The sequence below is a fragment of the Hibiscus syriacus genome, unplaced genomic scaffold (genome assembly GCF_006381635.1).
Source record: "Hibiscus syriacus cultivar Baekdansim isolate YM2019G1 unplaced genomic scaffold, ASM638163v2 tig00110126_pilon, whole genome shotgun sequence".
NCBI lineage: Eukaryota > Viridiplantae > Streptophyta > Magnoliopsida > Malvales > Malvaceae > Hibiscus > Hibiscus syriacus.
The window spans coordinates 660,244-732,332 of record NW_024062601.1 but is presented as its reverse complement, the minus strand read 5'-3'; the positions used below and the strand labels follow the sequence as shown (position 1 = coordinate 732,332).

Here is a 72,089-nt window from a genome sequence, read left to right as displayed (position 1 = left end):
TCACTCATACGTTATATTATTTTCTTGTTTTATTAATTATAGTTTTTAGTTTGACAAGATAATAGGAATTAGCTTGTGCAACTAGTTCTAGTTATGGAGCTTAAAAACTTTCAACCAATCCCTGAGGAGATGATACTCACTTACCCTATATTACTTGATTTGATTGTGTATACTTGCATAGAATTGCTTTCCTTAGCATATACATTTACAAGCAATTAGTATCGGAGTAGGAAACTCTTGCATAAATCTGAAATCTGCCCACGATTCCATTGAGCCTGAAGGAACTCCACTGAGCCAAGCTCTTGTCTATCGCGTAGAGAATAAGAGAAAAGTTTTAGTTTAAGCACATCTTCATGCACTCCTTGTTGTCAGAATGAATCGTAAACTTCAAGGAAGGCACTAATATGTTGTCTAGCATCCTCATTAGGTGAACCACCAAATTGACCGATATAATTTAACATATTAAACATCAGCAGTTTAAGCTCAAAATGGGTTGCTTATATTTCAGGTGCAACGATGCCTGGATTGAGATCATCAAGAATAGGATTCAAATGATCTCGTATTGCTCTTGGTCTTGAAACTTGAAGATTAATTACTACATCGGGATCTTCTTGATCACCCATTTTCTTGCCTTGTAGTTGTAGTTAGGTTATATATTCTCTGGTTCATTGGTTACGTCTCATCTGTCTGAATAATTGTTCAATTTTAGGGTCGAATGTTTCCAATGGTTTACCAGCAGATCTCAGGGTCATGCAATAATAAAAACCTGCAAAAGAAAATAATAAAATACATTATACTAAGTAAATATAAGGTGACAAGAAAAACTTGTTATGGCGAAAAGCAAAATTTCATCAGTTTCCAATCCCCGGCAACGACGCCAAAACCTTGATTGCTTGTAAATGTATATGCTAAGGTAAGCAATTATGTGCATGTACACACAGTCGAATCAAGTAATACAGGGTAAGTGAGTTATCGTCTCCTCAGGGATTGGTCGAATATTTCTAAGCTTCACCACAACCAGAACTAGCGGTCACAAGCTAATTCCTATTACCTTGTCAAACTAAAAAATACTATTAATAAAACAAGAAAATACTATAAAGTATGATTGCAGAAAAGTTTGGTCGAGACAAAATAAATATGTAGACTATCGAAATAAAACAAAGACAAACGTGGATTCAAATATAATTCAAACAACCTCGCATATTCAGACTTTTCACATAGCACTTCTGCTAATCTTTTGCATTGTCAAACATTTATTCTAAGTCCATAATGAATTGTTATGACACACTTAAGCTGCCCGACAGGATTACTAAGTATTCTTAGACGGTTTCTATGGCAATGCTTCTCATCGTTAACTACTACCCTTGGCTTGTCAGACTGTTGTTGTAGCAATACCTCTCAGTGTAAACTATAGTCGTTGTCTATCCTACTCTAGCATCTATCCCTTTTAGTCGATTGAAACCTGGTCCTTATCTCTAAGGTAGACAAGTAAGGACATGACCATCCCGGATCCATTTCATTGTTCACGTATATTTATCTTAATTCTCTCAAATCTAAGAATCAATGTCTAGATAAACGGCAATCTCTCAACGCTCTTACATTATCGAGACATGTTTCACCAAGACCCCAAGTAATCTCTCGAAGCTCTTACAGTTTCAAGGTAAAATATTCGAACAATGAACAAAACAATCATGAGCAGAATCATAATTTATCATTCATAAAGCAGAAAATAATTGTTTAGGAAAAACAAAGATGAACACCAAGTAAGACAGCCGTGGTGCTATCAAAAAGTCATCCAAGTATCATCATTTTAATACAACCCAAAATACGTAAAGAGATTAAGAACAAAGGAAGAACGACTCCCAAAACGGGGGCTCTGTCGTGATAATTCTGATCAACACCATGCCTACCTTGGCGATCAACCTCTCTCGATACTTGACCACCGCTCTGCTATAGTCTGGCTATGGAGGACACCAAGGAAGGTTGGTTGGTAAACAGTGGGGAAGTATTGCAGTTGCTTGCTCACACTTCCAGTAAAGCTCTTCTAACTTTCTTGCCCCTTCTTTGGCTGCTATGGCTGGGTATTTATAGAAGGGAATCTCCTAGGGTTTCGCATAAGTGGAGATTCCTTAAATGCCCATTATTTTCTTATCCAAACTAAAAAGGAAAGGTGGCTGGCAATTGTCAGAGTTTTGAGGGCTTGCTTGCATGTGAAGGAAGTCGTACAGCTGGCTTGTGACAGGCGATCTCGCCATATTCGCTTAAGACTTTCCAGATAAACCTTGCCTTGATGAGATAAATCTGCTCCTCACGTTCTTTAACTTCTCTATTCCATTGGCCCTTACAAATTACGTTGTCGCGACTGAAATGTTCTTCCTCAATAAATTTCCTGAACATACACAATCCACACAAACCCTTTCTCCTCAGCAGCATCATTCAAACCAAATAAATCTTACCGAAACAAAACTTATCCACCACAAGCATATATAACCTAAATGCAACTAAAATATTATGCATACTTTGTTTAGATGAGCAATAACTTAAGTGAAAAGACTAGAAATTGAGTCTTTTAATGGAGTTATCAGGTTTAATAGAGCTATCGAGAGAGCTCAAGTGAAGTCATTAACAGTAGAACAGAGTTTGCAGATGGGTAAAAAGGTTGGAACGCCTTTAACTCCCCATTATGTTAAGAGAGGTAACGACTTAAGTTCTAGATATACGGACAGAGAGGGTTATGGTGTAGCTTCACAGAAAATAAAATAGTCCCAGTCGATTGCTGCTAGCTCGGGTAAATTAGTGGGAGAAAGAAATGTATGTCAAACATGTGGTAGAGTGCACCGGGGAGTATGCAAACTTATCAGTGGAGCTTGCTTCCAATGTGGCGAGATTGATCACTTTGCCTGAAACTATCCAAATAAATCTAGGGATCATTCGGTTCAAACTGACAGATCTGAGGCAACCTCTACTAGAAGTAGAGGAAGGGAAGATCAAGGGGACAAGCTGAATCCATGCAGCTACAAGAGACTCAGGGAGTCGCCAGAATATATAACATTAAGACCAATGAGGATCGGGAAGAACCGGAGATCATAACAAGTACTTTTCATTTTTTTTATGAGCCTGTAATTGTATTAGTTGACCCTGGTTTCACAAAGTTGGTTAGAGCTAGAGAAATCCCTTTAGAACCTATCTTTAGTGAAATGATAACGGTAAACCCTAGTGGGTCATGGTACAAGTGTGAGTAGACAAGCAATAAGTATTTAATAAAGCTTTCAGGGGCTATGTTTGTGATGAATCTGATGGAATTACCAATTGATGAGTTAAGATCATATTGGGGATATGTTGTTTGTCAACAGAGACGATTAGTTGAAAAGATACAAAGGGTATGGAAATTATAGTTTTTGGAGAGAAAGAAAAATCATTTTTCAAGGTAACATCGAAAATGATTGTGAAAAAATGATGTCATAAATATATATATATAGCTTTATAGCTAATGTGATAGATACTCAAATAATTAAAGTACAATTGTTTGATAATTTAACAAAATTGGGAATTTATAGATGTATTTTCAGGTAAATTTATTGAGTATCTCCAAATCGAGAGGTTGAATTCAAGGTTAATGGTTATTAAGGTATTGAACATATTTCTATGATTCAGTATCAAATGATTTAAGTGAGTCAAGATAATTATGGGCTCAATTATAAGAGTTAATTGATCAAAGTTTTATCAGCCAAAGTATTTCATCATGGGAAGTATTTGTGTGATTAGTGAAAGGAAAGAAAAACCTATGTTGTTATGCATAGATTTTGGCAGTTAAATAAGACTCTTTAAGAGAAGAACTTGTATGTCAAACTATACCAATGTGAAATTCTAGTTAGCAGAGATGGTTTTCTTTGGCCAGGTTGTTTAGCATACGGTATAAGAATAGATCCTAAGGAAAACTCATGTTGTAGTAATTGGAAACTCCCAAAGAATGATCTTGAAGTTCAGATTTCTTTGAGGACTTACTGGTTACTATCGAAGGTTAGTGAAAAACTTTTCGATGTTAGCTTTGCTTCTAACCAAGTTGTTAAAGAAAGATATGTCTTTTTTAGAATGGAAAAAAGGTCAAGAGAGTTTTGAAATGCTAAAGAGGATTTTAATAGAGACACCGATGTTTATACAGCTTGAGTAGGGTAAAGGATTATGATGTGATCATTGATTATCTTCCAGGAAAGGCCAAGGTTGTTGCATAGGTACTTGGCCAGAAACCTTTGGTAATTTTACGAGCAATGGATGTGCGATTAGTATTGAATGAAAAGGGCATTGTAAGCTGAATTAAAGATGAAGCCAATGTTTTTATTAGATCGAAATCTAGTTGGCCCTAAGTTAATGAAAGAAATTGATTATAAAATGAAAGTTACACAAGATAATTTGTTAAGATCGCTTCCGATTGACAAAAGTCTTATGCAGATCTGGACTCGAGAAATCCAGAAACCCCGTAACCAAACAATTCCTCTAGTTAAATTGTGGTGGTAAAAGCATAAAGTCTTTAAATTCGAGGATGAATTTTTCTTAAGGGGAGAATTGTAATACCCTAATTATCAGGTCAGAGACTTTATTGAAAAGATTTAAAATTTAAGATTTATTAGAATAAGTGGTAAAAGATGAGGAAATGATTTGGATTAGTGTTTAGATAAATTTTTAACAATATATAATTTAAGAGCGCACTTTGGTCTTTTAAGAGGGAAAATGAATTTTTAATATATTCCCTATTCAAGATTTTGAAAGGGGGAAAAAGAGGAAAGTAAGCCATTTTCTACTTTTCTTCTTCTTCTTCATGTGGGTAGTGCTCTCCTCCATAGCATAAGGTAAACTTCAATTAGTTAGTTCTTCCTTTAAATTTTGGGTTGCTCTTATAACATTAAGTGATATGTAAGCATAAGAAAGGATTAAAGAAGATTAAAACTAAGTGGGGCAGGTTTTATATGAGATTTAAGGAAATGGATTTTTGAATGATATGTTGATATAAGAGTTTTTATTGAGGTTTATTAGTAGAATTGACTTGTCAGAGGATTGAATAAGAGATTAGAAGCATGAGATATGATTAAAAACATGTTTAGAAAAATGATATGATTTTTGAGTTGAAGTGTTCTATGAAGAGTCTAAATGTTATAAGAGGTTAAATTAGTGGGGTTAAGTAAAGAAAAATTTAATAGTATTGTTGGAGGTAAAAGTAAGAAATTATAGGGGAAAATTTAGTAAAAATCGGGCTGAAAAATGGTAAATCTGGGTAAGGGTATCGGTACTGATAGAACATTACCGATACAATAGGTGTAAATAAGTAAAAATGTGACGAACAATATCGGTACCGATGCAAGTGGTATCGATACTGATGGGGTATCGATACCATTAATCCATAATGTCAAAATTGTATCGATACTGAAAGGGAGTATCGGTACCATAGTATGGTAATATCGATACTGAAAGAAAGGTATTGATAACATGCAACACATAATATAGAAATGGTATCGATACTGAAAGGGGGTATCGGTACCTTAGTATAGAAGTATCGATACCAGGGTAGTAGTACCGATACTATTGAGCTAGGAACTACAAGATAGGTTGAAACTGTTATAAAAATTGAAATAATTGTACTTTTGAACATTATTAAAGTATAATGTTAAGGAGTATACTAACATTGGTATGTTATGTGTACTTAATGGATGCTTGTGTAGATCATAACCAAGCTCTCGAATCTTGCAAGAAAAAAGGGAAGAATAAAGTTGCTGATTAACCAGACATCTCTACATCTTATTAATTGGGATTACCAGGTGAGTGCATTCATTATGTACTTATGTGTTATGATGGTTATAAATGTATGTTGATTACTATATGTACGGTGATTACCAAGTGGCACTATATGTGCATAAATAATAAATTCATAATAAGTTTATGAATTTTTGTATTGGTAGTGTGTGTGCAACCCAAGTAAATTATATTAAGAATGTGAATTATTGTATTGGTACTACGTGTACAAATTATAGAATTTATAATGAATTGAAAGAGTTAAGTGACATTATGAATAATTATTATAGTAAAAACAGTTCTAAAATAAAAGATTAATGGCCTAGTTGTGCATTTGGCAGAAAGGTGTCAATTATGCCAGTTAGATGGAAGGTTAAATACCTTTGAGTAAAAGATTAATGGCCTAGCTGTGCATTTGGAAGAAATGTGTCAATTATGCCAGTTAGATGAAAGGTTAAATACCTTTGAGTAAAAGATTAATGGTCTAGCTTGTGCATTTGGCAGAAAGGTGTCAATTATGCTAGTTAGATGAAAGGTTAAATACCTTTGAGTAAAATATTAATGGCCTAGCTGTGCATTTGGCAGAAAGGTGTCATTATGTCAGTTAGATGAAAGGTTAAATATATTTTGAGTAAAAGATTAATGGTCTAGTTGTGCATTTGGCAGAAAGGTGTCAATTATGCCAGTTAGATGAAAGGTTAAATACCTTTGAGTAAATGATTAATGGCCTAGCTGTGCATTTGGCAAAAAGGTGTCAGTTATGCCAGTTAAATGAAAGGTTAAATACCTTTGAGTAAATGATTAATGGCCTAACTGTGCATTTGGCAGAAAGGTGTCAATTATGCCAGTTAGATGAAAGGTTAAATAGCTTTGAGTAAAAGATTAATAGCCTAGTTGTACATTTGGCACAAAAGTGTCAATCATGCAAGTTAGACGAAATGCTAAATGTCTTTGGGTAAAAGGCTAAATGCCTTTGGGTAAAAGGCTAAATTTATAATGCATTTTGATATAAATGGTGCATAAGTGGTATGAAAGGATGCCATATATATAAAATGTACAACAATGCATAATTGGTATGAATGAATGTCATAAAGGAAAACGTAAACAATACATAATGGTCTTGAAAGGATGCCCCAAATGAAAATACAAAATGGTGTATTAACAGTGTTTAAGGTGCCACCCATGATGATTATAAAAGATACATGATCAATTGGCACTTTGGTGCAATACATGTATAGTATTTTCTCATTTAATGTACACAGGGAAATAAATAATAATGGGGAAAATATACAGAAGGATAGGTATGTTGGGCCTACTAAGAATAATTTCGATAATTATATGAAAGAATTATGGTTTAACTGAGAATGGCTTCTCTGGTCCTTATGGATTATAAAATTTAATTCGTCATTCAATAGTCATAAAATATTTATGTATAAATTGTGATATCTTTACAGTATTATGTCTCACTAAGTAAATACTTAATGTGTGTTGAATTCACGCGTAGGGAACAATCAAGGTTTTGCCGAGTAAGGAGTGCACCAGTAACAACTTTCATCAATTAAAGGTTGACTCGTTAGTAATATCGGGACATCTTATTATTTTTGAAAACTTAGTTGGCATGTAATGGAACAAAAGTAAATATTTTTGGAATGTATTTAAAGTGATTGTTTTAGTATTTTGCTTTTATGAATATCATACTTTGTGGTTGTTAAAAATTGAAACAAAATTGTACGTGTTTTCAAATGACAATATATTTTAAAAAGTGATGTGACATTCGTATCTTATGTACAGAAAGGAATACGAGAGATGGGTGTTACAAAAATTCATATAGTAACATGTTTTGTTACTATAAGATATAATTATTGTTACAAAAAAAAAGTTGCCACAAAAAATAACAAAATTCAAGTTTTTAGTGAAAAATAATTTTTTTAGTAATATATTTTCATTATAGCAACTAAATATATTGTCATAAACTTTTCCATCTATATTTTTAGTGTCAAAAAAGTCATATAGTGATAAGTTTTGTAACTATAAGCTTTAATAATTTTTACAAAATACATTGTCACAACAAATGATGATATTCAAGTTTTTGTGACAAATTATATTTGTAGTTATAATTATTAATTATGGTAATAAAATATATTGCCATAACTATTTCCTCCATTTTTTGTCTCAAAAAATTATATAATGACAAATTATATAACTAAAAGTTTTATTTTAGCCTTAGAGGACCATTCAAACCACAACATCCATAGAAGTTGAATTCAATTATAGAGAGTTTTAGTATTGCTACGTCCATTTTTATTTGTAAATGCTATTTAAAACTGATTATGCGTGAATCTATTTTCAATTAATTCAAACTCAATAACTATATACTTATCTCACAAATTCGTTAGAGAATTGAACACTGAACAAAACTAGTTTTGATAAAAGAAAAGAAGAAAAATAGTTGAGGAAAGGAAAGTACATGTGTTGTGGGATCTAGGTTGTGGATGTGTGTCGGTGAGAGTGTGTCTGCTTGCACCTAGGATCGTGGGAGAAGTGATGACAGCAAATGAGAACACAAATAGAATTAGGATTTCAATATTTAGGGGAAAACTGAAAGTCAAACAGATTATAACAAAAAAGAAAATAAAGAACTAAATATATACCAACTTTTTAGCGAAAGATTATTTAATGATTTTTTCTTTGTAGAAAATAAGTTTTTTTATAATTTATTTTTAAATTTTCATCTTTAGATAATATTATCAACTTCAGTAGATTTATTTTTTTGATTTATATATTTTATAAATTATATCTTTTATTTAAAATTAGGTCTGCATATAGTTAAATTTATTTTTTTTAAAAACTTTAAATAGTTTACAATGTCTTTTGTTAATAACTTTAGTTTAATAAAATATTATTAAAAACTGAAAATATTAAATCAATTATAAAAAAAAACCTTATTTTTACACAAAGAAAAAGATTAAATGGAAATTCCATTCACTAAAACACTCGTATATGTATTATATATAAATTTTTCTATTTTTCTATTTTATTTTTAATTTTTATCATTTATTTTAATAAAAATATCTTTAGTTATAACTTTGAGACATTATGAGATAAATTTTCAACATTTAAAAATAATAATTAATAACTGATATATCATTTATTTAAATTATTTTATTTAAAAATAATAAATACTTTTTTGATGATTTACAGTTCGTATGTAAAAAAATATTTTATTTTAAATAAAAATAATAATTTATGTACTTAAATAAAAATTAATATATTTTTGTAATATAAAAAAATAAACTAAAACTATTTTTGTTAAAATTAAAATAAAATTAATACAAATAAAGTATAATCAAGTATTCAAAATTCAATTATAGATAAAAATATATTTTAGAGAAAAATAGATAAATTAAATCAAATTAATTTTCTAAAATTGATAAATATTATTAAAAATTAAGTTTTTTAAAAAAAGTTACGAAACAATGTATTTTACATGACTGTCGACACCGTTTTTCGCCTGGGCGGGGAAAGACCGATACCGACTCGGGGGTTCTCTTTGAAAATCGTTTCGAAATGTGAGGAGTCGCCACCAATCATTTAAGGTGAGATTGGAACACCGTAAAAACCAAGTGATTTTAATAAAATATTTTATTTTAATAAAATACAAAGTTTTAGGGTCTGCGAAAATCCAGAAATCAGGTTCGGGAGTCAGTTACGCGTGGGGAAGGATTAGCACCCCTACAAGCGCCCAAAAATTGGTACCTAGTTGATTACCCTATATTTAAAATTTGAAATTTTGAGTTCAATCTTTATTTAATTTAAAAATCATTAAGGATGCAGAGTTTGAAGAGGGTATTCGTTTATTGAGACCGATAGCATTCGCTCCCGAGCGTAAATGCGAGAGATCAACTATTGTGCCTAATAACCGAATCGTTTTTAGAAAATATGATTTGGCTTTGAAAAGGATGTCGACCTATTTAGGGAATTATCAGTAGTCACCCCGGAGCACGATCGCGGGAGATATACTATTAATTCCTTAATAAGTGAACAGTGCCTTAGATTTATAAAAACAATGCGATCAAGAAAATTTTTATTTATCCTAATTATGCTAAAAATAAATTAAGGCTCTTTTCTAACCTACGGTGTCAAATTATGAAAATTAAAGAATCTAAGGGCTTAAATCTAAAATGTAGGCTCTAATATTAATCCTATTTAATTTTAATTAATTATTGAATCGAATAACTGAGATGGTCCCTCGAGCGTTTACGCGACTCAAATTATCCCCTAAATTAAAAGACTAGTTTAAAATCTAAGATAAAATGGAGGTTCTATTTAACCTATTTAATTATGTCAATATTTAAAGTCTAATTGAAGTTCGGGAACTAAAAAATCAGATAACTAAAATAACGGGTTCTGAAAGATTTAAAAATCTAAAGACCTAAATAGAATGTTTTTAAAGTAAAGGGACTAACCTACTTATTAAACTAATTTTTTTAGAAAATATTAATCATTAATTAATTTTAATTGAACAATTGATTCAAGTATTCGGGGGTATAATTCGAAAAATCGACTCGAATTGCCCCTAATTAAACTACAGTGTCATCCTAATTTCTAATTTTGATTCGAATATTAATCTTAATTAAAAATAAAATTACAAAATAAATTAAATAAATACTAAAATTAAACAAAATAATAAAAATTACAAATAATAAAGAAAATTAAAATACAAAGATCTAAATATAATAAAATTTAAATATAATGACTAAATTGCGAGAAAATAAAAGAAAGTAACTCAATAAAAAGTAAATAGGGACCAAAATGCAAGAAAATAAAATTTAGTAACTACATTAAGACTAATAAGTACTAAATCGAAATAAAATAAAAATACATGCCAAAATAAAAAATAAATAGAAATAAAAGATGTAGTGACCAAAGTGTAAAAACACGCTAAAATTAAAGGTACCGAAACAGTGAATTTACCAGAAAAATAAAGCATGAATAGAGAAATGGTTAAACATCAATTTCGGTCCTTACAGTGACTAAAATGTAAAAAAACGGGAAAGTTATAGGCATTTAAGATTAATCTAGCCTCTATATACCAACCTTTACTCTTTTTTGTTTCATTTTTACCCAAAACACAAAAAAAAGGAAAGAGCTCTTGAGAGCTCTCTCAACCATTCCACCGCCGGCCAACTTGCTCAACCCCCGACCACCGGCCGACCTCCGTACACGGTGGTCGGAAATTCTAATATTGACTCAAATCGCCCCAAAACAATAGATCTACCCCTTAGACACCCTCATTGGGACTAAAACCACCAAATAAAGCCTTAAAGTACCCGAAAACACCCCGAAATAGCTCAGTTTTCCCGGATTCCGACGACCTCCGACAAGGCCCTCTTTGACTCAAGTAAGCCTCGATTTCTATTTCTTTTATTTTCTTACTATAAAATACACATTATTTATGCTTTTTATTATTCCGAAATTAAACAAAAAAATCAAATATTATTTTTATTTCGAAATAAAATAAAAAAAATTGAACGTTGTTGTTTCGAAATAAAATATAAAAAAACTAAAAAACAACTACCTTGCAAAACTGCTTTGTATTTCTACTTAAAAGAAACCCATCCCTCTCTTCATACATTTTGTTTGGCTTTTATAGCCCAAAGTTTACATAATTTCAACATGAAAAAATTAATCCTGCGCAAATTTCTGCAGGAGACAAGGATGAAGGGAGCAGGTATTATAGGTGAACTGCCTTTGACTTCTGATTTTGAAAATTGGTGATTACAACTGCCCCTCTTTTCTTGTTGCTATGAAACAGGAATAGAGCAAAGATGAAAGCACCAATTTTCATATGTCTGGTCCATCAGTGAAATTTTGAGTTCCAATTTCTTTTGATCGGACGAGTTCTTCTCATTATGAACTCTTCGTTGGAGATGTCAATCCACTTCCTTATGTGATGAATTAAAATGTCGATCCAGCTCCTCATGTGATATATTATGATGTCGATCCACCTCTTTCTGTAATGGATTCGAACGAGATGTCGATGTTGATCTACCTCCTTTTGTGATAGAATCGAACAAAAAGTTGACGCTGATCAAATCCTTCTGCGATGGATTTGAGCGAAAATAAAAATGTCGATCCACCTCCTTCTGTGATGGAATCGAACGAGATGTCGATGCTGATCTACCTCTTTCTATGATAGAATCGAGCAAAAAGTTGACGCTGATCCAACTCCTTTTGCGATGGATTTGAGCGAAAATAAAAATGTCGATCCACCTCCTTCTGTGATGGAATCGAACGAGATTTCGATGCTGATCTACCTTCTTCTTTGATAGAATCGAGCAAAAAGTTGACGCTGATCCAACTCCTTCTGTGATGGATTTGAGCGAAAATAAAAATGTCGATCCACCTCCTTTTGTGATGGAATCGAACGAGATGTCGATGTTGATCTATCTTCTTCTGTGATAGAATCGAGCAAAAAGTTGACGCTGATCTAACTCCTTCTCCTTCTGTGATAGAATTGAGCAAAAAGTTGAACAATATCTTCATTACGAATTCTCTACTGAAAATATTTATCTTCTCTTTAAGGTTTTTGAATTGACTGCAGTCCATGAAAGATATGGGCTGATTCTATGTGGAAGTTGTGAAATGAATCTTTCGTTGATTCTCTGAGTTCCTGTCATGTTTTCAAAACTTTATGTAAATGTATGCATATGCTCCTATTCAATGAATGCATGAGTATACATGATGTGTTCTTTGGGTTTTTAGGGTTTTGTAAGCCTTTGTTTTTCCATTTTTCCCTGTCGAATCCCTGTCTTTGTCGACTCTATGTTTTTCGGGATGCTGTCATTTCTTATTTCGCCCTTTCATCAATCCTTTGCTTTAATTAGTGCAAATATCGACCCAAATAGACGACCTTGGATTCCCATTATTTTACATGTCAATCAAAAGTAATACCGAGAAATTTCTGGAATTTGTATTATGCTAAGTTACTTGTGGCACACATAAAAAATGAGTTGAAGATTGAAATAACACTCATAAAATTTATTGACAAAAGAGAAGTTTTATACAGAGTCATGGAAATCGAAAAAAAAACTCTAGAAACAGATTAGCATATATACTAATGAATTCTAGCACAATTGTTCCTGCACCATTTGATTTGACACCCCGAGGTGGTCCTCTGTGAAGTCCTTCATGAACTACTATTATCTCGAGGGGTTTACTTGTCATATGCCTCCATATCAAAATGTATTTGAGCTGCCCTTTTCGGGTTTTTCGACTCAAATCCTCATTTGGTTTCAAAGTTCCCTTTACGGGTTTTCACCTCGAACCTCTCCTTTTTTCTTTTCTTTTCTTTTTCTTTTTCTGTTCTCTTTTTCTTTTTTCCTTTTTCTTTTTCTTTTCAGGCGTAGTATTTCTTGACAGAGTCTGAATTTATAGGGTTTTTTAGTACCCTTCCATCCATCTCCGCCAAAATTATCGCTCCCCAGAGAAGGCCTTTTTGACAACATAGGTCCCCTCCCAATTAGGCATCCATTTTCCGCGGAAATCCTTCTGGATAGGCAAAATATTTTTCAATACTAGATCTCCCTCTTTGAGCTCTCTTGGGTGTACCTTCTTGTTGTGGGCTCTCATCATCCTCTTTTGATACATTTGTCCATGACATATAGCATTCAACCTTTTCTCTTCAATAAGATTCAGTTGATCAAGGCGAGACTGGATCCATTCTGCTTCATCCAACTCACTTCTTTCAAGACTCGAAGTGGTGGAATTTCAACCTCAATAGGTACGACTGCCTCTGTTCCATATACCAGAGAGAAATACGTTGCCCCTGTCGATGTTCGCACGGTCGTTCTATACCCATAAAGGGCAAAAGGTAATTTCTCGTGCCAATCTCTATAAGTTTCTGTAGTCTTCGTAATGATCCTTTTGATGTTCATGTTTGCTGCCTCTACCGCATCATTCATTTTCGGCCGATAAGTAACAGAGTTGGCATGCTTTATCTTGAACTGCGAACAAAGTTCATCCATCATCTTGTTTTTCAAATTAGTAGCATTGTCTGTGATGATTCTTTCTGTCAATCCATATCGACATATTATTTCCCTCTTTATGAATCTACAAACTGTAGATCTCGTGATACTGGAATAGGAAGTAGCCTCTACCCATTTTGTGAAGTAATCAATTGCTACTAAAATGAACTGATGCCCATTTGAAGCTTTTGGTGTGATTGCCCCCAATGACGTCCATACCCCACATAGAGAACGGCCAGGGTGATCTCATAATGTGCAAAGGTGAAGGTGGTGCTTGGATTTTATCCGCATATATCTGGCATTTATGGCATCTTCTCACGTAATTGACGCAATCCGTATGCATTGTGGCCCAATAGTATTCATATCTCATAATTTTTCTGGCCATGGACAAACCATTCGTATGCGTTCCGCACGTTCCTCCATGTACTTCTTCCATCACATTCTTTGCTTCTTTGTCATTTACACATCTTAGTAAAACTTAGTCACTGCCCCTTCTATACAGAATTTCCCCATCAAGGAAGTACTTGGTTGCCATTCTTCTGATGGTTTTCTTGTCAATTTCATGCACCGAGAGGATAAGTCTGGTATCTCATATATTGTAGGATATCATGGTACCGTGGATGACCATCTATTTCTTCTTCTAGGTGATAGCAGTAGGCTGGGGTCTCGTATACTTGCATTGTTATGCGCATCATGTCTGTTCTTTTATTAGCTTTAAACATTGTTTCTAAGGTAGCTAAAGCATCTGCCATTTGATTGTCCTCTCGGGGAAGATATCTGAACGTGACATCCTCAAATTCTTTTAGTAATTCGAGGATTAAATTTCTGTATTCGACTAGCTTTGAGTCTTTCGTTTCCCATTCTCCCCTTAATTGGTACACCACTAGCGAAGAATCTCCATATACTTTGAGTGTTTTTATCTTTCTTTCAATTGCCACTTTTATCCCCATAATGCAAGCTTCATATTCGGCCATGTTATTGGTGCAAAAGAAATCTAATCTGCTTGTGAAAGTGTAGTAAATCTCCTCTGGGGAAATCAACACTGCCCCAATTCCATTTCCTAAAGCGTTAGAGGCACCATCAAAGTACAAAGTCCAAGATTTGTTACCTTCGGAGCTTTCCTCCTCGGTAGAAATGAACATTAAATCTTCATCTGGGAAATTGAAGTTCAGAGACTCATAATCCTCCGAGGCACGACTTGCAAGAAAGTCGACTATAACGCTCCCTTTTATTTCCTTTTGACTCACATAGACAATATCAAACTCAGATAACAATATCTGCCATCTAGCCAATCTGCCAGTCAAAGCGGGGGACTCCATCAAAAATTTCAGCGGATCTATCTTTGATATTAGCCATGTAGTATAGTATAACATGTACTGTCTGAGTCTTAGAGTAGCACAAACTAAGGCGCCACACAACTTTTGAATTGGTGAGTATCGAGTCTCGTAATCGGTAAACTTCTTACTCAAGTAATAAATGGCTCTTTCTTTTCTTCCTGATTCATCATGCTGCCCTAGTACACAACCCATTGAATTCTCGAAAACTGTTAAGTATAGAATTAATGGTCTGTCAGGTACTGGCAATACCAATATGAGGGCATTGGACATGTACCTTTTGATGAATTCCAAAGCCTCCTGGCATTCTTTATTCCATACCTCAGGATTATTGTTCTTGAGCAATTTAAATATCGGATCACATTTATCAGTAAGCTGAGAAATGAATTGCGATATATAATTTAACCTTCCTAGAAACCCTCGAACTTCTTTCTGTGTGCGTGGTGCATAAAGGTCTTGAATTGCCTTAACCTTATCCGGATCAATCTCGATTCCTTTCTGGCTTACCAAAAAACCCAATAATTTTCCAGATTTTACTCCGAATGTGCATTTTGCTGGATTGAGCTTTAATTGGTACTTCCTTAATCGTTGGAATAACTTTTTCAAATTTTGTACATGCTCTTCTTCATTTCTGGACTTGGCAATCATGTCATCAACGTATACTTCTATCTCTTTATGCATCATGTCGTGGAAGAGAGTCACCATGGTTCTTTGATAGGTTGCCCCAACATTCTTCAACCCGAATGGCATTACTTTATAGCAGAATGTTCCCCACATGGTTATAAACGTTGTTTTCTCTATGTCTTCAGGGTTCATTTTGATCTGATTATACCCTGAAAAGCCATCCATGAAGGAAAACCATGAATGCCTCGCAGTGTTATCCACCAGGGTGTCTATATGAGGTAAGGGAAAATTGTCCTTTGGGCTAGCCTTGTTAAGGTCTCGATAATCTACGCACATGCGGACCTTCCCATCTTTCTTAGGTACCGGTACTATATTGGCTACCCACTTAGGATATTTTGACTCCTGAAGAAAACTTGCATCAATCTGTTTCGATACTTCTTCCTTAATCTTTAATAACATCTCTGGTTTCATCCTTCTGAGCTTTTGTTGGACGGGTTTGCATTCTGGTTTGATGGGCAACGTGTGGACTACTATATCAGTACTTACCCCTGTCATATCTTGATACGACCAAGCAAAGACGTCTTTGAACTCTTGGAGCAAACGTATCAACTCTAAATTTATTTCTGTGGATAGAGTAGTGCCAATCTTTTTCCACCAATCTTAATAGCTCACTAGGGACTTCACAATCTTCTTCATCTTCACATTCATTGACTTCTTCCAAACATGGTGGTCGCTCGAAATTTATCTTGCAACTGGCCTCAGGAACAATTATGCTAGTATTATTGCAATATCTGCATGAAATTTGACTCGGATATATTGGAGAGTAAAGAAATAAAGAATATGATGTAATGAAAAATGAAGAATTTGGAGAATAAATAATATGATATGAAGAACATTATGGAATAATGTGAAGAATGAAAATGATTGTTATTTGAGGAAAATATCTTTTATTGATTGATGGGATAAGCGCGAAGTTTTACAAAAAGTCCAACATATATTTTTTTAGATGCTAATACAAATTATTTCTGGGTATTACTTTGGATTGACCCTAAAAACTTTGGGGAGGTCCTCGGCTGTCCAATTGTCGAGCTTTTCACCAGGTAAGCACGGACGAATTCCAACTAGAAACTTCCCGGGTTGGTTGCCCCCAGAAATCATATTGATTAACAGTCCTTTTAGATCTTCGCATGTCATCTCGGTTTCGATGGCGCTAGTTAGTTGTTGTTCTGCGTTGTACACTCCTCCAAATTTGAAAGAGCTCTTCAGGGGAGGAAATGTCATGTGTTCTTCCGAGACATCCTCTCCTCTCAGTCTGGCCTTTCCCTCCTCATTCTTTTTCTTCATTTCTTGGCTCCATTGTTGGAAGGTGGGCTTAAATCCGAGCCCGAAACGGTCTTTCTTCCACTCAACAATTATGGGTCGTACTTGCCCCTGCAGCTCTTTTCCCAGTCCTTTATCGATCTTTGCTCCTCTTCCTAGGGTTTGTCTCACTGTCATCTTAGTACAATTTGACAGTGTATGTCGTGGAATCTACTACCTTCAGCCACATAAGTTGCATTGATGAATTTCAAAGCCCTGAATGAGCACTCCAAGGCATCCTCATTGATGTCGATATACGAGGTCTCAGACGTTACATAAGCTATGATTTCTTGTTCAACCCCAATACTGACTAATCTTCCATCAATTACAAACTTCAGCTTTTGATACAGGGATGAAGGAACTGCACCTGCCCCATGGATCCAAGGTCTCCCTAACAAACAGTTGTATATCGGGGGGATATCCATTATCACAAAATAAACATTGTAAATAGCAGGCCCGATCATTAAGGGTATTTTCATCTTTCCCATCACGTCCTTCTGGGTTCCGTTGAATGCCCTGACAATGTTATGATACGCTCTCATGTGTAAGATATCAATGGGCATCCTTTGTAGTGTAGCTAAGGGCATTACATTCAGTGCCGACCCATTATCTATAAGAACCCCTGACAGGACATGACTGTGGCAGTACACAGTGATGTTTAAAGCCTTAATGGATCTCATTCCTCCTTCTGGGATCTCATCATCAGTGAAGGTAATATAGTTGTCAGCAGCTATGTGACCCACAATTCGGTCTAATTTATTCGTCGAGATATCCTCAGGAACAAATGTTTGGTTGAGCACTTTTAGCAAGGCATTTCGATATACTTCGGAATTGATTAAAAGATCCAAGATTGAGATTTTTGCCTGCTGTTTGTGAAGATGCTCCACTATATTGTATTCACTGTGCTTAAGAAACCTCAAAAACTCACAACCTTGAGTTTCAATCACAGGCTCGTTAATGATCGGTGGAGGTTCTTCATTGAAAATTTTTGGTATTATGACGGCTTTGGCTTTAGCTTTTCCTTTGTCTACCTCGAGGGACGTTTCTGGTGAGTAGCATCTTCCACTTCGTGTGAAATGTCCCACCTCAGTTACTTCTTCTGAGCTTGATTTATTTTCCTCGTTTCTTCCTTCAGACATCTTGGACCCCTTCGATATTGATACATTGGTTGTATAGGTCCAAGGAACCTGTCGGATATCCTTGAATGGGAAGGGGGACGGAGTTGTAATCACCACCCTTGGAGTTGTTGATGATGATCTCTCTTGTCCCGGATTAATTGTGATGACTATCAGCTTTCTCGTCCCCGTCATTCTGCCCTAGCCATCCATCATACATATGTCTATTTCTCATGGTTTCTCTTCCTTACAGAAAAATTCCACTTCTCCACTATCCATCATTTTTTGAAGCAATTCTCGAAATTCAGCACAATTCTGGATATCATGGTCCTCATTTTGGTGATGTTCACAGTATGTTTCTCATTCCAATGACCTTGGTTCAGGATTGCCCTTAATCATTTCCGATGTACACAGCTGCCTGAACACCCAACAGAGGGGAGATTTAACTTCTGACAACTTTCTCTTGGTCGTCCTGATCTCTTCTTCTTCGACCATGTTAATTCCTTACCCCCCATGATTAGGCATAGGGTGAGTATTTACAGCTGGTGTTTTGAATTCCAAATCTCCAGCGTTGATAAGGTTTTGTACAACCTTCTTAAATTGCGGGCAGTTCTCGATATCATGCCCAGCAATCCCTACGTGGTATTCACAGTGAGCATTAGCATTATACCAGTGAGGGTAAGGTGGTTGCATCGGAGTCAATTTGTAAGGGCGTATTAAATCCACCTTCAAGAGCGAGGCGTAGATTTCTGAATATGGTACTGGCACTGGTGAGAAAGTCGGTCTTGTATTCTCCCTTATCTACCCTCTATTTTCATGGGTGTCGGTCTTCTCTGTCTTAGGCTACGAAATCGTGACGCTGGCTGCGTAGTTCTTGCTATAAGTACTCGTCTGGTTCACTTCATTGTTTTTTTCTTGAAATAGGGCTTCTTCGACCCATCACCTCCTTCAATCTTACCACTTTTAATGGTATTTTCAATTAATTCTCCAGAAAGAACCAAGTCAGCAAAATTATTGGTGGCATTTCCCAACATATGCCCCAAATATGGAGCCTTCAGAGTATGTACAAAGATAATCGTAGCCTCATTTTCCAGCAACGGGGGTTGCACTTGTGAAGCAACATCGCGCAACCTTTGGGCGTACTGTCTGAAAGTTTCTTTATGTCACTTTTCCATGTTCTGTAATGTCCATCTGTCAGGCACTAGTTCGGTGATGTGACGATACTGTTCATAAAATGCTCGAGCCAAGTCTCTCCATGACTTGATCTGGGATCTAGTAAATTGATTGTACCATTTAATTGTTGATCCTGTTAGGCTGTCCTGGAAACAATGTATCAATAGTTTCTCATTTTCAGTATACCCTGTCATTCTTCTGCAGAACATGACGATGTGAGCTGATGGGCAAGTAGTTCCATCATACTTTTCAAAGTCTGGTGCTTTGAACTTCGGGGGTAGAATCAGGTCGGGCACCAAACTTAGCTCTCTAGCATCCATTGCATAGAATGGCTCCACTTCTACTGATCTCATTCTTTCATCCAGACTTTTCAACTGCTGGGTTATATCGCTGTTAACCCTTTCTTTATTCGAGACTTCTTGAAAATCAGGTGGTAACTCTTCTACGCCTGATTTAATAGGTCTTACCCTAGCAGCCGGTGGGTAATCAGTTTAAAATACGGGCTCATTATGATTTTGTTGATTCGCTATATAGACTCCCGGGCGAGCCTCTTGCACAGCTGGCGATCTAACTGAAATGTGCACTGGGGTGAAATCGGGAGGATACGAAGGGTCAGGTGTAAACCCTGGTGGCTGCTGGGGGCCAGATGTAAACCCGACAGGATGCGATGCCATAGGTTCAAACCCTGGAGGATGCAAGAGATCCTGATGAAATGATTTTGGTTGGTCAATAATAGTTTTTCCACTTTTAGCGTGCTTCTTAAACATTTCATCGATCTTTTGTAGCAAACCGTCTTGTGAGCTTTCCATCTCTGCTTCCATTTTACTTAATCTTTCTCTCATCTCTGCTTGAGCTTGTTTGTGTTCTTGTTCAATTTGAGCTAATTTCACCTCCATTTTCTTAGTTTTACGGGTACCGTATGGGTGTGAGGTGAATGCCATGATAACTACAAATAATTGGAAATTATATTTTATTATTTGGTGAATTTTAATGAATGAATGAATTGTTATAATGTAATTATTAAGATTTCAAACATTAAAAAAATGTAAGAAAATGCAAATGCAACCCGATATTGATTCTGAAATAACTTAGTTCATACAAAAAGTACTCAACAACACACAAAGTCTAAGCACTTAGGCAAATAGAATACATCCTCATTGAAATTAAACATAGAATCTTGCCCTATCGCCTAATCTCTAGAGCTCTATCATCAACCCCAGGATGTGTCGCTCTTCCTCTGAATTTGGGATCACAAAAATTTGAGAGCTGTTGCTTCTTCAGATATCTCGTAGACTTGACGAGCAACATCACAGGCTTGATTCACTGCTCTTTCCATTACTTCAAGCTACCTCTGAATGGTGTCTTGAGCCTGCCGTAGCGTAGTTCTGAGCTCTGGATTGGTCAATGGCCGACTTTCTTCCAACTGTTGGATTCGTTGATGGCCTCTCTGTACTACAGCTTCTAGTTCAGCAATCTTAACTTTTAAAGCCTCATTCTCTTACCTGGATACGTCTTGTGCAGATGAGTGGATCAACCTTGCTTCTTCTAACTCTGTTATCCTTTTCTTCAACATCACATTTTCTTTTTGAAGACGAAGTACATCGCTGTGAAAAGTCTTATCCAATCTAAGTAGCTGTGCTTCGAGTCGTTCAATCTGTGCCCGTCTCTGTGTCAATTCTTGGTTAGCCTCATCTCTTTGCTCTCTCAGTCTTTAAGAGTGTTGTAGGGCTTGCTTCTTTTCTTCTTGACCTCTTTTTGCGCTTCTTTCTACCCTATCAAGTTTTATTTTTAGGGTCTTAGTAGTATGATATAGACCCTGGGCTCTTATATTCTTCTCTAAGGCCCGAAAATCTTGACTTAGCGCATCAAAACTCTCTTGAACCTTCTCTTTGTCTTTGGCCAATTGTTTTATCACTCCATCCTTCTTAATCATCTCGAGCTCCCACATTGTCTTCTCATCTGAAAAGTTTCTATGTACTTTTTCTCTCTCCAGATTCATCAGTCGCATATCCTCTTTTAACAATTCAGCCTCTGTCGGGAGCCTCCTCAATCGCTCCTCCATAGTCAATTCATCTTCTAAATTTAGCTTCGGTGTATTGTTATTAATTCTCTGTGTCCTCCAAACCTCATAGGCTGGCGTGAATCCAGGCTCTATCATTTTGAAGTTCATGCAGTGGGGTTTCTTCCACGCTATATAGATTTTTGAAATCCACTCTCGGTAACTTGGAGTAGAGAAAGAAAATTCTGCCTCCTTCAGGCCGTGGGTAGTTAGTACGAACTGTCGGGTACTGAACTGTCTGAGTACAATTAGTGGAGTATACCCGATTTCTCCCCATAATCCGTGTAGCATCACAAAGCTATCGTTACCGCATCTGAAAAGTATGTCCTCCTTGGGTAACCAGTAAGCCTTCCACACAATCTCAGTATCCTTTACGTTATGGAGAGCTTCAACCCAATCTTTTCTCTTGTTATGCTCCGGGATTTGGCATTTGTCGAGGAAATCCACCATAGGCAAAAAATCCGATTGATGTCTCCAAGCCCAGCCCTTCTCAACTATCCAGGAGTGGCTCCACCACCAAACTAGTAATAGTGAAGTACATCCAGTGAACTGACCTCCTCCCAATCGTCTACACTGGTTCAGTGACAGGAATGTTTCCGAAAGGATGGCTGGTGCGGGATTCTTTCTGGCAATAGCTTCGACGAAATCGATTAAGGCAATGTCAAAGTGATCCTCGTTCTTGGGGAAAATTACCATGCCATATATTGCAAGTGCGAAGTGATCTCTTCTTTTTTTTTGAAGGAGTCTACTCAAAAATCAAACTCTTCAGCTGAGCCCAAGAGATCCTCTCATCACGAATATACTCTTCCCACTCATTGGTCTTTCCCGTCAATGTGATCATTTTGGTTATGAACCCCTTAGGTCGAATTGCCTTGGTGTAAATGGAATGTCTTCTAACATTCGGGATATTCAACAAAGTTGTATACTCTTCCAAGGTAGGGGTCATGTCTACTTTACCGAAAGTAAAACACCTGTAAGCTGGATTCCAACACTCGGCTAAGGCTCGGATCACCACTAAATCTACTAGCACTCTTAGCAGCTCTACGATATCGCCATATGTCTCTCTAAATAAAGTCTTTTCATTATCGTCCCATGTGGACCAGATTTTTGATAATTCTACCCAGTGTGCCTGCTTAACTCGAATAATCACCTTTTCTGACAAAACTGAATCTTCAGTACTAACAAGGCTGTCCCCAAACCGCGTCTACCCATATTCAGCCTAGGTCTGAACATTGATTGCATTCTCAGTCCCATCGAAAGACATTGCTGCCTTAAGCTTTTTTATACTAACTAGGTAATCTGGGAATCAATATCATTTATGAAATGACAATATATGATAATGATACATGCAATCTAGAAAACAAAGCAAAAAGTTAGACATTAGAATAAATCACTAAGAATCGAGGAAAGATTAGTGAATATTTAAAAGATCGAACGTAAAATAATCACAAAAAATTAAGAATCCTAGTCTCATACGATCTAATTCTCCTAGGTTGACCACATGTCTCTAACGGGGTAGGCTTACTAAATTTTCTATATGAGGTTGGGTTCTAACAAAGGTTCCCAAGCCATCTTTCCAACCTGTTAAGGTTACCCCCGATTCTGGCCCGTTACAGACTTACGAATCAGGTTCAGCTCAGGGGATCACACCACTAGAAGCATACCTCAGATCCAATGTCCGGATAGGCAACTTAGGGTGCTTTCCAGAGATACTTTATCAGACCCACACAAGGAAGCCCAATGCTCCTCGTGAGGTGTGACGTTTCTCCCTACTTAGGTAAACCATGTTTGAGCTCGGGTTTAGAGCTATGATATGCAAATATCCTAAATATTCACAAAAATGTAAGCATTAACCAGACTGAAATCATTTTTTTTTCTTTTTTGAAATAACATAATGAACAGTAAATTAAATAAGATCGAACTCGTAATTTCCAAAATAGTAAATACATGGTAACCAACTCGTGGCTCGACTCTCAATTTGTTTTAAAAACAAAGGTCCCCAGCGGAGTCACCAAGCTGTCGACACCGTTTTTCACCCGGGCGGGGAAAGACCGATACCAACTCGGGGGTTCTCTTTGAAAATCGTTTCGAAATGTGAGGAGTCGCCACCAATCATTTAAGGTGAGATTGGAACACCGTAAAAACTAGGTGATTTTAATAAAACATTTTATTTTAATAAAATACAAAGTTTTAGGGTCTGCAAAAATCTAGAAATCAGGTTCGGGAGTCAGTTACGTGTGGGGAAGGATTAGCACCCCCACAAGCGCCCAAAATTTGGTAATTACCCTATATTTAAAATTAGAAATTTTGAGTTTGATCTTTATTTAATTTAAAAATCATTAAGGATACAGAGTTTGAAGAGGGTATTCGTTTATTGAGACTAATAGCATTCGCCCCCGAGCGTAAATGCGGGAGATCAACTATTGTGCCTAATAACCGAACTTTGCCTCGTTTTTAGAAAATATGATTTGGTTTTGAAAAGGATGTCGACCTATTTAGGGAATTATCAGTAGTCACCTCCTGAGCACGATCGCAGGAGATATACTATTAATTCCTTAATAAGTGAACAGTGCCTTAGATTTATAAAAATAATGCGATCAAGAAAAATTTTATTTATCCTAATTATGCTAAAAATAAATTAAGGCTCTTTTCTAACCTACGGTGTCAAATTATGAAAATTAAAGAATCTAAGGGCTTAAATCTAAAATGTAGGCTCTAATATTAATCCTATTTAATTTTAATTAATTATTGAATCGAATAACTGAGATGGTCCCTCGAGCGTTTACGCGACTCAAATTATCCCCTAAATTAAAAGACTAGTTTAAAATCTAAGATAAAATGGAGGCTCTATTTAACCTATTTAATTATGTCAATATTTAAAGTCTAATTGAAGTTCGGGAACTAAAAAATCAGATAACTAAAATAACGGGTTCTGAAAGATTTAAAAATCTAAAGACCTAAATTGAACGTTTTTAAAGTGAAGGGACTAACCTACTTATTAAACTGAAATTTTTAGAAAATATTAATCATTAATTAATTTTAATTGAACAATTGATTCGAGTATTCGGGGGTATAATGTGAAAACTCGACTCGAATTGCCTCCTAATTAAACTACAGTGTCATCCTAATTTTGATTCGAATAATAATCTTAATTACAAATAAAATTACAAAATAAATTAAATAAATATTAAAATTAAACAAAATAATAAAAATTACAAATAATAAAGAAAATTAAAATACAAAGATCTAAATATAATAAAATTTAAATATAATGACTAAATTGCGAGAAAATAAAAGAAAGTAACTCAATAAAAAGTAAATAGGGACCAAAATGCAAGAAAATAAAATTTAGTAACTACATTAAGACTAATAAGTACTAAATCGAAATAAAATAAAAATACATGCCAAAATAAAAAAATAAATAGAAATAAAAGATGATGTGACCAAAGTGTAAAAACACGCTAAAATTAAAGGTACCGAAACAGTAAATTTACCAGAAAAATAAAGCATGCATAGAGAAATGGTTAAACATCAATTTCGGTCCTTACAGTGACTAAAATGTAAAAAAAAGGGGAAAGTTAGAGGCATTTAAGATGTAATTTTACCATTAATCTAGTCTATATATACCAACATTTACTCTTTTTTATTTCATTTTTACCCAAAACACCAAAAAAAGGAAAGAGCACTTGAGAGCTCTCTCAACCATTCCACCGCCGGCCAACTTGCTCAACCCCCAACCACCGGCCGGCCGCCACTCCGGCCTCCGTACACGGTGGCCGGAAATTCAAATATCGACTCAAATCGCCCCAAAACAATAGATCTACCAATTTGGCACCCTCATTGGGACTAAAACCACCAAATAAAGCCTTAAAATACCCGAAAACACCCCGAAATAGCTCGATTTTCCCGGATTCCGACAACCTCTGACGAGGCCCCCTTTGACTCAAGTAAGCCTCGATTCCTATTTCTTTTATTTTCTTGCTATAAAATACACATTATTTATGCTTTTTATTATTCCGAAATTAAACAAAAAAATCAAATATTATTGTTATTTCGAAATAAAATAAAAAAATTGAACGTTGTTGTTTTGAAATAAAATATAAAAAATCTAAAAAACTACCTTGCAAAACAGCTTTGTATTTCTACTGAAAAAAAACCCGTCCCTCTCTTCATACATTTTGTTTGGCTTTTATAGCTCAAAGTTTACATAGATTCAACATGAAAAAATTAATCCTGCGCAAATTTCTGCAGGAGACAAGGATGAAGGGAGCAGGTATTATGGGTGAACTGCCTTTGACTTCTAATTTTGAAAATTGGGGATTACAATGACAAAAGAAAACATCAAATAAAAATAATAATAAAGATGACAAACTTCCGTTAAATTATTGATTAATTATATTATACATGCTATAATATGAGTTGTGGGCATGTCTAGGAGTATAAAAGGGGAGCAGGAAAATTGCATTTGTAAGTAACTGTTAGTTAATATATATTACCTTACATCAAAATATAAGTAACTTATTGTTCTAAATGTCTACAATCGATTCCTGTACGAATATATCCAAGATGTAATTTAAGTACAATATTTTAAGCCATGTAAATATGAGTAAAAAATTAACTAGACATATAAAATTATATGTAACATGTTAAATTTCATATCTATACCCAACATTAGATTTAACAGCATGATACGCGACAGAAGTGAAACATACTACATGAACACAACACATGTTTCTCGTATATATGATATAGAAATTTGTGTTTATCCGCGTTGACACGAATACCAAATTTTTATATCATGTTTCATATTTATTTATGTCACATGAAAAATTAATTAATATTTATATCAGGTTGGGTCAAATCATATATCAAATTGGGTCGGTCGGGTAGGTAAATAAGTTATTTAATTGGTAAAAAATTAATTATTAATTTTTTTATCAATTAAAGTTTTCAACTAGATTTTTAATGTTTAACTATAAATATAATATTTTCCTAAATCAGAACAAAATAATAAATTAATGATTATGTTTAATCATAAATATAATATTTTTACTGATTTTATTAGAATCGAATTTGTTAGTATAATTTCATATAATTTATTTATATTATATTTTGTTTATAGTTTTTATGTGGATTATCGATTATGTATTTTATTTAATATATATTCATGTATTTTATTTTAATTTGAATGATAAAAAATTATGGACTAATACGAATGATAAAAAATTGTGTATTGAATCTTTGTATTAAATATAGTTTATATGCTATATTATTAACCGAATTAATGTGTGTTTTATGTTTTAATGGGATCAATGTGTAGTTATTCCACGTAGATTTTTACACCAGATATTTCTTTCTCCATACACATTTATGTTTTGTAGGAGCATGGATCCTATCATGCAACAAGCATTTCCTGCACGTTTGGCTCGTCAAAATAAGAAAATATAAAATAAAATAATAAACTCTTTAATATATAAATAATTTTAATTTATAATTTATTATTATTTATTTCTATAATTTAGAAGATATATATTAAAATATATTTTCAAAGGATTTCAAATATATTTTTTTTGAAATTAAAATTACTCTTAATAATATTATTAAATAATATCTTTTTAAAAAATATATAAATAATTTGGGAGGGAAATTTGGCTCTATTTTTTATATGAAAACTTATTTGCTATATATATATATAAGGGTTTATTATTTTATTTTTATATTATATAATTTTGATTTATAAATTTTAAGTTTTATTATTATAATTATTTATGTTATGTATGGCTCATAAAAAGTCTCGTTGTGGGGTTACGAATTATGTGGGTTGGGGGTGCGGGGGCGCAGGCCCCGCGGTACGGTACAGGGTTAATTTTGTAATTATGTACCAGGGTTTTCTATTATAAATAGAGATGTAACCTAGACCTAAAATATCATTGAATAAAACTTCTAGCGCCGCCTAGGCACCGAGGACGTAAGCACATTGCCGAACCTCGTAAAATTCTCGTGTTCTTTCGTTTTCTTTACCCGTTTTCGTCAACAATTGGTATCAGATGTCAGGAGCAAAATTCGAAGTCGCGAAATTCGATGGTCAGGGTAACTTCGGATTATGGCAAACGAGGGTGAAGGATCTATTGGCGCAGCAAGGGATCTTGAAGGCTTTGCGACCTACAAAGCCGGCGTCGATGGATGAGGAAGATTGGGAAGAATTGCAGCAGCGAGCGGCAGGAACCATACGATTATGCTTGGCGGACGAGGTCATGTATCACGTCATGCATCTATCGTCTCCAGACGAAATTTGGAGGAAGTTGGAAAGTCAGTTTATGTCCAAATCCTTAACGACAAAACTGTATCTGAAGCAGCGGCTGTATGGGCTGAAGATGCAGGACGATCACGATTTGGCGCAACACGTGAATGTCTTCAATCAAATCGTTTCTGATCTGGCTCGGCTTGATGTGAAATTGAAGATGAAGACAGAGCGATGATTCTGTTGTGTTCGTTGTCTTCCTCTTACGAACACATGGTGACTACTCTTACATATGGGAAAGAGACTATCAACGTTGAGGAGATTACTGCAGCCTTGTTGGCTCACAACCAGCGGAAGCAGAATGCAGGGGAAAGCTCTCAAGCCGATAGCTTATATGTCAAGGGTAATCGAGATCGTGGACGGAAGCCAGAGAAGGCAGGGTCCGGGAAGCGGAATTCCAGATCCAAATCCAGGGATAAGAAGACGATTCACTGTTACAAGTGCAAGGAGGCGGGACATATGAAGCGAGACTGTCCGAAGTTGAAAAAGCAGACCGATGAGAAGCGTGATGGCTCATCCAAGTCTGTGAACGTGGTCGAGGATGATACTTCTGATTGCAGTGAGGGTGATATGCTTTCTATTTCAACGACACAATTGACGGATGCTTGGATTCTTGATTCTGGATGTTCTTATCACATCACGCCAAATAGGGAATGGTTTTCGACATACAGGCCGGTTAATTCTGGTTCGGTTTATTTGGGTGATGATCGATGTTGCAATATTGTTGGTATTGGTGATGTCAGAATTAAGATGCACGATGGCTCCGTTCGGACGTTGAGTGGTGTTCGACATATCCCAGACTTGAAGAAGAATTTGATTTCCTTGGGCACTTTGCACAAGAATGGTTTATCCCTAAGGCTGACGAGGATAGGGAAACCATTCGGATTGTTAAAGGAGCATTGACTGTGATGAAAGGCAAGATGACTGCAGGGAATATCTACAGATTGTTAGGGAGTACCGTTGCAAGTGGAGTTCACTCTGTTGAGTCCTGTGATGATACGACAAAATTGTGGCATATGCGCCTTGCTCATCTTAGTGAACGTGGTATGGTAGAATTACACAAGAGAAACTTGTTGCATGGTGTCAAAAGCTGTAAGCTCGATTTTTGCAAGTATTGTGTTCTTGGTAAACAGACTAAAGTCCGTTTCAAGACTGCGAAGCACACAACTCAAGGGATTCTTGATTATGTGCATTCTGATGTATGGGGGCCTTCCACGACATCGTCTTTGGGTGGATCTAGGTACTATGTTACTTTTCTTGATGATTTTTCACGGAAAGTTTGGGTGTATTTTTTGAAACAGAAATCTGAAGTTTTTGAGAAGTTCAAGTTGTGGAAAGCTGAGGTAGAAAACCAAACAGGACGAAAAATCAAGTGTTTGCGGTCTGATAATGGTACGGAGTACACAGATTCACAGTTCCTACAATTCTGTAAGGAGCATGGGATTCAGAGGCATTTTACAGTGCGCAAGACACCACAACAGAATGGTGTTGCGGAACGAATGAACAGGTCGTTGAATGAAAGAGCCAGATGTTTGCGGTTGAATGCGGGGCTTCCCAAACACTTCTGGGCTGAGGCTGTTAACATGGCGTGTTACCTTATCAACAGATCGCCAAGGGCATCGCTGGCTGGGAAAGTTGCAGAAGAGGTATGGACTGGTCATGATGTTAGTTTTGATAACTTACGGATTTTTGGTTGTCCTGCTTATGTGCATGTACCTGCTGATGAGAGATCCAAACTTGATGCAAAATCGAAGGAGTGCATTTTTCTGGGTTACAAGAAAGGTGTCAAAGGATTCAAGTTCTGGGATCCAGTTGCGAAGAAAGTTGTGATTAGTAGAGATGTCGTTTTTGATGAACAGTCTATGTTGCAGCAGAAGCAAGACACGACAGTGGTAGATTTCGAGCAGTTTCTAGTTGAGAAACTAGAAACTTCTCAACCGACTTCTGGTGGTTCCACTACGGATGATTTGCAGGATTATAGTCTCGCCAGAGACAGGGTGAGACGGACGAATATAAAGCCTCCGAACAGATTGGGTTTTGAAGACTTGGTATCTTTTGCACTTACTGTTAGCAGTGATGATCCAGTTACTTTTCATGATGCCGTTACTAGTCAGGAAAACGACAAGTGGATGGCAGCCATGGTTGAGGAGATGGAGTCTTTGAATCACAATCGCACATGGGAGTTAGTTCCCCTTCCTGAGGGTAAGAAGTCGATTGGTTGCAAATGGGTGTATAAGAAGAAACCAGCAGTAACAGAAAAAGAGGGGGAGAAGTTCAAGGCTCATTTGGTAGCGAAGGGTTTTTCACAGCAGAAAGGAGTTGATTATGATGAAATCTTTTCTCCTGTGGTCAGGCACACTTCAATCCGAGCAGTACTTGCATTGGTGGCTAGTTGGGATTTGCATTTAGAGCATATGGATGTTAAAACTGCTTTTTTGCATGGTGATTTAGAGGAGCAGATCTACATGCGGCAACCTGAAGGTTTCACTCAACCTGGAAACGAGCATTTAGTTTGCAGATTGAAGAAATCTTTGTACGGGTTAAAACAGTCTCCGAGACAGTGGTATAAACGGTTTGACTCCTATATGATCAAGATTGGCTACAACCGATGTGAGTATGATTGTTGTGTCTATGTTAAGAGCCTTGATGATGGTTCTTTTATTTTTCTATTACTGTATGTTGATGATATGTTGATTGCTGCGAAGAACATGGATGATGTTATCAGTTTGAAAACTTTATTGAGTCAGGAATTTGATATGAAAGATTTAGGTGCTGCAAAGAAAATTCTTGGAATTGAAATTTGCAGGGACAGAGACTCAAGGAAACTACGGCTATCTCAACGGGGTTATGTTGAGAAAATGCTAGAAAGGTTTGCGATGAGCAGCGCGAAACCAGTTAGCACTCCATTGGCGAATCACTTTAAGCTCTCATCAGAACAGTGCCCTAAGACAGATAAGGAAGCTGAAAATATGGCAAAGGTTCCGTATTCTAATGCTGTTGGCTGCTTGATGTATGCGATGGTATGTACTCGTCCTGATTTAGCTCATGTTGTTAGTCAAGTTTGTAAGTACATGTCTAAACCTGGTAAGCAACATTGGGATGCAGTCAAGTGGATCTTTCGGTACTTAAAGGGTACTGTGGGACATGGAATTGTTTTTGGGAGTCAGCGGGATAATCCTTTGGTTGTAGGATATGTGGATTCAGATTATGCAGGTGACTTGGATAATAGAAGATCTACGACAGGGTATGTGTTTACTCTTGGTGGAGGGCCTATTTGCTCGAAGTCTACTGTTCAATCTGTCGTGGCACTATCTACAACTGAAGCTGAATACATGGCAGCGGCTGAAGCTGCAAAAGAAGCTTTATGGCTTACTGGTTTAGTGAAGGAGTTGGGTGTTCAACAAGGTGGAGTTCAGTTGCTTTGTGATAATCAAAGTGCTATTCACTTGGCTAAGAATCAGGTGTATCGTGCTAGAACTAAACATATTGATGTAAGGTTCCACAAGATCAGAGAGTTGGTTGCATCTGGAGAGGTTTTGTTTCAGAAGGTACATACTGATGAGAATGCCGCTGATATGTTCACCAAGCCAGTTACGACAGACAAGTTCAAGCATTGCTTGGACTTGTTGAATGTTTCGAGTTGTTAAAGAAGCAAGATAACCCAACCCACATTGAAGTTTCCAAGGGGCAGGATATTCGCCAAGGTGGAGATTTGTTATGTATGGCTCATAAAAAGTCTCGTTGTGGGGTTACGAATTATGTGGGTTGGGGGTGCGGGGGCGCAGCCCCCGCGGTACGGTACAGGGTTAATTTTGTAATTATGTACCAGGGTTTTCTATTATAAATAGAGATGTAACCTAGACCTAAAATATCATTGAATAAAACTTCTAGCACCGCCTAGGCACCGAGGACGTAAGCACATTGCCGAACCTCGTAAAATTCTCGTGTTCTTTCGTTTTCTTTACCCGTTTTCGTCAACAATTTATTTCTTTGAATTTAGAATATATATTAAAATCTATTTTAAAGGTTTTCACATATAAATTTTATGAATTTAACTTTTTTCATACCTTATCTTAATAAAATAATAATGATAATAATAATCATAATGATGATGATGATATATTTAAAAAAAAATTGGGAGGGAAAATTCCCTCCATCTTCTTTTAGATAAAACCTTATCTTTATTTATTACAATTTTTTTTCAAACTCTAATTACAATTTTTTATGGTTTCAAACCATTTCCCAAACTTTTTTTATTCTTTCAGCGTAAAGGGAAAAACCAAACAACGAGTTTTTTATATTTGATCTAATCCTATTTGGTGTACAGTTTGTGGTTTATACTTGTTTTTTTTTAGATAATTATGCATAAAAGCAAGAGAGTGTGAGCAGACTCGTTTAGGGATGGTAAAAAATCTCGAATTCGACGGGAAAAATCGAAAACCGAATTAAATGGGGACGAGAAAAAATCGTTTATGCTAAACGGGGACGGAGATAGGGAAAAACCGTTAATCCTAAACGGGATACCGTTTCTCCACGGTTTTCCCCGATTACCCGATGGAGATTCCCGTTTAAATCCCCGTAATTTTTTAAGCGGGGACGGATACGGGTTTTTTAAACGGGAACGGAGACGAGAGACCAATATCCGGTCCGAACCCAGCCCGTTGCCATCCCTAACCTCGTTGACTATGGAAGATCTTAGTCGACAAAAACAATCAAAGTATGAGAGATGATGATTTGTTTTATTTTTAACTGTTGATTTTATTTTTTGCCCGCTATTTTCTTTTTGCCCATGTTGTAAAAAGTTAGAAGGAAAATATGATTTTTCTTGTGTACTGTGAACTTTCTATTTAATCAATCCAATTTTTTTTTCAATTCATCAATTTGTTTCAGTTTTACTCTCTCGGTTGTAAGGTGAATCAATTCCATTTTTTCTAGTTACTTTTCTTGGTGTTGTTTGGTAGATAAGAAAGTGTAGGATAAGTTACTTAGTCACAATAATAAATTGTAACAAATTTATTTAGTCACAATACCATATTAAATTTATTCAAAATAAAAAATTACGTCAAACTTATTTCATCATAATATTTTTTTCAAAATGAAAATTTTTGTCAAATTTATTTAGTCATAATAAAAATATATAACAAATGTTAATTTCTCAATATAATGAATTATAAAAAATAATATTCTTTCACAATAATGAATTGTAACAAAATTATTTAGTCAAAAAAATTATAAGAAATATTTAGTGATGAAATAAAAGTAGCGAGAACTTAAATTTTGTTGTAATATGTCTTTTTGTCACGAATTTTTTTTTGTTTGATGTTATAATTTAAGTTAATTGTGACAAAATTTATTTTTGTGATAAAAAGTTGCATTTAGTGACGAAATAGAAACAGTGAGAAAAATAATTTTTGTTGCAATATGTATTTTTGTCACAAAAACTCTTTATATGTGATGTTAAAATATAAGTTAATTATGACAAAATATACTTATTGTTTGACGAAATAGTGAATTGATAGTGACAAATATTTTATCATGATAAGTGTCGTAACCATTTTTAGTTTGAACAATTGTTTAATTGTCTTAAAAACAAGTTACGACTTTAATTTTGGAAAATAGAGATTTTGGATTAAATTGGATTAAATCGAAAAGAGTCGTCATCAACTTTTGATTTAGGTAGGTCGAATGCCTAAAAGTGTCTTTTAAAAATAATTTTAAGAAAAATCATTTTTTAAGACAAAAGTTGGTTTGTGTTAACCAAAGATTCGATTAAAACGGGTTCGGGAGTCGGTTACACGTGAGGAAGGATTAGCACCCCACATCGCCCAAAATTGATACTGTGTCGCTTACACATTGTCGTAAATGGTGAAAATAATGAATCAAATATAAAGTTAAAATATGATCCTTTTATTGAAATTTAATTTGTTTTGAATTATTAATTAATTAAAAGAGAAAATTCTTTAATATAAAAAGAAATCTCGACATTAGTAATCCTTTGTCAGGAAAACTATTTCATCTATTTTTTATCCATAAAGAATATTCCCTACTCATTGATTAAAAACGTAATTTGAATATAAATTGAGCATCTTATAAAATGAAATGAAATAAATAAAGTCAAACAAAATAAAATAAGTGTTATTTATATATATATATATACACACATATATATATGAATAATATGATATATATATATATATATATATATATATATATATATATATATATATATAAAGACAGAGACCAAATAATAATAAGAATAAAGATAATAATCATGCATAAATATGCTTATATGATAAAAATAAAAGTAACAAGAATTAAATTATGTAAAGATTAAATTAGAAAAGAAACAAAACAATAAATATAAGATATATAATATACAACATATAAACATACATATATAATATATTGATTAAAATATATTTAACAAAGATATAAATGTATTCAATGCATATAACGTATTTATATATATATATATATATATAATAATATAAGACATATTTAATAAACATAATAGTGCATACATGTATATATATATATACACACAAATAATTTAATGATTATTTATAAATTTTACCTTATAAAATTAATGATGAATTATATGAATTCTAGAACGTGTATGTCATAATATAAATAGGCGAGCATATATAATGGTATGGGATGAAGTAGTGGAATTCTATTCAAATACTTATACGTGGTTGTAATAAAACTTAAATATTGTAATAATAGACATTGTTATTTTTTTTGGAAAAGTGTGTTCCAAGGGATCCTTTTTGTCAATAAATTAGAAAATGATGTTGGAGTTTCCTTCTTCGGATAGCAATGTACTTTGTCCTTTATGGGATTTGACTTCAAAGTTTCAATTTCAGCCTTAAAAATAAATGTCAGGCGTCCAATTTTTAAAATTAAAAATTTTAAGAGTTAAAAATATATTATTAAAAGGAATATTTAAAATATATAATAATTTAAAATTTCTAAGGATGCGTGTCCAGCCGCCCCTCAGTCCCTGTAAATCCAATCCTCATCTGTGGTAGTCATCCGCCATTGCGGATGTATCTTTGATTAATCAAAGTAGTGCTGTAGCGATGGACTTTTTCGATTTTGTCACATCAACTGTTGCACTAATCGGTTTTCCATTGCTACTCTTTCTTCTCTCTTTTCTATGGATACCAAAAGCTGCCTCTGGAAACACTAGCCGGAAGAAAACAGCACCGGAAGCCGGTGGAGCATGGCCTATTATCGGCCATCTCCGCCTCTTAGGCGAGCCGCAACCACCTCACATAACCTTCGCTAACATGACCGACAAATACGGAACAATCTTCACTATCAAATTGGGTGTGCAGAGAGCTTTGGTTGTGAGTAGCTGGGAGACGGCTAAAGAATGTCTCACCATAAACGATAAAGCATTCGCCACTCGTCCAAAGCTTTTAAGCGCCAAAATTTTGACATACAACTATGCAATGATCACCTCGGCGCCGTATGGACCTTATTGGCGTCAGGTGCGCAAGTTCGCTACTATTGAGCTTCTCTCGAATCATTGACTCGACTCGCTTAAACATGTTCGGGAATCCGAGATAAAGATGTCTCTGCAACAGTTATACGAGCTGTGGAACAGGAAGACAAGTGGTAACTCGGATAAAGTATTGGTGGAGATGAATAAATGGTTTAAAGATGTTACTTTAAACGTAATTCTGAGAATTATTGTAGGGAAACGAATACCTGAATCCAGTGACGGAGATTATAAAACCGAGAAATGGAAGAAGTGTTTACACGACATAATGGAAATGAGTGGGAAGTTTTTCGTAGCCGATGCACTACCGTTTTTGAGATGGTTGGACATCGGTGGAGACGAAAAGTCCATGAGGAAGATAGCCGAAGAATTGGACCGAGTTATGGACGGATGGCTGCGAGAGCACAAGAAGAGGAGGAGAGTCGAAAATGAAGCAAAGAGTGAGAAAGATTTCACGGGAGTCATGTTATCTCTTCTTCAAGATGCAGAGGATCACGACGCCGATACCATCAACAAGGCTACCAGTCTTGTATGTTCATTTCTTAACCAAATCATTCTTTTTTTTAAGGCTCTCTACGGTTAGAAGTTACAAAATAATCCCTTCACTATAGGTATTGTTTTATTGAGTTTCTTGATTATTTAGATGTTTTAAACTCGTTATTTTTGTTAAAAAATTAACGACAATCTGAGTTAGACATTAACCTATTTAATGTGATATGATAAAATTTATCTCAAAATCTCAAATGACTATTATATCTCAATTAGCAGGTTAATGTTCAGCTCATATTATCATTATTTTTTAACGAAAAAGGATGAGGTTAAAACATATGAATAGTCAGATAACCATTTTGTAACTTTTAATAATTGAGAGACTTAACAAAGCAATGACCTACGGTCGGGAGACCGTTTTATAACTTTTAATAGTTATTAAAAAACTTTTAGTACTCAATAAAGACACATGTTAATTGAGAGATCATTTGTGTACTTTATCCTATCTTATTTTACTAAAATTATTGTCATTAAAAACATATCATTGATCTTTTAATGATACATGATGAAATAGGTTCTTTATCTTAGGGGGAGAAGATACTACATCCGTGACAATGACATGGGCATTATCTCTATTGCTCAACAATCGTGATGCATTGAACAAAATCCAACAAGAACTAGACATCCATGTGGGTAAGGATAAGTTGTTCGTGACAGAATCAGACACCAAGAACTTAGTGTTCCTTCAATCCGTCATCAAGGAAACGCTACGCCTATACCCTGCTGTTCCACTGTCTTTGATCCATGAAGCCATCGAAGATTGTACGGTTAACGGATACCATGTTTCAGCCGGCACTTGGTTTATTCTCAATCTTCAAAAGATTCAACGTGATCCACGTGTATGGGAAAACCCTACTGAATTCCGACCAGAAAGATTTATGGCTGCCAATGAAGGTGTTGATGTGAGGGGACAAAATTTCCAACTCATTCCGTTTGGAAGTGGTCGAAGAATGTGTCCTGGAGTTTCGTTTGCCCTTCAGATTTTGCAGCTTACACTGGCTAATTTGTTGCATTGGTTCCAGTTTGAGACCCCGTCGGAGGAACCAATCGATATGCGGGAAGCGGCCGGAATAACCAGTTCTAAAGCAACACCACTTGAAGTTCATATAACTCCTCGTCTTCCTGCTTTTGTTTACGACTCCACCAACTAGTTCTTTTTTGTTATTATTTAGCTTGTAATAATGAAAACAATTGAATTTCTAAGCAAACCAAAGTTGACTCAACCTCTATTTCCCTTTTATGTATAATGTAGATGCTAAAATCAGTATATTTTGGTCCCCTTTGCATGTATATTTTTCTATTGTTCTTTACATTTGATATGTAATTTTGAATGCTTTCATTTTAATCCTCTCTAATAGTTGTGGTTTATTTGTGCTTTCAGTGCACGTATTTTATGATATTTGCATTTGAATTCTCTGCCATGGTTACCTTTGTGCATACCTAGTTACCACACTTGCATTTTAGTCATTCGTGTTATGAATTTAATCAAATATATATTTCAAGTAGGGTGTATTGTTTGTCACTTAGGTTTTTTTTTAATGTTTTCTTATAATATGTATACATATTAGCGTATATTATATTATTTCAAATCCCATTTTTCCAATTAGTGTCGAGTGCAAAATTATTTTCCAAATCCCATTTTTAAAATTAAGTTGAATCGCTCATGTCTAACTAAAAAACTTCAGGACCGTTCTGACAAAATCTAATTCCCTTACCTCAAAAACTTGCTTGTCCATTACCTAAATCCAGAAACACCATCTAAACATTATTTATCAAAACAAAGTCTAGGGTCGTCCATTAGCAAGTGTAACTTATGATATATTATAGGACCTCAAAATTTGAGGATCTCGCACTTTGAAAAGAATTTGCTAACCCAAATTTTCTTTTTCTTATTATATGCATAGAGTAAAGAAAATTTAGTGAAGAAAATTTAATTTCATATGTTTGATTTTTTTTATTTTGTAAGAAACAATCGTAATATGATAAATTTTAATATTTTACAATTTTGTTTAACTATACATTATTTTAGGGTCTTATTTTCAAAAGTAACACCGGACCTCCATATTTTTAGACGGGCTTGGCAACATCCTTTGTCATATGTGACACTAGAAGGGTTAAAATGATGCATTAGAAGATGAAAATAAAAAGGAAAAAATCGAAAAAAATAATTATACAAATTTTATCTAAAACACACACAATATGTGCTAACACAAACACGAGCCAAGTTGGATGACCGTGGAATAAAAATCTCGCATCGATTAGTTATTGATTATATAAAATACTTAAATATTCGCATGTACAATGCATTTTTCTTCTATTTGAAAGAATTTTGTTTAATTTTTTCTTTACTTTCCTCTTCGTCAATCACATCTTTCCAGGACATCAAAAAAAGTACATCCAATCATTTGTGCCTTCTCAAGATTTCAACAAATCACCTTTCGAAAAAAAAGATTTCAACATATGGATGATATTTCCTTTTCGTTTGAGACATGGTAGAAAAAGAATACTTCTTAATGGACTCGGACTTGATGCCTAATGTCTTTTAATGGACTCATGTCATAACTAATGTGTTTATGTTTATTTATATTTGTGTATATATATTTTAAAAAGTTTATATTATATAATTTTTTGGGTAAATTATAAGTTTAGTATCTAAATTACTAGTTTTGATATATTTTAGTACCTACACTTTCATTTTTTTCAAAACATACCTAACATTTTTGTAATCACCATTACATTATATTATTATTATTATTATTATTATTATTATTATTATTATTATTATTATTATTATTATTATTATTATTATTATTATTATTATTATTATTATTATTATTATTATTATTATTATTATTTACAACACCCAAACCGAGCCCAATTACAAACCCAAACCAAATCTAAACCTGGGCCCAAACCAAACCCAAACCAAAGTATTTAACCTTACCCTAACCCTAACCCTTCTTATCAGTTGCTGCCACTGCCAAAGTTGAGCCCCACAGTCGCCGATCAAACTCGCCCCACGTCCAGCTGTGCCGATCGTCACCGCCGTCAAGCCTAGCCAAACCATCACAACAGATATATGAATAAAACCCAGAAACGCTAGGTCATTAAAAACCCAAATGATCCTGCAACGGTGAATGTCAGAAGCAAGTAAGATTAGGTATTTTTTTTAAGATCTCTGTAAAAGTTGTGTATAAAACCTGAAAAACTGAGTTGTAAAAGGGATCCCATTATTTTCAGAAAGCAATAAAAAAACTCTGAAGGTATAACTTTTTATTCCAGTTCGAGTATAAAAGTTTTTTTATTTTTTCCTTTTCTTCCCGTTCGAAATATATATATTGGTAAAAAAGAGAGAAAATTAGAGAATTACCTAAGAGGGGAGTCGAACCGAAGGATCGGTTCGTCTTCGCAGTGGTAAGAGGGAAGTCGAACCGAAGGATCGATTCATCTTCGCAGTGGTTGGAGTGGGGGAAACTGAAACGTCAAGAGTTTTTTAGTACTAAGGAGTAGTATTTGGAGATTTTAACCCCAGTTCAGGGCTTATGAGTGTGAAAGGAAGAATTCAGGGCATTTTAGGTTCGGTTTAGGAATTTTGACCATCATTGGCAGTGGCCGGAACGGTGGTCGGGATGGAGGTGACAGGGGTCGACAAAGGGACGACCGAGGGAGAGAGGGGAGGGTTTAGATATTTTTTTTGGTTTTTCCCTAGAAATTAGTTAAAAAGAAAAAAAGAAAAAAAATGTTTTTATAAGGAAAGTTAGGGGTTATTCATGTTTAAGTCCCCCAAAGATAGCCGTATTTTTGCATTTTGGTCACCTGGGAGGACCAAATTTGTTATTTACCCCTTTTTTATGTCTTATGTATTGTTGGTATATTTTCTTTTTAGTCCCCCTAGTTTTATCGTGTTTTGGCATTCTGGTCACCTGCAGTGACTATTTAATTTTTTTTTGAAATATTGTTATCCTAGTGGTGTAATTTTCACATTTTTATTTATTAATCCATATTGGCCTTATTAAAAATGGAAAATAACACTGTGATCCTTCTTATTTTAGCGTGTTTTTGCACTTAGGTCCTGAATTTTTATTTGCTGTTTTGCTTGCTCAATTTTTAATTTATTTAAATTTAGTCCCTTATAATTACATGTTCAATTTATTTTTTAATCCCTATAGTTTGATGCTAATGCAATTTAAGCCTTGCATATTTATTTTTTAATTTAAATGTTTTTTTAATTTTAATTTATTTAATTGGGTTGTTATTTGAATTTGTATTTCTAGTTTTTTTATTCAACTAATTTTTAGAAATTGTCTTTAGATTAGGTTCGTCTAATGCCAAATTTGATTTAGGAATTAGGATCTCATCTTAGTTTTAATTAGGGAACAATTCCATTCGAGTTTTTGCATAAAATGTCTGATTACTCGAAGATTGTTCCTTAGTTTTAATTAGGGAAAATTCGATTCGAGTTTTCGCATAAAATATATGATTACTTGAAGATTGTTCAAATTCTTAAAATGTTAATCATCAATTAATTTTAAAGCTCACCTAATTTAATCTCTTAGTTTTTAATAGATAATTAGGATAATTATTTGAGCCTAGATTTGTTGGTTAGTCCTTAAACTTTAGGTATTATAGATTTTGACCTTAAACTTTAAAGTTTTACATTTAGGTCTCTGGACTTTAGTTTCCTTTTACATTAGTCCTTAAACTTTTGATTAAAAAATTTAAATTAACATTTTTAAATAGGTTATTAATTAGAGACTCCACTTTAGGTTAGATTTCAATTTAGTCCCTTTAATTTAAGGAGTAGTCTGAGTTGGCCCTCGCCTAAATGCTCAAGGGACCATATCGATTATTCGATTCAATAACTGGTTAAAATCAAGAAGGATTAATATTAGAGCCCACATTTTTAGGTTTATGCCTCTAGGTTATTTAATTTTCATAATTTGACACTTTAAGATAGAGAAAGCCTTAATCTACCTTTAGTTTAATTATGATTAATAATAAATTGTTTGATTGCATCTTATTTTAAAATCTAAGGCAATGTTCACTTATTAGGGAGTCAATAGTATATCTTCCGCAAGTATGCTCAGGGGGTGACTATTGGTGATTCCTAAAATAGGTCAACATCCTTTTCAAGATCGCATCATGATTTTTAAAATATCTAGGCAATGGTCGATTTTTGGGTACAATAGCTTATCTCCCGCCTTCATGCTAGGGGACAAATGATATTGGCTTTAATAAACGAATACCCTTTTCAACTTTGCATCTGTAATGATTTTTAAACTATATAAAGTAAAGTTCGAACTTAAAATTTTCAATTCTAATTATAGGGTAATCAACTAGGTACCAATTTTTGGGCGCTGTGGGGGTGCTAATCCTTCCCCACGCATAACTGATTCCTGAACCCATTTTCTAATTTTTATAGACCCTAAACTTGGTATTTTAATAAAAATAAAATGTTTTATTAAAATCACACGATTTTTACAGTGTCCCGATTGCTCCTTAAAATGATTGGTGGTGAATCTTCACATTTTAAAATATTTTCAAAGAAAAATCCCTAAGTTATACTTGTTTTTTCCCACCCGGGCGAAAAACGCTGTCGACAGCTTGTCAACTCTACTAGGGACTTTTTGTTTTCTAAAACAAATCAAGAGTCAAGCCACGAGTTGGTTACCCTATATTTAAGATTCTGGAAGTTTTGAGTTCGATCTTATTTAATTTACAGTTCATTGTGTTATTTCAAAGAAGAAAAAAGAAAAAAGAAAAAAGAAAAAAAGATTTTCTCTAGTTTATGCTTACACTTCTGTGAATATTTAGGACTGTTGCATATCATTGCTCAAAACCCGAGCTCAATCCCAATTTATTTGAGTAGGGGAAACGTGTTATATCCCCAAAATTTTTGTTAGGTGACCAAAATCTAAATTTCAAAAGTTTGGTGGCCAAAGTAAAAAATTAGGAAAAGTTTAGGGACCTAAGTGGTAATTTTATCAAAAAGAATTTTTATTACATAAATGGATAGTTTGCTCTTGAGAGTGGGGTTTTATTAAAATCATATTCTTTATTTGGAAATTTTGTAAAAGACTAGAAAGTGTTAAAGTCCGGTAAAAACTCGGTAAATCGGATCGAATAGAAATTTTGAAAAAAATTGAAGGATGATAAATTAAGCTTATAAATATTATTTCCATATTTTAAAATGATGGAAAATAATATGGATCATTAGATTTGAGAATTTATTTCCATGTTCAATTTGGACTGTTGATATAAATGACAAGATTGTAATTTTTGGAAAGTTGCTGGTAAAATTGGAAAAGGGTAAAATATTTTGTTCATATTTGAATTTGGAAAGATGATATGATTATGGGGCTTGGTATTATTTTAAATATAAAGTTTCATTAATGGCAAAATGGACATTTCTCATTAAATGAATATTTTATTCATTTAAGCTTAAATAAATGTTAAATCAACATGAAATTCATTAGAAATTTTATGAAAACTTAGCCATTTTCAGCTAACATTTCGTTCTCCCCATGAACAAGGTAAGAGAGTTTTTATTTTTTCATTTTGAGCAATTTCCTTTGGTGTTTGGATCATGTCGTGAAATAGAATATTATTATATATTAGAAAAAAACTATCTTTGATACCATTATTGTTTGCTAATTTTCTTTGTGTTTAAAGATCCCAAATTATAGGGTTTATGTTCACATTAGGGGTTTATGAAATTGATGAAGGATTTTGATGTTATTGAGGTTGTAGAATCATTTCCAAGCATGATTGATGATTAAAATCACTTGTACATGAACATATGAACATATGAAGTTTCGGCCTAAACCTAATCTTGGGAGAAAGATGTGTTCTGATGAAATTAAGTTAGAGTTTTGATTTTAGAGATTTTAAAAGGTTGAATTGAAGTTGATTTCATGCTTGAATTGAATCAAAACCTAGTAAAATCATGAAAACCCTAATCTTGAACATACAAAGCACTCAACCTTGACTATAAAGGATGAGACAAATTATGGAAAAATTGGTAGGGGTTGAAAATGATGTAGGAACTACTCTACAAGCCTTAGAAAATATTGGGGGCTATTCTATAATTTTATGAAAGTTAGGGGACCTAATCGATAATTTTAGAAAAGTTGTAGGTTGTTGTGTTATTGTTCACTAGTTGATTTACTATGTTGGAAATTAATGTTTGCGTGTTGAAATTGAAGTTAGGATGTGAAATTGGATTATTTTGGAAAGCTTGTAAAAGTTGAGGTTTAAATCACAAATATGGAAAGGTTGGGAGCTTAAGTGAAAATATTTTTTGAAGTTGGGATAAAAAAGGAACTTGAGTGGTCAATTAGAAGTATTAAGGTTAACATTTATGTTGTGACATGGAAATTATGTCGAATAATCATCGGAAAAATTGTTAGGAATTTTATTTTCCAAAGTATGCCTATGTTAGTAAGATTCTAACATTTGGTTTGAATTTGTATATGTTTGATAATTATGTTCATAGAGATTGAGAGTTTGAAATAAAAATCAAACATTATTAAATCTAAGGAGAAACTTAAGGATGAAATGGGAAATTCTAAGGAAGGTGTCAAGCTAAGGAGACTAGGTGAGTGCAAATTTAATTTGTACTTATGTGCATTTGGTGATCTAATAGAATTAGTGAACAAATTGAAAATGCAAATTGGTGAAATCTGCTTAGAATTTATGTTCTGGACAGTAAGTTTAGAAAATCACTATAAATTCTAAAAAAATGATTAGAGGATGATTTTTGTACCGTTGGATTATTATAACAGTCTATATTTGTTTAGAACAAATGAAAAACCAATTCCAATGTGTATACAAAAATATATGAATTTTTAATCGAGGATAGCTCAGAAAACGGGGTAGCAGATTCTGCTCAAAACAGATTATGTAAGTTAACTTTGAAAATTCACCATAAACTGTACAAATTGAAATAAAATGAGTAACTTAAATGGATAGATTCATATTTAAGTATAGTTTCCATTTGTATAAACAAAATAATTTTTGAGCGCGTATATTAATACAAAATAATATTTCCTTGAAGGTAGTGCAAACTGCCAGTATATGAAATTATGATAAATTTTGGGATTTAACCGAATTAGAAGCAAAGGATCAAGTTAAAGCTTAGCGAGGATTATATTGTGACTTGTATATAATGTCAAAGTGAGTACAATGCACGCATGACATTATACATGGATGTTTTATACATCATCAGGAAGACTTGCGATGAGTCTACATTGTTTATATCAGTATGATATTATGTCATTATTCATAATATCGACATGATCTTGATATGTCAAAGTGTAGAATCATAATGCATTGATCACTAACAAATATGATATTTTCCATTTATGTTATTTTGGGTATGAACTACCCTAATGTTAATTATATGGATATGCGATGCCATATATGAAATAAATTATACTATATGCCCAAGTAAGTCATTAAAGGACAAAGTATAGTTGGCATGCCATAGAGTATAATAGCTGCAGGTTTATATTAGCACTAGTGTGTAAGGACACTAGGTGCAGGTAGTGGAAACAACCTTATGTGTCATATCTGGATCAGCACTAGAGTGTAAACCTAATGTAGGTGATGGGCTTGACCTTATGTGTCATATTTGGATAAGCACTAGAGCGTAAGCTTAGTGTGGTTTAGCACTACGGTGCATGTATTTGACTTGAACACCCAGGGTCTTCAAGGTTAGATTAGGTTATGGTTTATTGGTTAATAAATGGTAAACAGACAAATAAGCTTACGAGCTTGCGGAATGAATGGCAAGTATATTGGTAAGATACTTGATATTCGGTTATATCATGTTAATATATGGTAACATTGGAATACAGGTAAGTGATCATATTGCATTGAATATGGTTATTCATTTAAATTTATCTGTTGTATTTCTTTAAATGTTCATATGATTGCCTCACTAAGTGTATACTTAGCGTGTGGTAATTTTCATACGTAGGAAAAAGAAGGAAAAAGAGTAAGAAGTTTGGCATCAATCACCAAGGAAATATTTACAGGTAACAATGATAACATCCTACTGTGTTCTAAAAGTCTTAGCTGGCATGTATACGAGAATGAAATGTCTGTAATTTTTTAATATAGTTACTATTAAATATAATTAATAGTATGAATAAATATTATGATATTAAACTATGCTTAGCAAAAATTAATTTGGGTTTTAAATCAAACGTGTTAGACAATCATATTTATTTTATGAAAATAGAACAAAATTATATTATGATTTTTCTTTGAATAATTATTTTATGAATGAAACAAAATTTTACTAAGTTTAATTAAAGAAATGTTTTGAATTTATGATGTGCCATATATAGCTCGTATTGGTTCGCGTATACGGCTATGGGTATTACAAAACGTCACACCTCATGGAGAGCATTGGGCTTCCTTGTGTGGGTCTGACAAATAACCTCTGGAAAGCATCCTAAGTTGCCTATACGAATATCAGTTTTGAGATACGCTTTTAGTGGTGTGATCTCTTGAGCTGAATCCAATTCGCAAGTCTGTATTAGGCCAGAATCGGAGTCAACCTTAGGAGGTTGTAAAGATGGCTTGAGAACCTTCTTTGAACCAAACCTCATCTAGAGAATTTAGTAGACCTACCCCGTTAGAGCCATGTGGATAACCTAAGAGAATTATAATGCATGGAGTTAGGATTTTTATTTTATTTTGTGTGTTTTATGTCCGTAATTAGTTTTTGTTATTCTTCAAATTATTTGAATTAATTTAATCAACATTCATTATTCTTTAAATTCTTTAATTTAACTTGACTAACCTATTTCTTTTTTCTCTTATTTGCATGTATCATTTTTATTCTCATTTCACAACATTGCATAGAAGATATTGATTCCCGAATCATCTGGTTACTGTAAAAAGGGCTTGAGACATCAATGTCTTCCGATATGACTGAGAATGTGATAAATGTTCTGACTTGGTCATAGAATGGACAAGCATGATTTGGGGATAGTATTTCAACTGGTGAAGAATCTATGATTCCATATAAGGTTATTATTAGTGTCAAGAAAACACATTGGTCAGAGTTGCCAAGAATCTGGGCTAGTTAGGATGATACTGATAAAATACTATTCACAGAAGTCTATGGAGACATAGTGTAGTTATTAAGATTACACCGATCGACACAATTATTGTTCGAGCTTTGGCAGAATGCTGGAATCACGCGTATTGTTGCTTCACCTTTGGAAAAGTAGACATGACCCTTAAACTCGAAGAATATACTATTTTGGTAAACATACCAAACATCAAAAGGCATTCGCTTTACACTATGGTGATACAACCCAAAGGATTCGCAACCAAGATGGTCACTTTGACTGGAAAGACAAAAGAATGGGTCGAAGAGTATATTTAGAATGATGGGATCTCATGGGCTCAATTAAAAATATTGATCTATGAGCAAACACCGTCCAAGAAAAGCAGAGATCAATTTGCACTCGCAGTAAATGGTTTAGTAGTTTTCCCGAGAAAGAAATATCACTTCGATATTGCCATAACAGATTTTGTTGAAGTTATTGATAGGAAAACAAATCCCTCACCAGTCATCCTAGCATAAACATTCATGTCTTTAAACTAGTGTAGGCGATCAGGTGGAGGGAAGTTTACTGGTTGTGTATCTCTATTGATGGTATGGTGGTGGAGTTATTCCTTGATAGTGGAAAAGGGTTGGGCTCGAAAGCATCAATCAGATTTCTCTCTCTTGGCGAATTTGCTTGAAAAGTGCCAGATTCTAGAATCTTACAAAAGAAAAGATTTGATCGAGGCTCTACAAAATATGAAAGATACCGAAGTATTTTGGAGAGCGTATTGGTTACTTAACGAAGACATACTGTATAGATGCGATAATGACAACTTTGTTATGTTACATGGACTGTGGGGAACAATTGGCTATACTCCCTTGATGGTACTTCGACAGTTTAGTATCCGATAGTTCATACCAGCTTCTCGTGGATAAAAGAGATAGAGTTTTCCTTTTCTACCCCATTTTATAGAGACAAAATCTCGAAGATATACACTGCTTGGAAAAAGCCATGTTTTATGAATTTCAAGATGATAGAACCAGTGTTCATGTCGGTCTCTGAGGTTGAGGACAGAGAGAATCAATTATAATACCCCAAAACCCAATTTAAAAGATGGGTTAACCATGGAGGAACGGTTAAGAATGCTCCTGAGTAAAGTCGAGCTATTAAGAGAAGAAATCAGGCTGATGAATCTGGATAGAGAAAAAGAGCAAAGAAATTTCTCAGATGAGAAAATGATGTGGGAACTCGAATTAGTAAAGCGAGATGGGGTGGTAAAAGAGTTAACCAAGTAAAAGGAAAAAAATCCATTAGAATTTTGATGCCCTGGACCTAGATTTCAGAGACTAAGAAAATAACATGAAAGCAAGGGTTTACATCATACTATTAAGGCTTTGAAAGTGAAGCTAGATGGAGTAGAAAGAAGTGCGAGAAGAAGCCAGTGTAATACCTAAATTTTTTCTGGGTTAATAACCAGGACATTGGTTCCTCAGCACATGCCAGCAACACCACAACAAGCCTCACCAACAAATTACCAAGCCACTGGTCCCTTCACTTGCCAATAAGGAGCCCCTCCATTACAACCACCAAATTCGCAGCAATAGTGGTCCCATTACCATATGAGACTTTCATCGTTGGTCCCCTCCTATTCAGAGATGCTGCCAAAATAGAAGAATAGTGTAACCGTTTTTACAGAGGGGTCACGAGGGATTTTTTTATCAGCAAAACCATGCATACAACCAAACAACAAGGGGTCAGTTTGTAATTGTGATTAGTTTGGTTATAAACCCAAACAAGAACAGTAAAATAAATGAACCATTGGAAAGACAACAGAGCCATTTTTATCCATAGCCAGTGCAAAGAAAAGGAAAAACCATAAAAAAAATCATGAAGGGGCAAAACCGGGGAGAAGCATTCATCAACAAAAAAACTCGGGAGATAGAACAACCAGAGGATTTTTCACAAAAAAAATTAGAAAATCATCAACCGTTCGGAAAAAAATTAATTTTTTGGGAATTTTGGTAATCGATATTAAACCCCCAAAAAATGTTTGTAAAGAAAAAAATCCATTCTTTTCGGGAGGAAGCAATGCAAACAAATATCTTTTAGGTACCATCTCATTTACTTTTTTGATTTCACTGTGTGTGTTTATGGTGTGAAAATGAGTAAAAAAAAGAGTTTTCTTTTACATGTTTTCTATCTTCGGGTCTTCATCAGAGTCGAAGTCAGGTATCGAGGGCTCTTGTAGACATTTTGGAGTTGCTTGGGGATCTTGCATGATTATTTTAAACCTCGGTCTGGGTACTGAGGGGTAGATGAGAGAGAGATCTTTGATTTTAGGGCTAGGAAACTGAGGGGTCTAAGGCTGTTTAGCAGTTTGAGGGGCATTTTATTGGTCTTTAGGCTTTGGGTTTCATGATATAGGGTTGGGTTTTAATTGGTTGGTGGTTTTAACCTTGGTTTTAAGTAAAGGATTAAGGAAAGAGTTGTATAGTCGTTGGCGAGCGATCGAGGTGAAGGAAGAGAATGTCGGGGATGTTTTGGGAATAGCTTTCTCCCATTTTGTTTTCTGAGAGTAGCTGGGGGAGGGATGAAATGAATTTTAGGTTCTAAAACCCTAAAATATGGTTTATAACCACTACCCGAAATGACACCACTTTTGTCTAATGCAACCTTATGGATGTACGTGGGGTTATTTGTGCGGGAAAGGTCCCGGTTTTTGTAATGATTACATTTTAGTCACCATAACTTTAAGGGTAAATTAGCTTTAGACCCCTTCACTTTATGCACATTTTTATAGTTAGGTCACTGTTTATTTCTAATTTTACATGTTTAGTTTTACATTTACTTGAATTTAGTCATTATTATAAAGTTAGAATGTTTAGCTTAAATTAGCCCCTGTATTATTATATTATTGACTATAATTCAGTCCTTTTTATTATTATTTTATTTATTTTGAATTATTTATTACTTTTCTGTTTTTTATGCATTTTGGTTCTTTATTTGAGGTTTCAATTTTAGATCATTATTTTAGATTCCTTTTAATTTCATTTTAGAGCCTTTAGTATAAATTGAACACTTAGGTTTAGATTACTTTTGACTTAGTCCTTATTTAGTATTTTACTTGTAAGTTTAATACTTAATTGTTAGAACTTTTTCACCTGAATCCTTATATTTAGATTTCAAATATTTTTTGTCCTAATTTAGATTATTTTATCTTTTAGATTTAGTCCTTAAATCTATATTTCTTTTAATTTAGTTCATTGTTAGGATTTCCTTTTTTAAGTAATATTTCATTTTTTTGCATGTTGATATGTCTACATATGTATGAGTATGCGAATGATTTATTTGCGAATCACATGGCATTTTTTTGCATGAGATGTATGATATCCTCATAAGCATAGCTCGACCCAATCCAAATAATTTGACTAAGGGTAATACCTTTTCGTTTTAAAATTGACGTGAGGTGGTTGTCTTAACTTATGAGAAAGCTATTTTCAAAAATTTTAAAACAGAGATGTATCGCGTTAAGTGAAACCCTAAAATTTAAATTCACCTAAAATTTGGGAAAAAAGAGAACAAGAAATATTCATCTATTTAAATTCTCTGAGAAAAGATCGTTAGAACTTATCTAAGGTCCGATCTCGACGTCTTTAAATAATCAAATATTCTTGTTTTTTCTAAAAGGAATGGTAAGTTTTAACTTAATTTGTTTAATTGTGTGCATTTGAATATTGTAATGAAACTGTAATATTTCTTTATTTCGATTTGAGTAAGAATTGATTGTCTCAAGGTAGGAGAGGTCGTTTCTTCTCGATAGGAAATAATTAAATATTTCTTATTTTCATTCTAATTTTCACAAATGTTGTTTTAAGGGATCTTAATCTAAATTAAAATTCAAACTTGTAAATTTCATTACAAAGATAATTAATTAAACTACTAGGTACTGATTTAGGGCGCTGTGGGGGTGCTAATCCTTCCCCACGCGTAATCAACTCCTAAACTCAACTTTCTGGTATGCAAACCGTAAATTTGTTGTTTTAATTTAAATTGATATTTTTATTAAAATGAAAAAATATGCTTTTAGGTGCCCAATCACACCCTAATCAAAGATTTATGGCAACTCCTCAAACCGTATTATATTTTATTAAAAGGGAATCCCAAATTTTTCGAAGCAAGAGATTTTTTAAAATAACATTACTTTTTAATTAAAAATTAACCAGAAGAGAAAATTTAAAAATATGTTTTTTAAATCTGAGAAAAAATCGTTTCGATAGCCAGGAAGAAACAAGCTATGCAACATACCCATAGATTATGGGAACAAAGGGATGAGGCCAATCAAGAGTTAGAACATTGGCGAGAACAAATGAACAACTTGAATCACAACTAATTATTTTGGAGGAGGCTTTTTAGAATCACTACAACAATAATGGCATTTTTCTTTAAAGGGAGAATGAAGCCTTGAAGAAAAGAATAGTTGAGTTAGAAGGAGGTGAGTTGTTTTACTCATCAGTCCGAGAAATGGATAGGCAAGAGAATGAAACTTTTAAGAATAAGATTACTGAGTTGGAGGCTATAGTGAAAAAATGCCATCAACGAATCCAACAGCTAGAAGGAAGCCGACCTTTTAACTAATCAAGAGCTTAGAACTGCACTGCGTCAAGCTAATGATACCATTTAGATGCAGCATGAAATAATAGAGAAGGAAGTGGATCAGGCTAGCAGGGTTGCTCAACAAGTCTTTGAGTTATCTGAAGAAGCTACTGCTCTGAGAGTGTTTGTGATTCCAGAATCTGAAGAAGACTGAAACATTATTGAAATGATGATGGAGATCGAGAAGTTAGTAGTTAAGGCTAGATATTATATGTTGTTCTCTGTTGATGCATTATCTTTTCCTATGTGTTTAGGCATTGTGTGTTGTTGAGAACTTTTTGAATGAACTGCTTATTTTGGAATCAATATCTTTTACACTAGCATTTTCATGTTCTTTAAGTCTTAATGCATAGAATTCTAACATTCATTCATTTAATAAGACACCGAATAATAAAATACAATTTCCAATCGTTTGTAGTGATCCTGGACTTCACCTCACACCCCTACAATACTCGTAAGTCAACCAGGGAATGGAAGAAAGAGTAGCTCGAATCGAGCAAGAACAATGAGACACAGAAGAAGAAATGAGAGAGAGGTTGAATAAAATCGAAGCAGATATGATGAGTTCATAACTCTACTTACTGAAGAAAATTGAGGACATATTTAAAAAGCATTCAACTGCTAGAAAGGATACTGCTGACCATCCAACATCGTCTAATTAGGATCCCTTACATCCACCAGGTTTTGGACCTGAACCATCTAACCCAGCAGGCTACGCCTCTAATCCTCAGAACCCATCGAGTTTTACACTAGATCCCCTGCATCCTCTAGGTTTAACACCTGTGCATGTTTTTGGTTGATCTTCAGCTTCATAGGAGACTCTACCTGGATTTTATGTGGCCAACCAACAACACCACCCAGAGCCATCATTCCCAATGAACTATTAATCTGCGGCTAGAGTAAGACTTGTTGAATCGGGTACATAAGAGTTACCACCAGACATTAATGAATTGGCAACAAATAGAAAGTTAATAGTGAGTTCACTTAACAGCTTAAGAGTCTAGATGAAATGGTAAGGTCGGTAGAGGTGATAGAGTCTTTTTATGGGTACCAAACTTTGAAAAGTACGATGGGACCACTTGTTCATCTGCCCACCTCACTATGTATTCTAGGAGAATGGTTGGCTATACCAAAAGCTAAAAAGCTATTGATACACTATTTATAGGATAGCTTGTCTGGTCTTATGCGAAGTAGTACAACCAACTAACCAAATACCACATCAAAACATAAAGGGATTTGGCCAAGGCATTTTTATAACAATACCACCATGTCACTGATTTGGTCCCGATCGATGGACTCTGTAAAATATGGAAAAACAACACGATGAAACTTGAAGGTAGTACGCCCAGAGGTGGCGTGATGTAGCCGCTCAGGTATAGCCCCAACTACTTGAGAAGGAAGCCATCGTTATCTTCATGAACACATTGAAGGCTCTGTATCTCGAACATTTGTTGGGGAATGCCACTAAGAATTTTGTTGATCTAGTTATTTTAGGAGAATTGATTGAAAATGCCATCAAGAGTGGGAAGATAAAGGGTGGATATGGGTCAAAAAAGCCTTAATACAAGAATAAAGAGAATGTGGGTGAATTATACGAGCACTTACCACAAAAATATCACGGCTAGTGTTACGATCACCCATCCTAAGGCAGAGAAAGTGAACACCAATAAAAATAGAGGGCCGAGGGAAGAGGCTACGAGGATGACTTTCTCACCTGTGCCAATACCATATACTGAAATATAAGCCTCTCTATTGAAAGTAGATATGATACACCCCTATAGGTTGACTCCACTCTAGCCACATTACCCTTTTTTGTATAATGCCAAAGCCCACTATGAGTATCATGCAGGGATTACCGGCCATGACACCAAGAACTGCCTGACGTTCAAAAAGATTATGCAAAATCTTATCAACACATGAGACTTAGAGTTCAAAGCATCATCTATAAACACTCATCCGCTACCCAATCATAGGGGCTAGGAGTAAATATGATCGGTGAATAGGAAAATAGGAGGTTGAAGAATGATGTGTTAGAAATCAATTCTCCTCTTAGTTGGGTGTTCGAACAACTGTGTAAAGTATGGATATTCAAGGGTAATCCTGAATCGAAGTTTATTAGACGTAGAGCGTATTGTGTTAATCACCAAGAAGAGGGTCATGACATTCAATGTTGTAATGAATTTTGAGAGTTACTTAAGGAAATGATGAATAGTGGTGAAGTACAATTCTTTAATCAAAAGGAGAGAAAAATAAAGATGGATGTTTGCATGGCAGATAGCTCTAACAGGATGCATGGAATAAGAAAACATGTGATCATCATAGTCAAGCCTTGGAATGAGAGCTCATCATCAACGACTCCTAAAGTCGTGACTACAACATTGTTTCTTTTCTCATTTAAAGACACACGACATGTCCCTTGGAGTTACACTGTAAGTGTATCTATACCAGAACAATCGAGACCCTCTGATAGAATGGAGGAGGAGAAGAAATAAATCACAGAAGAAGTGAGTGAGGTAGGCCATTTCACGAGGAGTAGGAGATGTTATTCACCCAAGATTTCCAAAGAGGCAGACAAGGAGAAAGCCAAGGTAACAGTAGTACTGAAAATCATTAATGAAGAACCTCCACAAGTCAATAATGAGCCAGTGACTGAGGCTCAAGCTCGTGAATTCGTAAGGTTCCTAAAGCATAGTGAATACTGCTCAGTAGAATAGCTTTACAAGCAGCAGGCCAAAATATCAATATTAGATCTATTAATAAATTCAGAGGTACATTAGAACTCCATGCTGAAACTTCTAAACCAAACATTTATCCCTGACGATATATCGGCAGATAAACTAGACCGAATCATGGGCATATAGTTGCAGACAATTACATCACATTCACTGATTGTGAGATCTCAGAAGGTGGGATGGGATCCATCAAATCTTTAAATATCACTACTCACTTCCACGGCCATGTGCTACTAGGGGTTCTAATAGATAATGGGTTCGTACTAAAAGTGAAGCCCATGTTACACTACAGGGGATGCCCATGGATAACTCACATGTGAGAGCTTACCACAATGTTTTCAGGGCATTCGATAGAACCTAAAAAGACGTGAGGGGCAAAATGGAGATACACTTGTTGATTAGACCTACCATCTACAATATTGACTTTGTTGTGATGGACATACACCTGTCATACAACTGCTTATTGGGAAGACCTTGTATCCATGATGCAGGAGCAGTCCCTTTGTTTCTACATCAAAAGTTGAAATTCGTGATCGAATGAGAAGTTGGTCAGCATCGGGGCTAAAGAAGAAATCACTGCTTTAGTAACATCTGATGCCCCATACATCGATGTCAATGAGGATGCCTTGTAATGCTCCTTCAGGGCCTTAGAGTTCATCAATGTAGCGTATGTGGCTGAAGAAAGTAAAATTCCAAGCCCCATGCTATATAATTGTACTAAGATGGCAGTGAGATAAACTTTGGGAAAAGGGGAAAAATTGGAAAATGACTAGGTATGAATCTACAAAGAATGGTACGACTCATAGTTATCGAATGGAGGATAGACCGTTCGGGATTGGATTCAAGCCCACATTCCAACAACATAGCCAAGAGATGAGAAAGAAGGCTGAAGCAAGAAAAGCCAAAATGAAAGGTGAGGATAGCCTTGGGGAACATATGTCATTCCCTCCTATAGAGAGTTCTTTCAAATTCAAAGGAGTGTATAATATGGAGTAACAACTAACCAATGCTATCAAGACCGAAGAGTTGATGAAAGATCAAAATATGATGGGAGAAACTTTGGAAGGACTGCCTGTCAATATGATTACCAGGGGTAACCAACCTGGAAAGTTTTTAGATGGAATCCTTCTTTCCTTCCCTGGTGAAGAACTCAACAATTGGACGGTAGAGGACCTCCCTATAGTTTTTAGGTAATGCTCAAATATAACTTTTGTTATCACTTAAAACTATCTAAAAGAACCTTTTTTAGAAATCAATGTTACGAAAGTTGATTAATGAAATATACTTTTGTATTTCTCAAATGTGATGGGCCAGAATGAAGGGTCTTGCAGCCCAAGGGGGCACCGATAAGGACAATTCGAGAGCCTTGTACTTTAGAGCCGAACTCAACCTTAATAATCCCATGAGGAGAGTATACAAGGAAAAGCTCCTTTGAGTCTTTTAATTTTTGTAGTATAATTTTACTTTCCGAATAAATGTATGAGAACTAGAAATCATGTGGTTAGGTTTATTTTTTAAACAATCATGCAAATTAGATATCATATGGTTAGGAGTTTTTGTGAATAATAAAGCATGTGGGTAGAAAACATGTTTGGTAGGATTTATTATACCATGTATGGATAGTCAACCTGTGAGGGTAGGTTTTATTTGATGTTTATAGTACTTATTATCTTGTTGTTTATCTTATGTGTACTAACCCATTTTTGTTCTATGTTTATTTTACTTTGATTTTATTACATTCTTATCTTCAAGTCATCCAAAGGTGTTAATTCGCAAGTGATTGACTAAATTAGAAGGTTGTTCATAATGAGACATGAAATTCTTAGTCATGCAGTCAAAATCAATAGATCCAAAGATGTTCTAATGATCCATGAAAAAAGACATCTGATGAATGAAGAAATTTGAAGCTGAGTGAAGAATTCCTTTAAAGACGCAAAGGCCAAGATGTTTCCTCAAGAGATAGATACAATCATGCCAAGGATGAGAAGACCCTTCACAAAGATATGAAGACCACTTCGCATTAGATGTAAAAATAGAGATCTCAAGATTCAACCATAAATAATTTAAGGACATCAGACGTCATCAAATGTGATAAATACAGAGACCACTTTGGGTACAATGTTAGATTCCATGAAGAGTACGACTCAAAGAAATGAAGAAATGCAAAATCATAATTTTATTTTGACTACCTGGTTTAATGAAATCTTGTTGTCTAAATGGAGGTTGTTCTATGGTGGTCGCTTTTGGAATTAACACTTTTTGCATACACGTATTTGCATCACATTTATTTAAGTATTTTACATGAATTAGTTATGAAAACATGAGAATAATTTATGGAGGGTTATGTGATAGTAATACCAAGATCATTCATTCATACTAATTCCTTATCATAATGAACAAACAGATAGAAACAATGGAACAATCTCATGAGGAATTACATGATCGGTTGCAAGAACAGTTGACTGAGTTACGACAAGATCAAATATCGAGTTCTTTACAAGATGTGTCAAATAAAATGATCAATGTTGTTGATAGAGAGGAAATAGATGCTAAAGGATATTAGTATTATCGGACTAATGCGCCGAGAAAGATAACTTACCCAGGAGTGTCCCACTCAAACCTAGGGAGGACCCTCATTAATCATGAGCAGTTTGAAGACATATTTAATCGGTTAAAAGAAGCAATTGGAGCTATGAAGGTTGTTATGCCTGCCATAAATAGTTAGAAGCAAGATAACTCAGCCTGGTCCCTGATTTGATCAGCCCATATGAATTTTGGGTGCCTAATTTTGAGAAATATGATGACACCAGTTGTCCCCTATTTCATTTGAAAATGTTTTGCAGAAAGATGGAAGGGTACTTAAATGATGATAGTCTATTGATTCATTAATTCCATGATAGTCTTGTTGGGCCAACTGTAGTATGGTATAACCTTTTGAACCGAGAGCAGATCAAGAGATTGGTCGATCTAGCTGATGCCTTTTTGGAACAATATCGATAAGTCAAATGTTTAACCCTAAAATGTCAAGACCTTCAAATAATAAGGATGAAAACTAATGAAAGCTTTAAAGGATATGCTATAAGATGGATAAGAGTGGAAACACAAGTTCAAATTCCCTTTTTAGAAGAAGAAATATCATATATGTTTCATGATTCTCTTCCAGCTCATTTCTTCAAGTTGATGCTGGAAAATTCGACGAAGGACTTTGAGGATCTTGTGACAAATGAGGAGTTAATTGAAAACAAAATCAGCAAAGGAAACTTAAAAGTCACTTCCAAAAGCCCAACTGATCAAGAAATGAAATCTGATGAGGTTAATGAATGTTACGTTCAGAGCCCCCACAACAGTAAAAGAAAAGGAGCAGCTAGTCCAAACTGATTAAAGGTCAATACCTCACACCGAGGCCAACAAAAATACCACCAAACCCTTCTGCCCACAGTTATGATCAAGACAGTGTATGTGATTTCCACTTAGGGGCATATGGGCATTTATTGGAATTGTAGGTCACTGTTAAAGGAGATAGATACAATTGTTAAAAATGGGATGTTGACACAAGAATTGGTGGAAAAATTGATGAAGAACTCGATTAGGGCATCAAAGCATAGTGTATAGCATCTGATTGAGTCAAGTGCCACTGTATTATCTGAGTAATGGGGCATCCTAATTAGGAAGATATCATTTAATCCTTCATGAAGCTTTATTCCATTTTGCAACATCTTGTTTGAATTTTTTTGTTCTTTCTCAACATTTTTTGTAAGGATATTTAAATGAATCTATGCTACTTTAAAGATGGTGAGCATCGAATCAAGTTTGTAACTTGAAATTCTTTGAATATCAACTGAATTAAAAACTCTTTAAATTATTAGAGTTATAAATCTTTGACAAAGTGACAAGATTGAAAATGATAAAACAAGAACCCTGGACCTTACCCTAGAAGATACATTTGAACACTATACCCTTCTCTTGCAGGAACCAAGCTAGCATTCTTTCTGAATGAAGAGACAATTAAGGGCTTGACATTTAGGTATGTAATGATGTGGGCAAAATGGGGAATCTTGCACATAAGATTGCAAAGTTGATTGGTTTCAAATTTTTGTTGAATACATTCGATGATGATCATGATCTTTACAAATGGAATAGTCGAGTAGGTGAATCCAGTTTAGGCCAGCTGCTTGGAAATTAAACTCTAAAGATGATATTTTTTTACTTTTAACAACACCTAGACTATAACAGGTTCTTTTTGACAAGCTTAAAAAATTGAATCCGTATACCCAGAATGTAATTATATATGCATACAATAAAGCTGAGTTATTCTACTAAAGCAATTGGTTATAGAGGAAACTCAAAAGCCCTCGTTTTATGAATAGCTTGCATTCAAACCATGACATTGCTCGAGTACTTGACAGTTCAGTGTTTTCTCCATTGTAATTGTCAAGTCGAAGACTTTGTGATGAGATCAACCCTTCAGCTAGCCTGATAAAGGCGATTATAATATATATATATATATATATAAAGTTGAATTCAGCTAGCCAAACAATGGCAAATTAAATCAAATTTATCTAAATAAGGAGTTTCGATAAAGATGGACTAAGGGGTTAAGGAACACCTGTTATAGTCAATTTCACACGAGCACTCAAGAATTTCATTTTTAGACTGATATTTCTACACTACCTTTGTTAGAAGAGTTTACAAAACTTAAACAAATGAAAAATTTCAAAGAACTGAAATGGAAGTTTTCCAAAAAGTCTAGCAATTGAATATGCTAGTTGCTTCATTTTGTCTGCATCCACTTAATATGTCAAGCCGAGAAAGAAGGACTTGTCACAAGGTTCACATGGGCATATAAACAAATAAGGATGTCTCAATGACTGAAACCTTAGAAAATAAGAAAGCCAACTTGAAGCTAACCCATCAATTTTGATACTTGTGAAAGAGTCATAACTCTGAAAACATTAAAGAGTTGTTGATTCTTTTGATATTTTGTGAACTCATGTTTATGATTCGATTTGATTGTGAGCCTGACTTAAGGGAAAATACTTTACAAAATTCTTATATTTTTTTTATATCTAAAATAGAAGAAAGGAGAAAACATTTTCAAACAAGATAGTCTCAAATGCAAAAAGTCCTTGGAGTAGGTGATGCCCTTTCTACCCCTATTGGAGAGAGAATAAGAAAATTTCAGAACATGAAGCACTCCACATTCTTGAAAGCAAATATTCCAAAAGATCAGAAGGACTGGAGGATAGAACTTGTGACACTTCCTCGTGACGTTATCGGTAACCCGTGAAGAAGCAGACAGTCGCCTTATTTGAAAGGGGCGTATATCTCAACTCATGGTAGAATACAATAGTGAGACCAATCAAGGATGAATGTTTGGCACTTAATTAGGGATGGGTCTTGAAAATACCCACTTTGGGGAATGACCAAAAAAACCCATATCATGTTGAGATGACAGGATTCAGACCAAGAAGACATTGAGAATGAGTCTCACAACTTGGAATATCCATGCAGACCATGAATTTGAATAGAGCTTACCTTGTAAAGCAAATCAATTAAGCATCAAATAATGGCAGAGTCCCAAAAAACAACTCTGATAGCGCAACTAAGTCAAGGACAGAAAGGGGCATCAAGGTCATATTTATGACTACAAAAAGACTCTAGAAATAAAACATCTCTTCTGATACGTTAGTGCAGATAAGAGGAAAAGATGGCACAAAGATATAAGATGATCAGATGAATCTTCTAAGTTTCAAGCTTAAAATTATGAGTTACTACATTGATATATGAGTAAACCCTAAAGAAGTGTGATCAAGTGGAAGAAGACTGAATTCTCTACTTTGGAGTCAATTGAAGATTGAATCAACATTTATGCATTCATGAGAACATCATTTGCACAAAATAAACTGCATTACATTGATACATTTAATTGCATTCGTATTTCACACATAAATACATGTTTTTTTTATAGATCTTCCACCGAAAAGACAAGATTCATGATGTCAAAATCCCAACAAATGAAAGGTAGAATTCAAACCTTAAATATAGGGAATCATGTTTAGAGAGGCAGAACCTGAGGAACACAAAGACCCAATCCACTGAAAAAGCATTACTTTGAAGTGGGGAATGTTACCCAACCACTAAGTTACTTTGAAAAATGAGAAAGCAATTTCCAAAGCTTCTTATTTAAATCTTTTCTGAAAATGAAATTTTTGAAAAGTAAGAAAGTGATTTCCAAAGTTTCTTACTTGGTAATTCCTTCGAGCAATTAGTAAGTATTTCGAGCATGATGATTAAATCCTTTGGGTCATCTACAAGTCTTTCAAGCAAGTTGATAAGTCCTTCGGGAAAGATGTTTCTACATGATTTTAAAAAAATGAGAAAATGATTTTTAAAGTTTCTCATTTAGTATTTTCAGAAAATAAAATTTTTGAAGAGTAAGAAAGCGATTTCCAAAGTTTCTTGCCCAATAGACTATTTGTAAAATTGGTAAGTCCTTCAGTAAGTCTTTCGAGCATGATGATTAAATCCTTTGGGTCATCTGTCAATCTTTCAAGCAAGATGATAAGTCCTTTGGGCCATCTATAAGTCCTTCGGACAGGATGTTTTCACGTGATTTTTGAAAAATGAGAAACCGATTTCCAAAGTTTTTCATTTAATGTTTTCAGAAAATTAAAGTTTTGAAGAGTAAGAAAGTGATTTCCAAAGTTTCTTACCCAGTAGACTATTTCCAAAATTGATATGTCCTTCGAGCCATCAATAAGTCTTTCGAGCATGATGATTAAATCCTTCGAGTCATCTGTCAGTCTTTCGAGCACGATGATAAGTCTTTCAGGCCATCTATAAGACCTTTGGGCAAGATGCTTTCATATGATAATTTGAAAAATGAGAAAGTGATTTTCCTGAGTGCACATTTAAAATAATAAAAAATGATTAAATGAAAAATAAGAGAAAAAATAGAGAAAAGAAAAAGAAAAAGAAAAAAAATAGAATGAAGAAAGAGAAATTAAACAATTAAATAAATCCTCAGACATGTTAGTTATTGACATATGCGTCTTTTGCAGGACTATCAGATATAGGAGGAAAGCAAAGATTCTCGAGTGTGGAAAAGCAAATCAATAGATTAAAAGGACCTGCACATGTGAGATTGGGGCAAATCAAACGAGGAAAGTTCAGATTCAGAAAGCAAATCATTCCATTGAAAGATGATGGAACATATTGATAGAGAAGTTAACCTTTTAGTGGTGTTGTTATTGAATTCCTCATGGAGAGAATTCAACCTTTTAGTGATGTTATTCTCGACTTTCTCACGAATAGGAGTCAATATTTTAGTGTTGTCTTACTTGACTTTCTCGTGAAGAAGAGTCAATCTTTCAGAGTTGTCATTCTTGACTTTTTCGTGAAGATGAGTCAATCTTTAGTTTTTTCATTCCTAACTTTTTCGTGAAGAGGATTCAATCTTTTAGTATTGTCATTCTTGACTTTCCCGTTAAGAGAAGTCAATCTTTCAGTGTTGTGATTCTTGACTTTCTTAGAAAGAGGAGTCAACCTTTTTAGTGATGTCATTCTCAACTTGACCTTCTCGCTTAGAGGAGTCAACGTTTCAGTATATATCCTTCTCAACTTGACTTTCTTGTAGAGAGGAGTTAACTTTTCAATAGTATCATTCCTCAACTTGACTTTCTCGTGCAGAGGAGTCAATCTTTCAATGATGTTATCTTCAGTCCTAACTCTCTTAGGACTTTGTCATATAAAGTTCAGTTTAGTCTTCCTAAAGATTGTTCCCCAATTAAACCCTATTATTGATTTTCTTAGGCTTGTTTCTCTAGAAGACTCAATTCAGTCTTTCTTGATACCGTTTCCCTAGAAACCTCAATCCTGACTTCCATAAGACTCTAGAAATTAAACTTGTCTATTTTGGGTCGTTTATGTGAAAGTTCTAATTTTTTCTTTCTTAAAGACCTTTTCACTTTCTCAAAAGATTAATGATAAATAAATTGCATCATTGCATTCCTTATTCAGATATGTTGTAATTTTAAGATGAATATTTTATAGGTTTTATCGAAATGGACTTTTCCTGGAAGGGGAGAAAGGGGTCTTGTTTCAAAAATAATTCTCGGAACGATCGGATTGTGATAAAAATGTGGTTTGATAGTCACCACCAATATTTGATTAGGGTGTGATTGGGCACCCAAAAATAAATTTGCCATTTAATAAAATATTAATTTTAATTAAAACAACAAACTTGCGATCTGCGTTACCAAAATTTGAGATTAGGTGTCAGTTACGTGTGGGGAAGGATTAGCACCCCCACAACACCCTAATCAGTACCTAGTTAATTAGTTAATTGTCTTTGCAATAAATTTTACAAGTTCGAGTCTAATTTAACTTAAGATCCCCTAAAATAACATTCTTTGAAATTTTGGATGAAAGATAATAATATTTAATTATTTCCTATCAAGAAGAATCGATCTCTCATACCTTGAAGCAATCGATTCTTACTCAATCGAAATAAAGAAATATTAGAATTTCATTCTAAAGTTCAATATTAATTCAAAATAATAACACCCAAAATTATTTTGAAGAGTGGAAACGATAATATCTAATTATTTCATATCGAGAATAAATGTCCTTTCGTGCATTAAAATAGTCATTTATTACTCCAATTGAAATAAAGAGATATTACTATTTCGTCTTAAAATTCAATATCGGTTCAAGTGAAAATAATAACATCTAGGGATTTCCAATAGAGAATAAACGACCTTTAACACATTAAAACATTCATTTATTACCCCAATTGAAATAAAGAGATATTAATATTTCGTCTAAAAAATCGATATTAATTCGAGATAAAACAAAAATATCAAACTATTTCTAGTCGAGAATAAATGACCTCTTATGCCTTAAAACAGTCATTTATTACTCAGACCGAAATGAAAGGATATCTCCATTCGCATTGTCAATTCGAATGATACTATTTTGAAAATCTATCAGAAAACACATGCAAAAATAAAACAAATAAAAATCATACATCAAGAAAAAATAATTAATTAATTATTTTACTGATATTTAATGAGACTAAGGATGTTCAATTATTTAAATATCTCAAGACGATGCCCTAGGTTCGTTCTAACAACCTTTTCTCTATGAATTTAATTAAAAACATTATTTTTCTCAATCCCTGAATTTTAAGAAATGAAATTGATTAAATTTGTGTCACTAAATGGGATAGACTTTCATTTTAAAATTATCGAAAATAACTTTCTAATACGTTAAGATAGTCACTTTACGACAATATTAAAATGATCGAATATTACCCTTAGTCAATTTATTTCGATTCAAGTCAAGTGAGGCTTATGAGGATATCATGTGAAATTAATTAGGAATAAAGTGAATTAAAATGAAACAACATGTGAAAATTAAAATAAACATAAAAATAAGGCGAATCATAAATAATCAAACTAACATGCCACAATTAAAATAAAACAAAACATACAAGTGACTAAACCAAATATTTTCAACATTAAGGGCTAAAATGAAAATAAATAAAACATTAGTCTAAATTAAAGTAAATTAAAATTCTATGGCCGAATTAAAATAAATAGAAAAACATACTCTGGTTCGAAATACAAACATGCAAATATACATCGACCATTTCATAAATATTCCATTTTTTACATTTTACATATTCAAATAAATAAAGGTAAAATTACAAACTAAGTCCCTAAATATTCAAAGAAAAAATAAACAGTCACTACAGGATTAAAATGTAAAACACGCGTAAACATACAAGGGCTAAATAGCAAATATTCCTAAAAATAAACATCAGACACATAAATTGGTAAATTACAGATAAAAACCCAACAGGTGACTAACAAGCAAAACGTGCTAAAACTAAAGGGACTAAACTGATATTATACTAAATATTGCAAAGCTTGAATATAAATGTGCAAATAACAAAAATGCTCCATTCCAATGATCTCTTTGCAAAAACACGACAAAGTTCGGGGGACCATAAGGGTGATTTCCCCCGAAAATTTTCCTATGTACACCAACATTATTCTTTTCTTTTTATATATTTTTTCATTTTAATTTGTTTTAAATTTTTTTAGAGAGAGGGTCTGACCTCTCTCTAGAAATCTAGTAGTTGGGCCGCTGCCTGAGCAATCACAAGTCGTTGCACCAAAGTCCACGTCGGCGTCAGCCGCCGCCATCACCGTTGGTGGCCGTTAGCCACTAAATATCACCTTGATGTTTCTCTCGGCCTCCCCATATCGGATCCGAGGTCTGTTTTGCGAAACAAGGCGCCGTTTATCGTAAAATAACCAAACATCGTTCGACTTTCCTCTCTCCGATCCGCCGCAATCCACCGTTGGATCGTTCCAGCTTAGGGATATGTTACTCCCCTCAGCTTTTCGAAACCAAAAACCAGAGGATAACCCTTTTTTACATTTCATTCAGGGTTTTTATAGAACCCCAATTTATAACTTTTTCTTTTGTTTTTTATACAAAATCATTACAAAAACAAAATTGATTTTACGTTTGGGTTTGATTGTAGTCATGTAGCTTTCTGACTTGTTCTGACATTGACAGACCTTCAATTAGCTGTAGCAATAGTGGTCGGGAAGTAGGTGAATCGAAGATGGTTGATAGGTGGTGAGACTGGCAGTGGCAGGTGATGGGCTGCTACCGTGGAGTATTGGAGAAGGCACAGTGGAGTGTTGCAGTGGGTGATAGCAGGGCATGGGCTGATGCAACTGGGTCTGGGTCGGGTTGTAACCGGATCTGGATCTGTCTCTGGGCTCCGAGTTTTGGGTTATGTAACTGGTCTCGATTTTCGGCTACTGTACTTGGATCTAAAAAGAAAAAAATAATATTAATTAGTAATAGTAATAATAATAGGACAAAAAACAAGTGTCAACAGCTGCCCCCCTTTGCTCATTCTCCTGTGAACAAGAATAGGGTAAGGATAAAGAGACAATTCATTTTTCGGTTGGTCAACTTCATGATTTGAAATATGATAAGGGATTTGTTCTGCTGCCACTCATGGAATATCATATTTGGGGATGTTGATCCATTCCGCTGCCACTCAGGGAATATTGAATCTTGAAAGAGATGGATCTGTTTCGATTCTTCTAAGATAATATTAGATCTGGGGGAGTTGATTCATTAAATCAGGTCAGACTTGTTCCTCTTTCACTCAGGGAATATCAAATCTTGAAAGAGATGGATATGTTCCTCTTCTTCTAAGGGAATATCATAACTGGGGGAGTTAATTCATTGAATTGGGGCAGACTTGTTTCGGTTTCATTCAGGGAATATCAAATATTGGAAGAGAGTGATATGTTCTGCTTCTTCTAAGGGAATAGCAGATCTGGGGGAGTTGATTCATTGAATCGGGGCAGACTTGTTTCGATGTCACTCAAGGAATATCAAATCTTGAAAGTGATATGTTCCACTTCTTCTAAGGGAATATCAGATCTGGGTGAGTTGATCCATTGAATCATCGCAAACTTGTTCCTCTTTCACTCAGGGAATATCAAATCTTGGAAAAGAGTTATATGTTCCGCTTCTTCTAGGGGAATATCAGATCTGGGGGAGTTGATCTATTGAATCGGGGTAGACTTGTTCCGCTGTCACTCAGGGAATATAATAACTTGGAAGAGAGTGATTTGTTCTGCTTCTTCTAAGGGAATATCAGATATGTGGGAGTTGATCCATTGAATCGGGATCGAACCTAAAAATTAAACATTAACCTTTGTTAGTATTCATTCAAAAATTTGAAAGATCATACTTGAAGATTTGAATTTCAAGATAATATTCTAAGATCGATTTTTCTTGTGCAAATTTGTCTTGCAACCATCGAATATGAGAGTTTGTCTCTCTGAATGTGATTCTCTACATTTAAGGTTTGAATTATAGCTTCCACTTGTTTGGATTTTGATATCATGAATCTTTTTTTTTGTTGGAATATCTGTAAAACCATGTGTTTATGTGTAAACTGTGAATTCAATTTAATTCATTTTCTTTCATGCACATAATGTTCTCATGCATGCTCAAATGTTGATTCAATTTTTCTTTAACTCTAAAGTGGAAAACCAGCTTTTCCTCCTCTTAACCATCTTTTCTAGGGTTTACTCACATATCAGTGTAGCAGATTGCAACTTCTGAAGATCTGCCCAATCATCTTGTCTTTGTGTCTTCTTTGCCTTTTATCTGTGTTCAAGTCTTAGAGGAGATGCCTCATTTCTTGCCTCGATCAGTAATGTGATCTTGATGCCCCTTTCTATATTCAGCTCAAATACGCAATCAGAGTTGTTATTTGGGACTCTGTACTTAGTTGATACTTGACTGATTTGCTTTACGAGGTAAGCTTTGCTCAAAATCGTAGTCTACCTCTAACACTTCAAATTGTGAGACTAATTCTCAATGCCTCCTTGGTCTAAAGTTTTTTATCTCAACGTGATCAACATTTTTGGTCATGCTCCAATGTGGGTACTTTCATATCTCCTCCCTACTTGGGTGCCAAAATTCATCTTTGAATGGTCCAATTTTTTGTACATTTGTTACGCTGGGATATGTGCTCTTTTCAAACAAGGAAATCATCTACTTCTTTGATGGATCACTGCTCCAAGGACTTTTCACATTTGAGGCTGTCCTGTTTGAAAATGTTTTTCTCCTTTCTTTTATTTTAGAAATGAAAGAATTTTGTGAAATATTGCCCCTTAATTCAGGCTTATAATCAAATTGAAAACATGAGTTCACAGAATATCAAAATAATCAAATGTTATTTAATATTTTAGAGTTATAGCTCTTTGACAAGTATCAAAATTGATGGGTTGGCTTTCTTATTTTCTAAGGTTCCAGACATTGAGACATCGTCATTTGTTTATATACCCGTGTAAACCTTGTGACATGCCCTTCTTTCTCAGCTTGGCATATTAAATGGATGCAGACAAAATAAAGCAACTAGCATATTCAATAGCTAGGCTTTTGGGAACACTTCCATTTTGGTTCTCTGAAATCTTCCATTTGTTCAAGCTTTGTAGACTCCTATAACAAAGGTAGTGCAGAAATATCGATCTAAAAATGAAATTCCTGAGTGCTCGTGTGAAATTGACTATAACATGTGTTCCTCGACTCCCTTAGCCCATATTTATTGAAACTCCTTATTTAGTAAATTTGATTTAATTTTCCATTCTTTGGCTAGCTGAATTCAGTTTTATTGTATATATATATTATTATCGCCTTTATCGGGCTAGCTGAAGGGTTTATCTCATCACAAAGTCTTCGACTTGACAATTGTAATGGAGCAAACACCGAATTGCCAAGTACCCAAGCAATGTCATGGTTTGAATGTAAAATATTCATAAAGTCAGGGCTTTTGAGTTTCCTCTATAACCAATTGATTTATGGAATAGCAGCATTGTTGTATACATATATAATTACATTCTAGGTATACGAATTCAATTTTTTAAGCTTGTCAATAAGAACCTGTTATAGTCTAGGTGTTGTTGAAAGTCAAAAAAATCTCATCTTTAGAGTTTAATTTCCAAGCAACTGGCCTAAACTAGATTCACCTACACGACTATTCTATCTGTAAAGATCATGATCATCATTGAACATCATCAACGAAAGTAGAAACCAATCAACATTGCAATTTCATGTGCAAGCTACCCTATTTTGTCCACATCCTTACATACCTGAATGCCAAGCCTTTAATCATTTCTTCATGCAGAAAGAATTCTAGCTTGGCCCCTACAAGGGAAGGGTATGGTGTTCGAGTGTATCTTCTAGGGGAAGGTTAAGGGTCCTTGTTTTATCAGTTCTCAATCTTGTTACTTTGTCAAAGATTTATAAATCTAATCATTTAAAGAGTTTTTAATTCAATTGATATTCACAGAATTTCAAGATTGCAAATTTGATTCAATGTTCACCATCTTTAAAGTAGCATTAATTCATATAAATGTCCTTACAAAAAGAGAGATGAGAAAGTACAAAAAAACGAGTTAAAACAAGATGCTACAAATGGAAAATACGATTGCAGTGGAGTAAGGCTTTCACTTGTTCAACCAGAATGCTCTATTTCTCCTAAAATGATGGGTACCCAGTTGGATTAGGGTCCTTACCCTCACTTTCTCTTAAGTTCTCGATAATTGCGTTGATACCTACCCCATCATGGTTCGGTAGTGGGTTCTGAGCCACATTGTGTTGGTCACACATATCCTCTTGGGCTTTCTTGAAACTTTCCTACATTTCGAGTTGAGTCTTCTCGATTTGGGCAATTCTCTCGTCCATTGCCTTTTTTTGAGTGTGGTATGGGTTCTTAGAAGTGTCTAGTATTCTTCCATGCAATCCTTTTCATTAATATTAGTTATTTATCAATAAATGTGAAAAAATATGATTAAATTGTAATGCGAAATAGTAAATGCGATGTAGATGCAATGAAAATGCAATGCAATGTGTTGATTCTGGAACGTTTTCTTAGAACAACTTTTTATATTAGAAACGAAGTTTGATTATAAGGCTTAAACTTATCACAAATAAATCTGAGCTATCTCTTTTAATTGCTGGATGTGCCCCAGTTAATCTAGAATCTACTGAGCTCCTTCAGTCTCGGGCTCCAATCTTTTGCTTACAATATCCGCTTCATGTAATAAGTCAACCATGTAATGAGTCACTCCTTAAGCATGCTGCGAGTCGCTAGTGATCAAGTCATTCTAACGTCATTGATGTGTGTGCCCAGTCAGATATGAGCTAGTCTACAAATTGCCTCTATTTGTTAGTTGGGACTACTCGGACCAACTCAGAACATCTGCATTGTTTTCTACCTCTTTTGAATCCTTATATACGGACATCGTTCAAGGATCAACATCATGTGATGATTAATGAAACACAAATGGTAACAAAATTAAACAAAATGACAAGAGAAAACTGGTTAGTAATAATAAATGAGTTAATCGGATATAATTTATCGGTAAAACCTACCCCACATGCTGTCTACCCACATGCTTCATTTGAAGATAATCCTATCCTCATATCATCTAGTTCGCATGCTTATTCAAAAAATAAACCTAACCGCACGATTTCTAGTTCGCATACATTTATTCGGAAAAGTGAAATTAATTTACTACAAACGCTTTTCCTTGTGTACCCTCCTCACGGGACTCTTAAGGTTTGGGTTAGGCTCTACCTAAGTTAGGGTTATAAGTTCACTATATATTGGGTTCAGTTCTAAAGTAATAGGTTCTCGAATTGTCCTTTTCGATGCCCCCTTGGGCTATTGAACCCTTAATCTTGGCTTATCATAGTCTTTTGGGGGTCGAGTTCAATTCGAGGGAACACACCTCTTTATGTATGTGCGGAGGTGAATACCATCACGAGGACCATAAGGTATGAGCTCCAGGAGTGATTCACTATCCCATGTGATGGTGAAAACTACGCGTGAGAGTAGTTTCTCACTCCTTCTTAAATTGGACAGAGCTGGGTATTAGCTCATGTTATGCAAATGCAATTGTGCAGTGTGTGAGGAAAAGCAAAAGTAAAAAAAAAAATACACCAAACAGAAAACTCAAAACCCTGAATAATTATTTACTCTGAAAGCATTAGCAAACGGATCAGTACAACTATTTAGTGGTTAATTAAATTATAAACACTTATTTAAGCCAAAAAAGGGATCAAAAACCAAATTAGATATAACGTGGAATTTTTATTTGCAAAGACAATTAATTAGTCAATTAATGGGCTAGATCTCTAAAAATATCCCCAGTGGAGTCGTCAAGCTGTTAAAATGGTCTTTTCTCAGAGGGGGAGAAAGGGGGTCTCATTTCAAAAATAATTCTTGGAACGACCGGTTAGTGATAAAAACATGGTTCGAGGAGTCGCCACCAATCTTTAATTAGGGTGTGATTACGCTCCCAAAAATAAATGTCATTTTAATAAAATTTTAATTTTAATTGAAACGACAAACTTATGGTCTACGTTACCAAAATTTGAGATCGGGAGTCGGTCACCTGTGGGGGAAGGATTAGCAACCCCACAACGCCCTAATCGATACCTAGTCGATTAATTAATTGTCTTTGCAATAAAGTTTAGAAGTTCGAGTATAATTTAATTTTAGATGCCCTAAAATAACATTCTCTAAAATTTTGGATGAAAGATAATAATATTTAATTATTTCCTATCGAGAAGAATCTATCTCTCATACCTTGAAGCAATCGATTCTTACTCCAATCGAAATAAAGAAATATTAGGATTTCATTCTAAAGTTCAATATTAGTTCAAAATAATAACACCCAAAATAATTTTAAGAGTGAAAATGATAATATCTAATTATTTCTTATTGAGAATAAATGACCTTTCGTGCATTAAAACAATCATTTATTACTCAATTGAAATAAAGAGATATTATTATTTCATCTTAAAATTCAATATTGGTTTAAGTGAAAATAATAACATCTAATGATTATCAATCGAGTATTACTGACCAATCTTTTTTATATATTTTTTCATTTTAATTTGTTTTAAATTTTTTTAGTGAGAGAGGGTCTGATGTCTCTCTAGAAATCTGGTGGCCGGGACACCGCCTGAGCTATTACCGATCACCACGCCATCACCGTTAGCTACCAAATTTCACCCAGAGGTCCTTCTCGGCCTCCTTGTCTTGGATCCGAGGTTTATTTTACAAAAGGAGGTGTCGTTTGTCGTGAAATAACCGAAGACCATTCGGCTTTCCTCTCTTCGATCTGCCGCCGTCCGTCATTGGATTGCTCCAATTTTGGGATATGTTACTCCCCTCAGCCTCCTCCTTTAGCTGACCATTCGGATCATCGAACGGTGGTCTCTAACGCCGTCGTCTCTCTCTGGCCGAAGGTAATGCCCCTCCTTTGACTTTTTTTTGAAGGTTTTAAAAAATATGTATATAACTAGCATAAAACACAAAAAACAAATACCTTCAACTTTTAGCTTTTTATTTATTTTCTATTTTTTGTAACTAAAAAAACCAGAGGAGAACCCTTTTTTTACATTTCATTCGAGGTTTTTATAGAACCCCAGTTTATAACTTTTTCTTTTTCTTTATATGATATCATTACAAAAAAAAAATTGATTTTGCTTTGATTGTAGTATTGTAGCTTTCTGACATGTTCCTAACATTGACAGGCGTTCGATTGGCTATAGCAACAGTGGCCAGGGAATGGGTGAATCGGCGGTGGCTGATAAGTGGTGATACTGGCGATGGCAGAGGATGGGCTACTGCCATGGAGTATTGGAGAATGAACAATGGTGTGTTGCAGTGGGTGATGGCAGGGCATGGGCTACTGCAACCGAGTCTGGTTCGGGTGGTAACTGGGTTTGGATCTGTCTCTGGGCTCTGGGTTTTGGGTTATGTAATTGGTCCCCATTTTGGGTTGTTGTACTTGGATATGAGAAGAAGAAATAATATTAATTAGTAATAGTAATAATAATAATAATAGGATGAAAAATGAGTGTCGACAGCTACCCCTCTTTGCCCATTCTCGTGTCAACAAGAATAGGGAAAATACAAAGAGACAATGTGTTTTTCATCTGGTTAACTTCATGATTTGAAATATGATAAGGGATATATTCCACTGCCATTCAGGGAATATCAAATATGGGGATGTTGATCCATTCTGCTGTCAGTCAGGGAAGATTAAATCTTGAAAGAGAGGGATATGTTCCGCTTCTTCTAAGGGAGTATCAGATCTGGGGGAGTTGATCCATTGAATCGGGGTAGACTTGTTCTGCTGTCACTCAGGGAATATAAAATCTTGAAAGAGAGGGATATGTTTCGCTTCTTCTAAGGGAATATTAGATTAGGGGGAGTTGATTAATTGAATTGGGGCAGACTTGTTCCGCTGTCACTCAGGAAATATCAAATCTTGAAGGAGAACGATTTGTTCTACTTCTTCTAAGGGAATATCAGATTTGGGGGAGTTGATCCATTGAATCGGGGCAGACTTGTTCCGCTATCACTCAGGGAATATCAAATCTTGAAAGAGAGTGGTTTTTTCTGCTTATTATAAGGGAATATCATATCTGGGGGAGTTGATCTATTGAATCGGAGTAGACTTGTTTCATTGTCACTCAAGGAATATCAAATCTTGAAAGTGATATGTTTCACTTCTTCTAAGGGAATATCAGGTCTGGGGGAGTTGATCCATTGAATTGGGGCAGACTTGTTCCGCTGTCACTCAGGGAATATCAAATCTTGGAAGAGAGTGATATGTTCCGCTTCTTCTAAGGGAATCTCATATCTAGGGGAGTTGATCCATTGAATTGGGGCATTCTTGTTTCACTATCACTCAGGGAATATCAAATCTTGGAAGTGAGTGATTTGTTCTACTTCTTCTAAGGGAATATCATATCTAGGGGAGTTGATCCATTGAATCGGGATCAAACCTGAAAAATTAAACATTAACCTTTGTTAGTATTCATTCAAAAATTTGAAAGATCATACTTGAAGATTTGGATTTCAAGATAATCTTCGAAGATCCATTTTTTTGTGTAAATTTATCTCGAAACCATCGAATATGGGAGTCTGTCTCTCTGAATGTGATTCTTTACATTTGAGGTTTGAGTTCTAACTTCCACATGTTGGGATTTTGATATCATGAATCTTCTTTTTTCTTTGGAAGATCTATAAAAACCATATGTTCATGTGTAAATTCCAAATACAATGTAATGTAATTTCATTCATGCACATTCTATTCTCATGCATGCTCAAATGTTGATTTAATTTCCTTTAACTCTAAAGTGGAAAATCATGTTTTCTTCCTCTTGACCATTC

General features: G+C 34.6%; 1 pseudogene; it reads left to right on the top strand.

Moving 5' to 3' along the window:
* Positions 1–34,817: 34,817 nt before the first annotated feature.
* Positions 34,818–46,362, top strand: LOC120215617 (annotated as a pseudogene).
* Positions 46,363–72,089: the final 25,727 nt, after the last annotated feature.